Source organism: Pseudochaenichthys georgianus, chromosome 9, assembly GCF_902827115.2.
Source record: "Pseudochaenichthys georgianus chromosome 9, fPseGeo1.2, whole genome shotgun sequence".
NCBI classification, from domain to species: Eukaryota; Metazoa; Chordata; class Actinopteri; order Perciformes; family Channichthyidae; genus Pseudochaenichthys; species Pseudochaenichthys georgianus.
Window position 1 is genome coordinate 40,043,427 of NC_047511.1, and position 71,867 is coordinate 40,115,293.

General features: G+C 41.0%; 5 protein-coding genes across 7 annotated transcripts in view; 3 read left to right on the forward strand and 2 right to left on the reverse strand.

Annotated features, from left to right (window-relative positions):
* Positions 1-12,187: 12,187 nt before the first annotated feature.
* On the forward strand, positions 12,188-19,370 carry stc1 (stanniocalcin 1). Its single transcript, XM_034090404.1, has 4 exons — positions 12,188-12,474; positions 14,334-14,476; positions 14,589-14,800; positions 15,423-19,370. The coding sequence occupies exons 1-4, from the start codon at positions 12,294-12,296 to the stop codon at positions 15,721-15,723; spliced, it is 837 nt and encodes a 278-aa protein (XP_033946295.1). The 5' UTR covers positions 12,188-12,293; the 3' UTR covers positions 15,724-19,370.
* Positions 19,371-30,511: 11,141 nt separating this feature from the next.
* nkx2.7 (NK2 transcription factor related 7) lies at positions 30,512-32,225 on the forward strand. The gene is made up of 2 exons (XM_034090277.1): positions 30,512-30,752; positions 31,681-32,225. The coding sequence occupies exons 1-2, from the start codon at positions 30,515-30,517 to the stop codon at positions 32,223-32,225; spliced, it is 783 nt and encodes a 260-aa protein (XP_033946168.1). The 5' UTR covers positions 30,512-30,514.
* A 6,237-nt stretch (positions 32,226-38,462) lies between these two features.
* Positions 38,463-39,701, forward strand: nkx3-1 (NK3 homeobox 1). Its single transcript, XM_034091972.1, has 2 exons — positions 38,463-38,779; positions 39,067-39,701. The coding sequence occupies exons 1-2, from the start codon at positions 38,593-38,595 to the stop codon at positions 39,456-39,458; spliced, it is 579 nt and encodes a 192-aa protein (XP_033947863.1). The 5' UTR covers positions 38,463-38,592; the 3' UTR covers positions 39,459-39,701.
* Positions 39,702-45,808: 6,107 nt separating this feature from the next.
* slc25a37 (solute carrier family 25 member 37) lies at positions 45,809-60,353 on the reverse strand. 2 transcript variants are annotated; one of them, XM_034091226.2, is made up of 4 exons: positions 60,040-60,353; positions 51,921-52,149; positions 51,554-51,610; positions 45,809-48,809 (listed from the first exon to the last, which is right to left on the reverse strand). In XM_034091226.2, exons 1-4 carry the CDS (start codon positions 60,235-60,237, stop codon positions 48,277-48,279), a joined length of 1,017 nt encoding a protein of 338 aa, XP_033947117.1. In that variant the 5' UTR covers positions 60,238-60,353; the 3' UTR covers positions 45,809-48,276. The 2 variants fall into 2 exon arrangements, with proteins under 2 accessions (XP_033947117.1, XP_033947118.2); XM_034091227.2 differs by lacking the exon at positions 60,040-60,353 and adding an exon at positions 58,881-58,967.
* A 6,127-nt stretch (positions 60,354-66,480) lies between these two features.
* The window catches only part of entpd4 (ectonucleoside triphosphate diphosphohydrolase 4), a 16,103-nt gene continuing 10,716 nt past the window's right edge, over positions 66,481-71,867 (reverse strand). For both annotated transcript variants that reach the window (XM_034091013.2, XM_034091012.2), the window contains exons 10-13: positions 70,836-71,160; positions 69,651-69,736; positions 69,378-69,539; positions 66,481-67,595 (exon numbers count right to left, since the gene is read on the reverse strand). In XM_034091013.2, coding sequence (XP_033946904.1) covers positions 67,361-67,595; positions 69,378-69,539; positions 69,651-69,736; positions 70,836-71,160 — 808 coding nt within the window. In that variant the 3' untranslated portion in view covers positions 66,481-67,360. The remainder of the gene's footprint in view (positions 67,596-69,377; positions 69,540-69,650; positions 69,737-70,835; positions 71,161-71,867) is intronic.

A 71,867-nucleotide genomic window follows, 5' to 3' on the forward strand; every position in this document is an offset into this window, starting at 1 on the left:
GCTCTTTCAACATCCGATTGTATCCGTGTACAATAAAGAAATAATAAATACAATTATAGGCTAATTAAACTAAAAACAACCATGTTACACACGCACAGCAAGTCCAGTGGAAACAAATAATCTTCATCAATCATACTGAATATAAAATTAATTAACATAAACGTGTGTAATAAGGAAATAATAAATAAAATAACTGATTTTGTGCAATTATAGGCTAATTAAACTCAAAACAACGCACACGCACAGCAAGTCCAAGCTAACTTTATCACTCAGCTAATGAGATGGATGATGTTGCTTCGCAGACGTCAACATCTGGATGTCAGGTTCCAGCGATGACAGCTTCAATCTGGTTCAATGTTAAGTCTGTTCCGATATTTTGTCTTCAACGAGACCAGTGATGAAAATCCCGACTCACAGAGGTAAGTGGTAGGAAAGGGCATAAGAAACATCAAGGCCTTGTCGGACAGCTCTGGGTATTCTGAAGCAGCTTTTAGCCAAAAGGGAGGCAGGCATCTCTGAGAAAAATCCACTTTTAAAGCACTGTCACAGGACAGTTCAACAAGGCTGTCTTGCTCTCTGGACGTAAGGTTTGCGCGGATGTCATCGTCCAGGGTCGCAAATGGATTTCTGATCCAGTTCGCAGTTGTGTCAGGGATAGGGAAGTACATCCGTAGCTGTGTTTTCAAACTGTGTAAGTGACATCATTTTTCACATTATTTGGAAACTGCATTTCCGCGGTGTCCAAAAAATCTGATAGGTTTGCAAACGAGTCATAGTTTGACTGCTCCAGGCGCCTGGCCCACATCTCCATCTTCTTGATTGTAGCTTCAACTTTGTCTTGCACGTGAAAAAGTGTCACTGACTTCCCCTGAAGACTCCGATTGAGTCCATTCAAATGCTCAAAAATATCTGCCAGGTATGCCAACTTGGCAAGCCACGGGGCATCACTGAAGCGATCTGAAAGTTCACATTTTGAGTCAAGTAAAAACATTCTCACTTCATCGCGCAACTCGTAGAGCCGCGCAAGCATCTTTCCTCTCGATAGCACCGGACTTCGGTGTGCAGAAGTAATTGCCGGTGATCACTGCCCATCTCATCGCATAAAACGGCAAACAACCGGGCATTCAGTGGACGGGCCTTGATAAAATTGACCGTTCGTACTGCTTCATCCAGAACAGTTTTGAGATCAGGAGGCATTTTTTTGGCTGCGAGAGCCTCCCTGTGGATGCTGCAGTGGATTGATTTAGCTTGCGGAGCCACTGCTTGTACACGTTTAACAAGCCCACTGTGTCGGCCTAACATGGCTGCTGCCCGTCTGTGCTAATGCCCACGCATTTTGACCAATCAATCCCATGTTCCGTTATGAAACTGTTCAACATGTCAAAAAGTGCCTCTGCAGTTGTGCGTGTTGGCAAACATTTACAAAAGAGAAAGTCCTCCTCTATTTCTCCGTTGTGTTCATACCTTACGTATGAGAGCAGGTTGGCAAGGTTAGCTATGTCAGTTGATTCATCCAACTGTAGTGCAAAATATCGACTGGCTTTTATCCGCGCTATTAGCTGGTCATTCACATTGCTGGCCATTTCCTCAATTCTGCGCTGTACGGTGCTGTCTGACAATGGAATCAAGTCCATTTGCTTGCATGCCTTTTCACCCAGCATAACACCCACCGCCACCTTAATTGATGGCAGCACCACCTCCTCACCGAGTGTATGCGCTTTCCCATTTTTTGCGATAATTCTTGACAATCTGTATGAGACTTCAACTGCTTTAGCGTTGTTGCTACCTGTAGATGTGGATTCCATGATGTTCTTGCTACTGTGAAATTATTGGAGCTTCTTTTTAAAAAACTCAACTGGCTTGGACTTCACCTCTCCATGCTTTGTTTCAAGGTGACGGCGAAGATTAGCTGGTTTTAGGCTCTCGTTAGCCAGTGTCTCGTAGCACAGAACGCATAATGGCAAAGGCTCATCTTCGGTGCCTGTGTATGTAAATCCCAGTTCCAAGTATTTCACATTGTATTTTCGCTTAATCTTCACTTTCTTTGTCTTTTTTCGCGGAATCTGGCTTGTAGATGCCTCCGACTCACTCTCATGATCTTCATTAACGTCATATTTTCTCTTCAGACCACCTGATGCTAGCCACCGATCCATGTTTGTGGTTTTGCACGCACACGTGGGAAAATGAGAGAGGAAAGAATGGATAAAGGGATGTAGGAACTGAGGGATAAAGGGTTGAATGGATGTGGGAGGAAGGGAGGAATTAAGGAACGAAGAATAAAGGAAGGAAGGAACGAAGGGATGTTGGGAGGAAGGGCTGAGAGTTGAAGGGATGAATGGATGAATGCAAGGAATGAAGGGTCTGAGGGATGTAGGATTGTGGGTAAAGATGAGGTTGGAAGAGGAAGGGATGAATAGAAGGGAAAGGGAGAATGGTTGTGAAATGACACAAGGCCTGGCGTTTTGACCGGTGTAAGCAGTTTATTAGGGGTGTGGTCGCGGTGTGGCCCGCTCCTGACCCTTAGTTAACTTCCCACAAGTATTTGTTTTTGGCTCTTTTGCATTAATTTGAACGGACCACCATAGATAGACAGAAACAGGGTGAGAGAGGGGACAGCATGCAGCAAAGCCACCCACTCAGCCAGGTGAGCTACCAGGGCATATTCTTTGAATTCTCCGAAGAGAAATTAGTCATTTCAGTTGTTACAGGAAGGTAAGAGAGCAGATCTGCACAGATGGAGATGTGAGCTGAGATCTAGTATCTTGCTCAAGGTCACTTCAGATGTACTTGCATGACACAATGAAACACGACACCTTGCTGATAATGTACTGAAGACGGACTCTGGTAAAAGAAACTCAATTCAGGAGTCAGATCACACTCACAAAATACGACTCCCTGATGTTATCTGCAGCATGGAGAACATCTGGCTTCAGATATATCCTTCAAAAAGATATTTGTGATAGCATTTGAGACAGAAATGTAGGATCAGGTTATTAAATATTTATTATTTTGACTCTTGACAGATTTCTTCTCCCACTAGCTAAGCTGTGTTTTTATGGGATTTAAAAACGATCAAAGATTTGTCCTGGCAGCTTCACAAAGCTGCTGGGGAAATGGGCGAAAGTCAATTAAGTGGACAGTAAATAGTGGCGGTTTTGGCTTGAATTCTACATTTTGATGATGCAACATTTTAATTGACTTTTTCGAGCTTCAAACCAAAAATGTCATATAAATGTGTCTACATATAAATATTTTCACATAAAGTTAATTTGTTTTTGGTATTTAAGATTTGTGAGTATCTGTAAACACTTTGCAAGCAGCAGTGACAACGTAATACAATGACATGAAGAATTCTGGTATTTCACACCAACCACATTTCTGGATTTGTATTCTCTCATGCGGAGCAGCAACAGTAAGTCATTGAAACATGTAAATGAAAACATTTGCCGCAATTAACTAGTTCTTATGTAATGTTCTGGTCCACATGTTCCGAGAGGCAGAGCTGCAGCGTGTTTTCATTCCAGCCTCCAGATGTATATCCCTGCTACGCAACTATGATACACGCTCAGGAATGCAGATCCCTTGAGTTCTTTGCGTTATGTTCAAGTCATGCAGACATCTGTTTAAGGGGAAACAGCATCCATTCAGATACTACTGAGGAAGACATGAATTTAACACTCTTAGGAAAATAAACTGGAACGATACACCCTCCGCTGTGGGGATGTCAACATTTGTAATGTGTCAGTCTGAATCTAACTTTTTTTCAATATTGAATTCCACAGGGCCATAACAACATGACAGCAGTGTCTGCTAATTCTGAGTAGTGGATACTACTTACAATAGTAAGTAAGTAAATGAGTTTTACTGTTTCGTGTGCAAACAGAAACCACATTTGACATGGGTTGCTCCCCTTTTGGTGTTTCAATATACTTGTCTTTAACAATACATATTATAACTTGGGGTTTAAAAGCATATAGACAGGCTTATATGATTTATGGAAGCAGTTTTAAAAAGCTTTCTTTCCCTGCCTCCTGTGGGCATTACACATAAATCCTTTCTTGAAAATTGAAAAAGACAATGCCGTTTTTCTTTTTACAATTGATGGGTTCCTCATGTTCTCACCCACAACTAACTTCCTGTTCAAAATATTTAATAAGTGCTATTCTCATGTGAACACCACACATCATCACACGTCAAAACAAGCTGTAAATATAGGTGCAAACATAGCGACTGCTTTTTACATGTGGGTAACTGTAATTACAATCCAACAAGGTGTCTTGTATCCTTTCCACTTCTCAAATATGACAAATCGTAGTGTTTCCCCTGCCTCCAGCTAAAAAAAGAAGAAGATTGTTTGAAGGTGTTGCTCAACAGTAATAGCTCAGAAACACCTGACTGTCCCTCTTGTGGACGCAGGTAGACTAGCACTGTCCTTCAAATGACATGTTGCATTCTCTTCTACACAACTCATTAAACTTGTTAAAAAGCTTCAGTGCTATGTATGTATTAGCTATGTGATTCATTTGCTTGCGCTTGATACAATATCCACTTTCATTTCAAATCTCTCATAGTGAGGAATCTTGTAAACGTATAATTATGGAGGAAGTTGCTGTCAGGCACACGGCAATAAGCTTAGGGCACAATTCCACTTGGATGCAAAGTCATCTCTAATCAGAGCATCAGTTCATCCACCTCAATGTAAATGAATGCAACACTCTACGTGCAGCAGGGCGTTTTTACTGAATGTTCACTCTCTGTAGGAGATGTGTCCTTTCAGTGAACTCTGCCCTCTATCTTCTTGCCGGTGTTGTCTGTTATATTTCCAAAAGAAACACCTTATTCTACCTGACAAAGGAATTCATTATCCTTCCCCCCAGAGGACGCAGAAGTGGACTTCTCAAATGTGCTTGTGGTATGGCTACGCTCCAAAAAGGAAGAGTCTGCAGTGATGTGTTAACAAGGACGAGACCAACTTCCAAACTCATGAATAAACTCTGGATTCCCATCTTCCGTTTCAGCGGACACGCACCGAACTACACACCCAACTTGAGAGAAAAAGCATTGGGAAGCAAAGTAAATGCAAGAGCAGCAACATATCCATGGCGAGCATGAATATCAGCCCAAAGTCTGACTCTGATCTTACATTGCGTGTGTGTTTTCTTTCTTCTGTTAGTTTTGTAGTAGTGCTGACATTACCAATCAGCAGGAAAGCTGCTGTTTGATATTCTGTTCATCTAATGCTGGGAAAAGAAACAGTCATCATTCTGGAACCTCCTTTTCTGTAACAGTGAGAAAAGCTTACGGTAAGAATTGACAGTTCGTATGTCTAACTTGTGCCCCACGGACACCGGGGATATCGTTAAGCAGTTACATTCATATTATCTATCCAATATAAATTCTATTGGCTCAGCTGGCAGGGGCCCATATTTCGATCCCCCAGCAGAGATAAGGTGCCAACAGCTTGACATCATGCCTAACTGACAACTCTCTGGGAAGAAATTAGATTTGTAGCACAAAGATTGCCAGACACGACCAGAGGAGCACAAAGAGGCCCTTTCTGCTTTGTGAAACACCTCGGGAACAGAGAAGTGATTTGACGTAACATGCAAAGGAAATACCATTCATCTTTTACTAATGGGGTGATTAATGCTTGGCACACATACAGGTGATGAGCTGTTATCTGACGGCAAGAGAAGAACTTACTGTAACTGGAAAGTTTCTTTTGTTCTTCTATTTCTTTCACTCTACGTTTCTATCATCGGGATCATTTGGCTTCGTGTGAATCTATCTGTAACAGTTGAGCGTTGCACTGTGTGAAGAGGCGTGAGGCCTCCATGATTAATGATAGCTTAGAGTCCCACACATCATCCTCTGTATGCCGGCACGTGCAGCTGCAAGTTCGCGGACTCCGAGCCAACATTACACAGGCTTAGGAAGAGGAGAATGGAGAATTACTGTAGGTCAACGGCGAAACATTACCCACACTTTATGTCAACAACACAGGTATTTCCTTGTGTTGTCTTATCTCCATGTTAAATAGATTCCCCTAAGTTAAAGCGACAATGGCTTCACGGTTCGAGAAAATGCCAGAATGATAACAAAAATAAGAGGTGTCTTTTGATTATCCTGCGGTGATATTTGAACAAAGGCGTTTAAGTCTGGCAAAGAACATTACACAGGTTGGTTACAGTTTTTCTCGATTGCTAACAATAATTATTGGCTCATCAATCAGGATGTTAGCACTATAAAAAGACCACAGGTGAGTACTTTCTTACAGCAACAATGGAAGCCAACATGGCAGCAAGAGGAAGAGGAAGAGGAGGAGGAAGAGCTGGGCTGAGAGTGAGAGGAGGAAGAATGAGAGGTAGAGGTAGAGCTGGAGGGAGAGGGCGTGGACAAAGAAGAATACTCTCTAATGAAATCCGGGCCACTTTGGTTGACCATGTTATCGACCATGGTTTGTCGATGAGAGGCTGGACAGAGGGTTCAGCCTAATCTAAGCCGATTTACTGTTGCCTCTGTAATCCGGACATTTATGGCGCGTTTCCACTGCAGGCCTCGCTCGGTTTGGTTAGGCCTTATTAGGCCCGGCTCACTTTAATGCTGCGCTTCCATTACAGTTTAGGAACTGAGGTAGTTACTATAGTAACGCAGTGTAGGCGGAGCCGTGACGTCATCTTCAATGAGAGCCCCAGAGAAACAACACAGCCGTTAGCTCTTAGCACTCAGAGCTCACAGCTCCTCATATCTGTTCGGAAACTAGACAAAAGTTAAACAAGTACAAACTACAGACTGCCTGTGTCATGGTGAATACAGTCGCTTGTTTATTTATGTCTGTATAGGCCGTTGTTGTGAGTGTGGACGGTCGGAGCATATATAACGTTAGCTTAGCCAAGCTCCATTTAGAAACCAAGCATTTTAAAAGGGTTTTTCGCCTGCCGTCTGTCTGCAGACTTGTCAAAGCATTAATTCATGGTTTTTACTAACCGGCATCAGTGTGTTGTTACTTCGGCATCATTTTGAAACGTGTATTACAATTAAATCACGGTCAAATATGTTCATCTTGTTGTAGTTGTAGCCCCCTTGCCAGCGATTCTCTCTCTTGTTTAGCATACTCAGCCCGACTCAGCCTGGTTGTTCCTGGCCCTAGAACCACGATTTAGACGGGCCAGAAAAAAGGTGAAAAAGTAGCCCCGGGTCAAAACCAGGCCAAGTGGAAACGCAACCAAAAACGGGCCCCGCACGGCTCGGCACGCTTAAAGCGAGCTTCCCGCTGCAGTGGAGACGCGCCATTAGACTTGAAAACAGGATAGTTACCAAATGTTTAGCTCTGCATAGTTCATGATATATCAGTGCTTATATCTGTTGTGTGAAATGTATTTACTTGATTACTGTAATTGAATTGTTGGTATGTTGCATAAGATTAAGATGGACTTTTATTAATCCTCGTGGGGAAATGGTTTCTCTGCATTTGACCCATCCTGTGTTAGGAGCAGTGTGCTGCCATTTTGAACGGCGCCCGGGGAGCAGTGTGGGGAACGGTGCCTTGCTCAGGGACACCTCGGTAGCACTTGGTCTTGCCGGGACTTGAACTGGTGACCCTCCAGTTGCCAAGCCAAGTCCCTATCGACTTCACCACCACCGCGCCACCATACTATAACTGTTCCAAAATCCAGCACAATTGACTGTGGTAAAGTTACTTTTATGCAACACAGACACTGACCAACCACTATGTCTTTGTTGTTTTTCTGAAGGACTGAGAAAAAAAGAGGTGCAGGTGGAAGGCTAAGGATTTTCAATGAGGCAGAGGAAGCAGCAGTTACAAACTTGGTTTTGGAAAACAATGCCATCACACTTAGAGAGATCCGAAGCCACATCATAAGGAACAACACCATTTTCAACAACATCAGGCAAGTCAGCCTGTCCACATTGGCCCGTGTTCTCCAGCGTAACCAGGTTCAGATGAAGCAGCTGTACAGGGTGCCCTTTGAGAGAAATGCTGAAAGACCTGAGACATCAATATGCGGATGTAAGTACAACATTGACTAAAGTACTGTAATAGACCATTGATTCAGTAATCCACACAAAGCACAGCCATTTTTTTTGTATTTGTCTTAAACCACTTTGATTGATTTTACCGTCATTTTTGTTTTCAGAGAGTACTGGAAATGGATGCTGATGTCCTCAGACATCAATTTATTTGTATTGACGAGGCTGGCTTCAACCTCACAAAGACCAGGAGAAGGGGTAGGAACATTATTGGTCACAGAGCATCATAGATGTCCCTGGCCAACGTGGTGGCAATCACATGTGCTGCGATCACACAAAATGGTGTCCTCCACCGCCATGCCCACCTTGGTCCATATAACACAGCCCACATTCTAACATTTCTGGACAGACTGCACCACATTTTTTCTACCAGGCAGACCATGTTCATCATGCAGAGCAGCCTAGATATGTTGTGGTATGGGACAATGTCAGCTTCCATCGTGCTGGCTTAGTCCAAAACTGGTTTGTTGAGCACCAACAATTCCGCCTACAATATCTTCCACCCTGCTCTCCATTTCTCAATCCAATTGAAGAGTTCTTCTAGGGCTAGGCAATGGCGGTGGAAGGTGTATGACCGTCGGCCCTATGAGCGCATGCCTCTTCTGCAGGCAATGGAGGAGGCATGTGATGACGTGACTGTGAATGCTGCAGGGCTGGATACGTCATTCCCACGCTGTTTAGCCAGGGAGAACATCGCCTGTGATGTGGATGAGGTGCTGTGGCCAGACCCTGCTAGGCGGCGAGATGCAGCCTAAGCCTTTTTTCCTTTCCTTTGTTTTTTTGAAAAAAACTTTTCTTTCTATCTACTGTATTTGACAGAAGCATCATTTTTGTTTTGCGCTACAGAAACAACTGTAACTATGTGCCGAGATGCATTTTACACAATGTTATTTTTGAATAAAATATGATTTTTTTCAACAACTCATTTGTATTTCTTCCTTTACTGTATTTCTGTAAACTCAAGCAATCTTTCTCTGCAGAAACCTCTCTGGACAGAGCACAGCCCATAACAGATGAACGTGCTTTAAATGATGCTCAGCAGTAGTTGGGTGGTCAAACCATCCAGTATTATGAATTAAGTGTGTTATATTTGGTCCAAAAGTAAGTGTTTATGTAGTTTTGAGGGCAGTTCTTCATTTAGCAGGAGAAATTAGGTGTTTTGCACTTTGGGTGTGTGTTTTTTTAAAATTGTGTTTAGTGTTCTGAGAAACTGAGCAATTAAAAGAAACACTGTGTGTGTGTGTGTGTGTGTGTGTGTGTGTGTGTGTGTGTGTGTGTGTGTGTGTGTGTGTGTGTGTGTGTGTGTGTGTGTGTGTGTGTGTGTGTGTGTGTGTGTGTGTGTGTGTGTGTGTGTGTGTGTGTGTGTGTGTGTGTGTGTGTGTCTGCAGTGAATATACAGACCTTCATGCTTTCTGTGTCTCTAAATAACACATTAGTAGTATGTCTACTAGCTCCACGTAGATGGAAAGTACATTTATAATATAGACAGAGAATGGTTATCCCCTGCAAAGCTCACCTTTTTGTACTTTGTAACTGTATTTGATATTGTTATACCAATAAGTTAAAATAAATAAAATATGAATCTGGGATGAGGGGAGAAATGCATTCCCGAACCCCAATATTTTTTTCATTTAGTTATTCATGGTAGCATCTTGCCAGTTCTTATGTTTTAGTCAAAATGCGTTTCTTCAAACAATGTAATCCATAATATTGAAGCTGTTGATATGTATTTCTGTATACGAGCCAAAATTCACATTATATAGTAATACCTGATAACGGTGGTGATTGGTTACTTCAATGATGAAGATACAGGGACAGGTGGGTGGAAAGGATGAGATTATATAACAGTCACTAAAAGCTTGAAACACACCATAATTGCAATCATTTAAAAAAAAGTTTCGGTACCACTTTACAATAAGACTACACTTATAAAGGATTCACAAAGGGTTTATAATTAGGTTGTAAACACTTTATTAATCATGAACCATTTACACAGGCTCACTATTTAGCAAGATGACTAAGCCTTATATTGGCTACTTTGCGAGAATCAACTCAGTGAACAACAGATACCAAGGATGCTGGCTGATGAAGAAGACGAAGTAAGCAAAGTAGCCAATATAAGGTTTAGCAGTACAGATAAATGTGGGCTCACTATTTGGCAAGATGACTAAGCCTTATATTGGCACTAGTTTACTTCGTCTTCTTCATCAGCCAGCTTCCTTGGTATCTGTTGTTCACAGAGTTGATTCCCCCCATCCATCTTGAGGTTTCTTGGCATCTCTTTATGACCAGTTATTAGTTAGGCCTACTAACATTTCTAAAAAGGCTTAGCAGTACAGATAAATGTGGGCTCACTATTTGGCAAGCAACCGGCCACAGTTGCCCTGTTTATCTCATGTCTTATAAAAGCTTATTCATGATTGATAAAGTGTTCATAACCTAATTAATAAATGAATTACAAACTATTCGTAAACCCTTTATACGGGTAGTCTTATTGTAAAGTGGTAACAACGTTGTATATAGGGCAGGGGTGCCCAACCAGTCGCGATCGAGTCGATCGCGAGATGTGTCTAAAAATAGAACAACAATATTCTGTTGTATCGTTAATGTCCTATAACATAATCTTCCCGTGCCAGAATAATGCACTTGAACGCACCAAAGCTTTGTGATTGGCCGGCGTGACCCCACTGTGTGGGGGCGTGGCTGGTGGGCAGTGGGCACTATTTCGCTGACGTTGTCCGTGTCAACAGTGACAGTCCGCACACACACAATACCGCAATTATGGCAGAAGCAAAAAAGCCCAAAATATATAATTTTCACTCCGAGTGGGAGGATAATGAATTTAGGAGCGGCATTTCAAAACAGTGCACAAACGCTACGAGACGGAATTCCCTCCTAATTCTGCCCCACGCTCCAAAAGGGGAGGGGCCTGAAAGGACAGCTAAATGCACAGCAGTCCATTTTCACCAGGCCCAACAACAAGAGCAAGGCTGCTACCATAGCATCTTATCGTGTCAGTCACGTTCTTGCGAAACACGAAGTCTTTCAAAGACGGCGAAGTTGTGAAAGAAGCATTCCTGGAGGCTGCCGACGCGCTTTTGGGGACAGTAAAAATAACAGTAGCATTTCAACAGGTTTTTGATACAATAAAAACTCAAGTTAGATACCGTTATTAATCAGCTGTAAGTTTTAGTTTGTTTGAACTTATTCATTATAATTATTGTACAAAATGGTATAAGAATGCAAACTTTAAATTGATTATAGTCTATTATCAATTCAGGTTAAGAAACTAGTGTTGCTTGCATCCTATTTTAAAGGCATTTATTTGTATACTAAAATGCAACAACAAAAGGGTTTGATTCTATTAATTTGGTCTTTTTTATTGCACTTTGGCAGCAGATTCCTGAGTAGCTTCAGATCTGAGTTGTCTTATTAGTAAGCCTAATTTATACTTTTGTAGCAACACTATTTTTATATAATGGCAAAGAAAAGGTTCAGAGTCTTTTCTTTTTTCCTGTGTTATATGTGGCAGCACTGTTCAATGTTTCTTGAAAACATTACCCACTGTAGTGACGTGTGAATAAACTCCAACTCTGTATCAACAACACTGTTGTGTAGCTTCAGTTAAATACTTGTATGTGTGTAGATTAGAAAGAGGTAAAATAAAGGATCTGCAGTATTTTATGAAGTATTAATCGTACAAAGGTCAGTTTTATACAAGTAGAAGTGTGTATTTACCTGGTAGTAGGCTGTCAGTAATGGCTACGCCTCTCTATTTGGACTGGTAGATCTCGGCAGACTGGCAACTTTAAAAGTAGCTCTCGGTTCAAAAAAGGTTGGGCACCCCTGATATAGGGGAAACTTTTGACTGAAAAATATAAAGCCTATATATAGTGAGCCTTTCAGTTTTGTATTGTCATTATAATAGATAATGGACATCTTTTATCATATTGAGCATATTTATCATCCACAGTGTTTGCCGCTGTTAAAAGATTATATCAATTAGTAGTGGAAAGACCACGACCACGGTCTTGAATCCTGCGTCCTGATTGGTCCAAACGCAGCACTCGTAATGTTCAGCGCTCCCATATAAACCCATGCAGACTTGACATCGGTGCTATCTGTCATGCAAGTCAAAAGCATAGTGAGGAGTCCAGTGTAAAGACATTGCTGGCAGCTTACTTGTGATAGCCTTCGTTTAGTGTGTTTTCGGTGCTGCAGAAGCTTTTTAGAGCGCTATTCTTATGATTTACACACAGAGCAGGAGGCGTCTCTTTACATTTAGTTGTATTATCTGTGTTGAGAGGACGATGCCTTTGAGGACCGGACTTTTTCTCCTGATGGTGCTGAACGCATCTGCATATGAACTGGATCAAAACGAGTCTTATTCGCCCAGGAGAGCACGCTTTTCCTCCAATAGCCCTTGTAAGTAACACGCTGCCTCCATCTGCATATCTCAGAGTGCACCGCTTGCTTTTTTACCCACCGTTTCCACAATGCACAGGCTTACCTTTGCTCGTTTACTATGTGGAGGTTGTTTTTTTCGTAATTTATTTTGGCCTATGCAGCCTTTTCTGTCTAAACGAGTGCGTTGATTCATGGAGAAGGCTGCGGGATTAACGCTGTGGTTTTCGCCGGTGTCCTGCAGGCAACAGATGAGCATGGAGCTTGGAGCTGACACCTGAGAGCAGGCTGTGTCATGCTGGTAGTCTCCTTCTCATTTGCTGCATAGGTCTTACTATTAAGCATTATAGGGATTTTTCAGTGCATAAAACATAAAGCTTCCCATGTAGCCTTCATGTACAGCCTTCAAGTCAGAACAATAGTGTGTTTTTAACATTGTTTGTCACTAGGGCTGTGCCTTTTTGACAATCCAATACAACCCTGTTAGTCCACATGGTTAAATAAAATACAAATAATGGCATGAGTCATAATCCCTTGGAATAATCATAATCAAGCATGACTCTGCATGGCTTTTTAAAACATGACTTCCTTCTTTAGCACAAAAGGTACAGCCCAGTGCATGGTGACAGGGATGCTGATTCCCTTCTGCAGGAATTGCTTCATCATCATAAGATTTGCAGCTCATTCTCTGTATATTGAGAGAAATCTCTGGTCCCTGATGGCAGGCAGACTTTATCTGACTATGCAGGTCAACATGGGGCCCCAGATTCAAAGTCTGCCAAGTAGGCTTAGGCTCCGCGATGACATTTCGTAATGGTTATTACGAGGGATTTGAGTCAGGCTGCTTGCAATCTCAGTGGATTCTTGGATGAGGAATAAGGAAAGCCAACTAACTGGACACACTGATTTACAGATTATGTGTATAGCCCATTACTGGTGTAATATTTCATGTCGGTTGCATGGAATTAAGACTGTGTTCCTTATGGCCAAGTTAGTTTTTGGATAATGACTGAGTGATGTTGCAGGGTAGCTGTTTCATTGGTTTTACAAAGATGGGGATCAGGGTTACTTGTGGGTTAATCAGCCTTAGCTATTCCGGTTAGTGCGAGGCTACTGCAATTAATATGGCAGCATGTATTTAATGTGATATATGTTTATTGGATACATTCTGGATATGTAATAGGACTGTGCTTGGTTATTCATCAAAAATGTTAAAGTGGTTTACAGCAGAGTCCTCAAATTCAGCTTGAAGACAGAGTCTGGTGGAAGTCTGTGGGTGTGGGTGTGGGTGTGTGTGGGTGTGTGTGTGTGTGTGTGTGTGTGTGTGTGTGTGTGTGTGTGTGTGTGTGTGTGTGTGTGTGTGTGTGTGTGTGTGTGTGTGTGTGTGTGTGTGTGTGTGTGTGTGTGTGTGTGTGTGTGTGTGTGTGTGTGTGTGTGTGTGTGTGTGTGTGTGTGTGTGTGTGTGTGTGTGTGTGTGTGTGTGCCCCAGTGGTACAAGTGTATGTTTGTGTGAATCCACAGGCACGCCAACAATTTTCAGTAAAGTCTTTGGTATTTCTGGTGCAGTTCATCCAAGCTCTGCTGAATAGAACCAAACAGTGGAATATATGTCCTTGCCAAGAGAAAAGCGTTTTCGTGCCAAATAGTGTCTGAAACTCTCTGCGTTGTAAGGTGTCCAAGTCTCCAGTCAAGTCACTATTTGCCCCAAGTGACTGTATGTCTTTTGTGAATCACCAAAGTATGACATTTCTCCTTTGTCCGCCACATATTTTAGCTGAAACCCTGGCAACCCTTGTGTAATGAGCTCAGAGAGTGTGCAGTTATTCCCAGTGCACCCACTGCTGGCTCCCCTGCTGATGCTTCATTCTCTGTGCCCACAGCAGATGTGGCACGCTGTCTCAACAGTGCCCTCCAAGTTGGCTGCGGAGCCTTCGCCTGCCTGGAAAACTCAACGTGTGACACAGACGGCATGCATGACATCTGCAAGTCCTTCCTATACAGTGCTGCTAAATTTGACACTCAGGTACACACTCTAATTCATCTCACAATGACTTCTATTTCCACTGGTGTGTTTAGGATTACATGGGTGTAACTGTCAGGGCAAGAATGTGTAAAGCGCTGCTGTGTTTTTACAGGGTAAAGCATTTGTGAAGGAGAGCCTTAAGTGCATTGCCAATGGCATCACATCGAAGGCATTCCCCACCATCCGCCGCTGCTCCACCTTCCAAAGAATGATTTCCGAAGTCCAGGAGGAGTGCTACAGCAAGCTGGATATCTGCACTGTTGCCCGATCGAATCCAGACGCTATTGGAGAAGTGGCACAGCTACCAAGTCATTTCCCCAATAGGTGAGCCCATCCTCTAATATATAAACAAAACACGACTTGATTAAGGCTATGAGGACACATTGTATGTCGATCGGCATATCAGAGTTTGAAGCTGATGATGTTCAACAGGCTCTTTGACCACAGAGTAGATTTTAAAGCAATAGTTTATTTCTCCAGTAATCAGGCTGTCAGAGTAGCTCGTTTTAAGTGAATGAGACATATTTTTGAATCACAAATAATATACATGATTGTCTTGTTGCAAATACTAAATGTCCTCCTCATTTGTGCGGCATCACAAATGGCCACATTTGTATTGATTTCCATGTTTTGGTTACCATCTGCGTCAAACGTTCTTTCATACAAAGACAGAAATGAAACATGAGTATCGAGTTGTTTGTGTTTTTTGTTCCTATTGTTACATGTGGGATTGCAGTTTGGGAGTGGATACAAAAGGGCTAGCACAAGGCTTAGTAGTGACTGGAGAAGGGAAGGTCACTCCCATATGGATGACATCAGACTAGCATGTGTGGAAATACAAAGTCATAACTGTAAGCAGGTAGAACAAGACGGAATTAACTAAAGAGCCCTGCTGTTCTTATTTGTTCTTTTCGTCCTCACAATCTGGGATGTTTTTGTTCTGTAGGTTTTATGGTAAGCTGCTACAGAGCCTGATGGACTGTGATGAGGACACAGTGGAGCGCGTTAGGACCAGCATGGTGTCGCGGCTGGGCCCAGAGATGACCATGCTTATTCAGCTGCTGCAGAACAAGCCCTGCCCATCCACTGCTGTGGCTGCAGCTGCCGCCATCCCCACTGGAGTGGAGAGCCGTGGGAGCTGGCGCTGGTCCATGGGTCCCCATATGTACAAGATCCAGCCTAATCTGCGAAACAGAGACTCTGCCAGTCATTTTGGCAAAAAACGCTCTGCCAGTGACAACTCCTAACTCAGATTCAGAAATTACACACACTCCTCAAAACTTCATGAAAGCTCCTCTATTCCCTAGGGGTGCTAGAGTCCATTCCTCCGCTTAGACTGGAAGTTACAGAAACGTGCACCTCTAGGGAATGCCGGAGCGCCCGTAGAGTTGATATCAGAGTTTGATTGTTGTTATATTGTATATCCTACACTTTAGGCTTGAGAGAAATCCCCCTTCCATCGAGTCCGCTCACAGTTTAGTGTTGAACATATGGCTGTTGCATCTGTGCGACATGGTCCTCTTCACCTCCTCCAACAGAGATGAACCCTAAACAAGTATTTTGATGCAAAGAAAAAAAGATAAGAAAATAACAGCCATAGTGGTCCACAGCTCTAGTGCACAAGTCCATATTTTAAAAAGACAAAAATCGCATTATCCCGACATTCATTCATGAATAGAGATCTGTAGTTGGATTATTAGTAGTTCATTTATAGGAATGGGGAGTTATTGGTAGATGTATCTAAATATTTCAGCAGTGAGGCCAGTCAAATTGTGAGCATGAGATGTGGAAATGAGTTTAATATCTATTTTCTGACTAACATAACAGTCAAAATGTACTGTAAGTGATCTGAGACAGCCATAGCTAGCCCTCTAAAAGAGCTCATACGGAGTGAGGTTTGTAGAGGTTTTAATGATAATCTTAAACTGACCAAAAAACGTATAACTGCCCTGAATGCTATTACATGAAAAACCAAAATAGTATCTTATAGTTTTTTTCTGATAGCGGATGCCGCCATGTGTTTCAAATCATCATCCTGCACATGTCCAGGTCGTGGCCAAGTCTAACTGTCAGAAAAAAATCCATTGTGTATATCTAGTATCCACTTGTAATGCATATGACTGTTGAGATATATATGGGACCATGTTTAGAGGAATCTGTATCCATGATCCATGCCTTCACCGACGAGAGAGCAGCCATCTTCTTAGACTGATGATTCTCTGAGGTGAATACCCTGACATACACACTGACTTCCAGTGTCAAGATTAAGAGTGTATATTTAAAACAAAAAAAAAGCCTTGTTGGATGATATTTATTTTCCTACTATATTATTTAATTGCATTATTTTAGTTTTACTTAGTTTACAGATTTAAAACTAAAAAGCAGTTCAGTCATGGCTCCTATTTGAACATGAGCTCTATGCCAAAAAGAGAAGTGAGCTGACACTCTGGTGACTGAATGGGACCCATGTCATGACTCTGTGCTGGCCATAGGGGAACAATGTTGGCCATTCAAGTCAGGGGATCTACTTAATGGGTGTTATAAGGGACCACAACAAAACCATAGCTTCATTTTGACACATTTTCTGGTTGAAAAAAAAAAAAGGCCGCCATTGCAGCTGCTATTGAGGAGTAACCAGGTAGAATCACAGTCAAACAAACACCAGCATCAAGTCTTTTGATTGTTACGCCCTAGTTTGCGTGCTTCTCTTCGCATTTCTTTCCTGTTATTATTTATTTTTGTATTTAATTGTTTTAATGTGTGTTCTGTTATTATAGAGTAGAGACAGATCTGGGAAAGATGCAAGAGAACTAGTCGCATGCATGATAGGAACACATACTGTGGTGTCTGTATCTACTTTAGCCTTTGGTCAAGAAGCTTTTAAAGCCCCTGGACCCTTGGTTTTCAACAACACAACGTAACATATGAAGTAGGCGAAGCTAACGTTAAAAGAAATGTCCTAAATCCACTTTTGCAGCACAGATTATCACATGTTTGTGGTTATCGGTTCAAATCACAGAAACAAGAAGCTTATGTTAGTGTTAGCCTCTATCCAATTGGCAAGTCTCTTACAAAAACATCACGTGAAAGCTGGAAATGTTCTCGATAATACTGCATGGCATTCAGAGACAATCACTCCGAATCAGTAGATCAGATCAGAGCCACAGTCACTTCATGCTGGTGTTTGTTTTATCTGTACCTGGTGGAAAGATGGGGGTTTTGAGCCACAATGTCATTAAAACGTTCAATGTTTAATGTTAGTTTTTGCTTGGCAGCCAATTGCAAATGTTCGTGCACATTGACAATGCAATGGAGAGATTTATGTGAAAACCAGGGCTGGGTTTAGTTCCCTCTGAAAACACCCATTCTTCAAAGTTTAAAACCTTGAAAATAGCTGTATAACAAAATGATGTAATAAAGATTTTATTTCAGAAAATTATTCCTACATTGTCCTTGACAATAAGAGCGCAGCGCAGACCAGAAACAGAGATGTCAAAGTAAAAGCTATGTTAAGAACTCCAAACTATGCAATAATCTCACATACAAAGGATTCACAGCAACACCGAAATGGACCTTTATTTCACTCAGTGCAAGCTCATGCTGTCTGAATAAAGCATCAGTGTGTGTGCGTTCATGTCACTCACTCAGTGTGAAGGCAGTGCTCCTCTATTTTACTTTCCGTTTCTGTGTTTTTTGCAAAGTGGGGTTTCTTTTTTTGTTTTCCGTGAATATGAGCATTTATTTTGTGTCATTTGGTGCAAAAGGAGTTCTGAAGGAATCCCTTGGGAGGTTAAGAGCTATCGTCACACTGTTGTATATCCGAGCTTAATATTGTATGTTAAATGTGCACTTTGCATCTTAACCACTATAAAGGGCATTGAAACATTCAGCACATGTGCCATTGAGACATGTTTTATTTTCCCAGCGTATGAAAACCCGTTATGTTTTGCATCCTGAAGGGCCAGGGCTTCTTCATGTACTATTGATACATATGTGTGTATCTTTGTTGTCCATGGGTAAATCCGAAACCCAACAGCTGCTGCTAAACTGTTTCTCTGTCTGAGTCTGTCCAGATGCCCGCTCTGGTTTGTCAACACACAGTGAGCTCAGCATCAGTCCACGCTCACATTCAAGCACTTGATTGTCTACCCGTGTCTTCATATTTTATTTTTTGTATGAACTTTCCTCGTGTCAAATATGTTTGGCACGGGCAAATGGACTGTTTCCTCACCAGGTTAAATGTAATGGTAATTTCAGAGAATGTACCTGTATACTGAATGTCTGCTTCGACGAGGACATGCCCGAGTTAGGTGACCCGTGAAGGCTGTTAGAAAAAACAAAAAAAGAGAGAAAAGTGTATTAGTTGCATTTTTAGATTTAAATTCAAGTAAAGGGTGCTTAAGGTGGTATTGGAGCATTATTCAATTCGACCCATAGTGAGTTTTGTGAAACTGTTTTCCTGTCAACACTAGAGACGAGAGTCTCCTTCGCTTCTAACACGTCATGGTACTCTTTCCTCTCAAGACTTGAAATAGATAAATGTCGTGCTAAAACTAAATCACAAAGCTTCAGTGACTAGTAAAGTTTATTTTGTATTCATATATATATATATATAAGTGACAGTTATTTTACTATCAGATTAAAAAGCATATAGAGGATTTAAGGATGTTACTGAAGTTCCTGATACAGATGCTATGTAACGCATGATTGACCCTTGTGAATCACTTGCACTTTAAAATATACCCATATACATATATACCCATACTGTGTATATGTTTGGGTTTTTCCTCTGTACTGAAAAGTCATGAAAGATACAAATGCATCAATTGTGTGTCTTTTGCTGATCAGAAATAAAATATTTATCATATCTGGCATATGGTATGAAATAAGTTTCTCTGCTCGTGTTTCACTCATTTGGATCCATTTGCATCCCAACCTAGCATTTTCAATAAGTCCATAAGTCCTCTACATTAGGTGAGCTTAGAGATGCATTCATGTTCTAACTGTATGGTTCACAGGGAACAGCAAACATGTATGAGAAAGTGTTCACCAGTCTCCCCCAAAACCACAAAACACATAAAAACAGAAGTACCAAACGACCACAAGCTCCCAATTATCTGTGAAAGTGTAAAACGTGGTATGGCCCAGACATGCTAAAACACTTCTGCAGGATTGTATGGATTGCATATTCCCTTCCCACTCCCCCCCTTTAACCAAACCGCAAAATATACAATAAATGTGTCACCAAGAACACCATGATATTATCCAGAGCTATTAGCTTTTCTAATTTCCTCAGTAACATGATACATAGAAACAGGCTCAGTCTTCAGGCTGCACCCGTTTTCAAAGAGCTGCATTCATGTCCTTTTAAGTCCCAAATCTTTTACAAAACAAAAATAAAGGGAGAAAGATGTTTCTATTAAATGTCAACAATGTCGTAACATGTCAAAAGCACACTTTCGAAGTGGACCCCAAATCTTTATTCGAGACAGAAGCCCCCAAGAGCATCAACTTCTGATTCAAGGTGTGATTGCTGAATATGTTCAATATCATATCATATTGATCATATTTGGTGTCTAAGCTCTGTTCTTGTGTCTATACCAATATATAACCAGCTGAGTAGAGCAGGGATTTAGTGACAATAATAACTCCCCCTTTTTGGGCCTACAGGTGTATGCTGTGTCGGGGTGGGGTTCAGAAAAGCTTTTTTAATAAATATAAAAAGGGGCTGCTGACAGCTTTCGGGCGAGTGCTAAGGCTGCAAAAGGTTCATAGTGGACTGACATTTTAAACTTGCAATTACTGATTTTCCAATGACTTCAGGGCAGCGGAACAAGCTGTGGTTACCAAACAGAAATATCATCATCTTTTAACTTCATGTGGGAAAGTATTAGCCTGCGGATGATTAATATACATCCAACCAACACAGAGCAACATTAGCATGCCTTTTCCTTGTGTTTCCCGAATTGTTCTTTACTCCTGCTGTGTCTTACTCGTCCCCCTTTTGCCAATATTTGAGTACGTGTTTATGTGTTTGTCTCCCGTATTGCTGCACACCTGCCTGTGATTACATTACATTTGTTCGACGCTTTTATCCAAAACGAATTACATACATTCAATACTGTGGGCAATCCCCACAGGAGCAATTTGGGGTGAAGTGTCTTGCCCAGGGACACAATGACATGCTGACTGCAGTGGGACTTGAACTTGCTATCCCCTGATTCAAAGTCCAGCACACTACCCACTGAGCCACAGCCTCCCTGATCAGCTCATCGCCTCTCCTGCAAATCAAGCCCACCTAATTTCGAACTCTTTTTGCCAGTGTGCTAGCTATGCTATGCTATGCTATGCTATGCTATGCTATGCTATGCTATCCTTTGCTCTAATCGTTGTTGGCTACCAGTTTTCCTGCCTGCCAATCTACTCTCTTCGCCATCACTGCCACGCCGCCTAACTGGTCTACAGTCATCCCTTCAACCCATCTCCATCCATCATTACAAGAATATTCTAGCATGGCCCTACCTCTGTGACTGTGCCTCATCATGATTGGGTCTTCCTTAAAACTAAAGCATAGAATTACATTTGGATTTTCTCGTCGTTGTAGCTCTGTTTATGGTCTCCTCCAACTCCTGAGTTTAAGTATCTGTGGTTTTAGCTGCTAAATGTTCCATGATCTTGACCAGGTGGCCCCTAACTTTCACAGTCTAGGTAGCATGATGAGGGTGAGCCAAAAACAGTTTAAAAAACCAAGAAGCGAGAAGATGCCAAAGAGCTGAAGGGTAGTGTATAGTTGGTGATAAATCTGTAGTTTCACTACTATGAGAAACTCTCATTTCCCCCCCATATGGTCCATATTGAATAGCCAAGGGTAAAAGAATAGATTTTACAGTAGAGACTTCCGTTAGCATGACGATGGTTGTGATTTTGCATGTAATTTAGATTTTCCTATATATGTTATGTATAACTTTCTTTAGAAAAAAATGAAAATCACATATCAGGTAGTTATCAATCAAGTTTTGTACAACCTATATACCTTGAATATTATTATTTCCACATTTCATTATGGTTTCCCAGATCCCATCAGAACGTGTGAAAAACCCTGCGGGACCCACACAAAGAAAGATGAAGGACACAGAGAGCACCTCCTGATGAAAATGAACTTTCTTAAACTTGAACACAAACGAGCTGAAACTGCAAAGTGCTCCGTTGGGTTGGAGAGCCTGAGGAAAAGAGGGGGCAGAGCGCACGAGGCTCCATGGACGCTAATCTCAGTCAGAGGGAGATATCATTTCATGCCTATTTAGAGAAGAGTCCTGAAGGGCTTTCTCATCAGCCGCTCTCCAGTCTCATGGATAGGTGATGCAGCAGCTCACAGATTCTATCATCTCCCTTTTTTAAAGAGACATTCACTCTCAGCCCTTCAATGAATTTAGCACAAGCATGATGGACAGAACCAAACGCTTTAGAATGTCTTCATACAATCCGTTTTCAAATCTGTCTCTCACTCTTATTTGCCGAGTTACGTAGCTGCATTTCTGTAGTGGGCAACTTTGAAAAGCAACTTTTCATTGTTTCCAAATGGCTGCCTTGAACACAGAGAAATCTGGTTGCCAGGAAACATTTGAACAGATTTTTGACCCCGTCTATTCACTTTGTTGCATGGACCGCTGCCAAGTGTCTCAGCGCCCTGGCAATCACAACCAGAGTAATAATGAGTAATGATGAAATTAGAATGTAATTATGCAGATGCAATTCATACCATCTGCTTGGGTCTTTTTAATTCGATGTTAATGCCTTTTTAAAGCTTGTGATGAAACAGTGCTTCAATTGAGGCATGAGATACAACACTATGGTACTTTCTGCTTTGCAATAATGGATTTAAAAACCGTCTGCAAATGTATCTCTGTAAAATACGGCTGCCTCAAAATGTGGCTCCATATGAGCAGCACAAGCATGCCTCTCTTCAAGCAGTGGGGAGCATACCTGCATACCTTTGACATACAGGGTGACCCAATGATTGCATATGACCGTGGAGCGTCCGCCTATAAGCCACCCGACATTTGTCTGTCATTATTTTGACCTCTTGATACATTTGGAGGGCGGAAAGCAATATAGTGCATGCATAGTGTCAGCAATTTGGTAGGACAAATGAACAATGCATTGTGGTTAGCGCGGTACGACAATTGCCTCTCCCAGTGTGTTTTATATTCATTATGTCCTTCTCTCTTTCCCATGAAACTTGTGGCATATTCATCAGCAGTGTGACAAATTAGATGTGCAGTGAAATGGAGTATGACTGAGAGCAGTGGAAGATTAGATCCACTCCAATCTTACCCAGCAATCACTATCCCTTCATTTCTGTGGGGAAATACCCAAGGACGGGAAAGAAAATTAGATCAAGTGTTATTGAAGAAAGCGCGGGAGTGGCAGGGGAAAGAGATGAAACGGAGCTTTTTCCCATTTCCAAAGCATCTCTAGATTTGTCTTGGAATCAAAGGCGATATGTTTTTTGTTCTGGAAATGCTGAATACATTAAACTAAACACTTACTTATGTACGGTGTGCATTATAGCAGCCAAGTGATAGGCTCACTGCCTTTGTCATCATCCATTTCTTTCTAAATGTGCAAGGCGCTATGCTATTTGTGCATCTTGAATGAGCCTAAGCCAATTAAAACGAGGGACACAATTGAGCATCACCTTCAGTTACTTCTCTGGTGCAGTTTAAATGCTCTTGGACGCTTTTCGAATGCTGCTTTCTCTTCAAGGACTTAACTATTGAACAGATCTCAAACTGAAGGAAGAATCACGAATGATGAAGCCCCTTTCTAAACAATATTGTTATAGTTTTAAGCAGAGGTAATATATGGCTTTTCTTAGTGCCTTACACTAAGTCTTAGCCTTTCTATAAGGCATGGAGGAAATGCTGAGACTTAGAGGCTGTGAGAAACTAACATGTCGGATCTACTAGAGAAAGATTTCTAGCTTAGTTCAAGTCTCAATCAAAAAAAACGATTGACACAATGAGATAAATGTTGGGAAGCCTATACGTACATCTTAGCTCCCAGTGAAGAGGCAATGTGTTGCAAATGTTCAGTCCAACATGAAGTGTATCTTCAACAGCAATCCGCAGGACATTTAGTGAACATAGCATGGCATTATATCACTTATTGATCACTAAGTGTAGATACATTCATCCTTTTCTTGCGGTGCGTGGACTTAACACAGTGTTGCAGAGACATCTAGTGGATGTTAACGGGTTATAACATTTCCTTTCTTCATAAAGGAACTGGCTAAAGCTAAGCATTTGTCATTCCCAAGAATGGACACATTTACAAGCAATACACTTAATGAAATACTGTCATAATTACGCTGCAGTCTGTCATATCAAATGTAATCTTAAATGAATCATCGCGTTGTCCTTATTCTCGCAGAATCCATCTGTGGCAATGGATGAGTCCATTATTCTTCGAGGTATCCCAGGGTCATCTGAAATAAGCTTTCATATGTGAGTCCAAATCAAAACGAGATTACACTGGACAAGAAGATCACATCTCATGTTATTGTCTTTTGATAAGCAACGATAAAGAGGTGTACTGGATTTCAGTTTCAACTAGAAATCCAAATATAAATAGGCCTAAATCAAATTCAGGTTTTAGTGACATGTCTATTGTTTATACTTCAGTTAAAGGTGGGGTAGGTAAGTTTGAGAAGCCGGCTCCAGATCGCTAGAATTTGAAAATACACAACCGGAGAAAATCTGCCACTTCCTTCCAGAGCCCCTCCTCCAACACACACGGACGCGCACATGACCAATGAGGGCACGAGATAAGTTTGTGCCCCGATGGAAGGCTGACAGGCAGGTAGGCCATCCAATCCGTTTAGCCGGCCCGGCTAAACGGATTGGTTGTACTTTTTACAGTACTACGGCTTCTACAGATGAAATTTTTTTATGGATTTTTTGTCAAAACACTTCAGATATTCATTGCTATCGGGATGTTAAGAGCATTCCATGGAATATAACAAAAAGTGTATCTCGAGCCGGTTTCTGAAACTTACCTACCCCACCTTTAACTGCATCCAAATTTGGAGGAAATTTGGAATAAACCTGTAGGTTTGATTGAGCTAGCATCGTTCAGTTCCAGTCTCTCAATCATAATGCATACTTTACACTAATATAAGGACACCCTCCCTTACATCAGTACTGGTGTATGAGTCTACTCTTAAACTGAAATGTCAATGTCAAATAAAATGTTGACGAGTGTCTTTAGTTACATATTGGCTCTAGGAAGACAGGGATCAGTTTCACTCAGTTTAAGAAAACTCTATCTCGTCTTTCAGCCGCTATCAGCCTCCCATTTTCCCGTATGATGAATTAGGGGTATTTTGTGGTAAACTGTACTTAGCGAGCTTCTTATGTTACAGTGAGGGGACACATGGTTGAATCAATAGGAAAGGCTTTGATTTTTAGAAACAGGAGTCACAAAAAGTGAGAGAAAGCATTGCTCCGAGCCTCCAGAAAAAGCTGCTGCAGTGATTAAGTCATTTACCCATCAAACTGGACACCCTAATCCCCAAGGTGTCAAACAATTCACATCTGACTTCTGAGTGCGTGTGTGGGAGCGTTTCCCCCCCTAAACTTTTGAAGTTCAGGTTTCTCGGTAAGACAGTAGAAGCCGAGGTGTACTTTGTATCGCAGAATATCGCTGTTAAGAACCTAAGCATTGCATTAAGTTTTAAGGTCTTTTAAAAACCATCATTCGTAATAAACGTTCATCTTACTGAGAGATAAAGGTCAAGGAATCCAACAAATCAAAATGCCTCTTAATAATTTGAGTTTGTTCACAAAACCAGGGGCGTTGATGTAGTTAGAAGTGGTGGCATGCTCTGTAACCATCAGACTACCAAGGAACTACATGTGTTCCTATTTCTGTTCATGTATTTTTTTTTTAAAACACCATTTTATAGTCAATGTTTTGTTATTAGGAAAAAAGGGTTTATAGACTAACCTGGAGGGGTCCAACCCAAATTAGGCCAGCAGATATAGCAAATCCAAAATGTTGGCCCTACAGGAATCCCATGGCATCATATGCGCCTAATGTCATGTCAATACTACAACACAGCGATGTCACAAAGAGCAGCTATATATAGCCTTCACCCTTAGGTGCAACCAACAACAGTGGTGCTTTAGACAGACCTCAAGTGAAACCATAAAAAAAGATAACTTAAAGATAATAAAATTACATTAATTAACTTATGTATAGTAAATATATGGAAGAAATATACAAAAAATGGAATAAACATATATCTTACATACATACAACACGATATTACTTTATTAGTCAGATCAAGTCAGAAACTTGACTTGCGTCACAGCAGCTCCATGTCCAACACCAACAGGCAAATATCCAGACACAAATACATGAAACACAAACAACAAACATTTAACATAGCAGCACAATCAGTGAGAGAAAAGCTGCTCAAAGAGCCTTCAGCTCACCTACTGAGAGGAGTGACTGATGCACAAAGGATGCTTCAGTCTGCCCTTATTGAATCGTGGGACCCTGTATCTCCGATCAGATGCTAGCAGCTCATCGTCACTGTTCAGAACATGGTTTGGGTCAGAGATGATGTTGTTGGACAGCCTCACGAGGCTGAGTCATAGAGTCTCTGACCAACAATCTTTGAGCAGATTTTTAACAGGTGGACAGTTTTGATTTTAAAGCTGCTGTCAAACACTTGTACCAGGTAGTATTGCAGTACTGGAGAATGGACATGATCACAGATGGAAAGAACAACAGAAGAATTTCTCTGCTCGCGCCAAAAGACCTAAGACGGCGGAGAAAATCAATTCTTTGTTTTGTCCTTTTGCTCAGATATTCAATATGGTCCTTCCATGACAGCAGACGGTCAATCATTACACCCAGGTATTTGTATGAAACTCCCTGCTTGATCTCATCTGCATGGATGACAATGGGGACTCTATGGGAGTCAGGTGGTGAGCCAAAAAGGATTTCCTCAGTTGTCCTGGTGTTGATCTCGAGAGCATTGCTATCAGTCCACTCGACCACCTGATTGGTGCAGCTCAGGGTCGTCTGTGTTACTGAGCAGAGATATTATTGCAGTATCATCAGAGTACTTGATGATGACTTGATTTGGTGTGTTGGTACGACAATCATCGTGTAGAGAGTAAAGAGCACAGCTGAACTCACGCAGCCCTGGGGGGGGGCGCCTACATTGGTTGTGATGGCAGATGACAGGGTTTTGTTAACCTTCACAAGTTGCTCTCTACTGGTGAGGAAAGCAGCATACCAGTAAATCAGGTATGGATTTACTTCCATTTTGGCCATTTTTGACACCAAGATGTCTGCTTGAATGCTGATGAGAAGTCTAGGAAGAGGGCTCTTGCATAGGTGTTAGGTTTATCTAAATGTTTAGTGATGATGTGAACCAGAGTGGCCACAGCATCTTCCGTACCGCACCCTTGTTTATAGGCAAATTGGTATGGATCCAGTTTGTCTTGTGTTGTACTGATAAGAAATCGGAGCAGAATTCTTTCTAGTGCTTTCATAATCACTGATGTGAGGGCTATTGGTCTGTAGTCCTTATGTTCTTTTGGGCATGGAATTTTGGACAGCGGTTTGATGTGTGAAGTTGTCCATGACAGAGGGATGGCGTGTCAATAGAAGCCTGAAAGATGGGTTGCGACACTGGAGCCAGCTCAGTAGCAAAGTTGTTCAGCAGAAAACCGCTGCACCCATCTGGCCCAGCCGCTTTCTTGGTGTTGGTGTACTGAAATGTTTTTCTGACCTCTTCGACACTGATTGTAATTTTGTCAGAGGAACCAGGTATTATGGTTTCGAGCATTTCAGTGCACTTTGCAGAATTATCCAGTGACTCAAAATGGGTAAGGAACGTGTTTAGTTCGTTAGCAAAACAAAATTCATTGTTCGTCACAATAGGTTTAGCTGAGGATGACATTCCTGTCATGGTACACATACATGTACCACCCCTGCTCCATCCTACTCAATGTAACCCTCCCAGAACAATGATAAGGTGTTTGTTTCCCCGGGAGGGATTTGACAGCGGACCCTTGTGAATTGGGGAGCACAGGTACGTTTTTAGTACTAGAGGCTGGTTAATATATCTGTACCTCATTATACAGCTAACAAACTGGACTTATTTAAGACACTTGTGTTGCGCTAAACAAGTTAGAATAGTTTGTTACAGTCGACGGGCCAACCAACCACCTGGCATCGAGAGTAAACCTTAGTTAAAGGGGACCTATCATGCAAAATGCACTTTTTGATGTCTTTTATACATGAATATGTGTCCCCGGTGTGTCAGGGAAATCACGCAGCGTCACAAAATAAAAGCCTCTCTCTTTTCCTCCGTACCCAAATCTCTAAAAACGGGGGTACAATGGAGCTGATCCAGATTTGCGGCCAATATGACGTAATATCGTCGGCGGACCCACAGCACTATCAGAAACGTTGCTATCAGAAACAATGCCCGACTGGTTTGGACGTAATATGGTCGGTGTTTACATTAGCATCGCTAACACTCAGAGCTAACCTGAGAGAGCATGTGTGTGAAGAAGCAGGAAATAAAAAGGAACTCACCTTGTGGTGTAACCGGCAAGAGAGAAAGCATGAGCTCCAAACTGTTTCAGAGATAATCCTTGATCTAATAATCCTTGATCTAATAATCCTTGCGTTTCATCAGCGCAGCATTTTAGACAGTATCTGCCAGGTCCCGCATGAGCCGACATTTTTTTTGCCTTTATTTATACAGTCTCATTGAGACACAGGCTCTCATTCTCAAGAGAGACCTGTTTATATCCAGAATCAGCACTTTTGTAACAGGAAGTGAAATAGAGGGGTATGAGGCATGGCTAGAATGGGTGATCTGTTTGGTTTTTGGACCAAAACACTTCATAGACATGTTTTTTATATTTTTTTATATATCTGAATGCTATTGCCTCAAAATAGCATGACAGGTGACCTTTAAGCTTACCTGCAGACATGAAACCATCCAATAAAAGGTTTTTAAACGCAACACTTGCTTCTGTCATTCTTCTACAGATTCGCCATGAATTGTCTGTGCAAACAAATATCTAACCCTAATACGTGGTGGGAAACAATTGTTAAACAAACGCGAGTTGCAACAGCTTCCTCATACAATGATAAAGGCCTTGGGAGTTTAACCTCCGTAACAGTGACCTCTAGTGGCAGTGATGGGATTAATACAGCACAACGCAGGATTGACTGGTGTGGCTTAAATCACAGGTGCAGTTTAAACAGTCTGAGATACAGCAGTGGGTAGATTTTGTTTCAGACACAGCCTTTATTTTAAGATCAAAGTATAAATAGTAAGATCGGGGGGAACTTTGTAAAGAAATTATTTTTGCTCAATGTATAATGAGTTGGATAGGGGGAGATTGTTTTCAGTTGATGACAATGCTAAATTATTTTATATTTATATTAATGTTATGTTTTTTTTATTGTGCAAATAAACCTTCCTGCAGCTTTTTTCATTTGTTGGTTAAGATTTCTTAATTAATGGACATTTAATTTCAGAACATTTATTTTTACAAATCATACATTTTTAAAAAGCAATAGGGACTAAATCTGTCATTGTATAAAGTGTTGGGCGCATGTCCCATAAATGACACTTATGAGTACAACACTACTAAATCTTTGTTTCATTCCACAAATGCAGTTTGTTGTATACCCCTACTAAGTGTTACCACCTACCAAGCCATCTGCTATTCCTCTGATTTTCCAAACTAACCCATCAACAGTTTCAATCAGTCTTTAAAAGGCTCCCGCTCAGGCCTATAAGTGCCCTGCATATATCTCCCAGCGTGCCCCAGTGGGACAGGCCGGTCTGTCCTGGTTCCTGTCTGCTCGGGACGCGCGTCTCGGCCTCAGTGAAGCATCGCAGGCTGGCGCCGCCGCCTCTCCACTTCCACAACATCAGGTGTAAAGTTACTGTTTGTTGTGGCCTGGGAACACTAATAACGCGGCAGGGAAACAATGTTGATGGCAAAGCTGTTCGACATCACCTAAGATCACTCAACCCCCGAGGACCTGTGTGCCGATTAAGTGGCTTTACTTGGCTGACCAGAAGCGTGGTTTGGGTGCACACTGAATAAATGAACCCCCCTCCTTTCTTTTTAAACAGGTTTATTATTCTGGGACAGTTTCACTTGTTTCTAATGAGGCAACACTTTTGTTTCAACACATTTACGCACCAAATGTTCTGTAAATGTCTCAAATCCAATCCTCAAAAGTGTACGGTTTTTTCTTTCAAATTATTCACAGTGCTTTAGTACTGAATAATCCGCCCTCCCCCCCGCCCCCTTTCTTTTTTAAAACAGGTTGATTATGAGACAGTTGTTTCTAATAATCTAGAAACGTCTTTTTCAACACATTTAAGCACAACCATTCCTGTCAAAGTGTTTCAAATCCATGAAAAGGGTTACATGTTGATTAATATTCCCATTTTAAAATGTTAAAGAGCAACACCTTCCCTACGACACTTTAACTGTTAAACAACATTTTAAACTAGTTGTAAAACTCCAAAAGTATTGGAAAAAGACAGATGCAATATAAAACTCGTCAATTTACTTCAGAATTATCAATTTGTTTCACCTTTTCACAAAGTCTGGGTTATTTAAAAAAAATAGTTTGCAGGATTTTTCCTTTTTTGAATGTGTTCCTTCATGCTTGAATGTACCATAAATTGCTTGAAATAACAGGGTCAGATAAATGAAATGTAATAATGTGAGGTGTTCCTGTAAGGTGAGAAGAAAAGGAACTGTGCGCAGGGTGGGTGTTGTCCAGTGTTTTGGAGAGGTGACAGATCTATCTCTACCTTCCTCTTTAGCCGGACCCTTGAAAGATTTAAATCTCCCCATGCCCCTCACTCATCAGTCAGTGAAGAGATACCTCCGGCAGCATCACCAGCAGATATAGAGCACCGTGCGTAAAAACGACCTGACAGTTCTTCAGCCTGACACAATGGCATTGGTTGGGATGCATCTCAGTTTAACGACCACGACGCCTTTCTCAGTGAAGGATATTCTGAAGCTGGAGCACCACCACGATTTCGAAAATGATTTTTTGATTACTGATCAAGTTGTTCCGATGAATTGTCAGCACGTGTCCCGGCCCAGGGACCTTTATGACTGCCAGGCTGAGCAGTGCGTCTCCGGGATGCAGGAGAAGCTCCATATTCACAACTCAGCAGCAGAAGAGGAGATACATGAGCAGGGTGAGATTACTCTACAAGTTATATAACAGTGTTTACATATATATAAAGTATCTACTCTCTGATGGCAGGCTATTCAGGGTTGTTCAGGCCGAGGGCGTGCGCGGCCTTTAGTGCGTAATAGCAGGGATTGAACTACCTGTCACGTTTTTCTTTTCTTAAAACCTCTAAATGTATAAACAAAATTACTGAGAAGAATGTATCTTTTAACAAACACAGATTTACCTAAAAAAGACATTTACGTAGTTGCAATATTCGCCAAGAATATCAAGTGATCAACTAAATTTAAGAGCAGGCAATGATTGATTTTATTATTACCTTTATTCATTATAATCATGTATGACAAGCTTTATATTTAATCATGGATGAACCGTTTTAATAGAAAATGGGCACAGAAGTGTTGTTTTTTATAATTTTCACAGGTTCTTAATTAACTCATGAACAGTGTGATAAATAAATATGTAATATTTATTGTTTTAAACTTAGTTTAACCATAAGATGTCGTCTTTGACACGTTCAAATAATCGAATTCACTTATTTACTAACGTTTACTTAATGCCATGTGTTGTTTTTGACTTTGCTGTGGCACAAGTAAATGTTTTTTTGGTTAAAATGTGGAAAGAATAAACATTATTATATACTGTAAAATATACTGCAGGTATCATGACGATGATGTGTACAGGGTCGTCTCTTGCAATAGTTTGTTATTGTGCAAAAAAAAACATGGACTTGAACAAAAAAAACATCTTGCTCCATCAACATATGTTCAATTTAAAAATAATAAAATTGGAAACCTATTAAGTCTTTCAATATTTATATTTGATGATGAGATAACGTGTAATTTTTTGGAAGCAACATTTTAAAGATATTTAGCATTTAGGTGTTTGTTTTTTCTTTAGCCTATTTGACTGTTTTATTTTCTCATATGCAGACATAAGCGGTCTTGACAGTTCACCTGACAGTGAGAACACCCTGAAGAACGGATCCCGGCCCCGCAGGAAGCCCCGGGTCCTCTTCTCCCAGTCCCAGGTGTCCGAGCTGGAGAGGCGCTTCCGGCAGCAGAGGTACCTGTCCGCCCCGGAGAGAGAGCACCTGAGCCTGGCCCTGAAGCTCACCTCCACACAGGTGAAGATATGGTTCCAGAACAGGAGGTACAAGTGCAAGAGGCAAAGGCAGGACCTGTCTCTGGAGCTGGGGTTCCCCTCTGCAGGAAGGAGGGTGTCGGTGCCGGTGCTGGTGCGGGACGGGAAGATCTGCAGCTCTGCACCGTATAACGTGACTCTGGGACATTATAACCCCGTGTTTGGATACGGAAACAGCGGCAGTGTGTACGGCTGCGGCTATCACAGCGTGTCACCCTCAGCCGCACAGATGTGTAATAATAATAATAATAATCAGATGGTGGATATACCAGGTGAGGGGGGCTTCAACCACGGACACTTCCAGGCTTCATTACAGAGTGTAAGAGGCTGGTGATCAAAGCAGGGAAATGGCGTGTATTATGGCATAATTCAATGGAGAATTTGTATATATTGTTTATGTATCTTTAGGAATTGTTCTGTTGTTAAAAAAGCCTTATAATAATAAATAATGGGTGGATATTTACTGTCATCGAAAATATGATATCCTTTAATATTTTCCTACGATTATAAAAAGTTATACAATATTGGTTATACAATTCGTGTTATTTTCTAAACTAATCCACAACTTCGTTTTGCTATTAGATTATTTTTAGTTATAATATTTAATTCGTGTTTTTATTTATTTATCTATTCTACTGGCGCTTCATGGAACATAAGCCTGCATTTTTCGAAGGTGATAGCCTACTGTCCAACTTTGACAAAAAACAACATTAAAACGTATTTGAAACGTCATTAATGTGTATACTTTAACTAAATAATACCTTAATTCAGTTAAAATGTGCAATCCTCTTAATTTCCAATTGAAGTGAACATACCTGATTAGAAGCCCTTTAATGGCCGGTTGCTGAGCTGTCCTGTGTTGTTATCAAAGAGAGCCATCACACAGCTAATGGATGAAGTGACATCTGACCTGCAGGGCTGCTCTATCAAACTGACCTCATTATTGTCCCATTCACAAATCCGCTGATAAGGCTGGGGAGCTTGTCCTGTCCCGGAGCTTTGCTTGGTAAACAAACCCGCAGACACAGTGGCTCTTTAACTTCTTCAAACTTTCAATCACACGGGAAACAGTTCCAGCCCGACCTGTCACTCACCCATGAGCCGCAGATAGGGAGGAATCCACTCGCAGTGCAAAGAAGTAGTTCTTAGTTTTATTTTTAATTCATACTGTTTAACTTAGTCCTGCAAACTATAGTGTATTATTTGGCACCTGTACAAAAAAAAAGGTAAATCCACTATGTAATTTTAAGGGATTTAAATTAAACATCACACCAAAAGCACATTTTTTGTTTTGTTTTTCTAATCATGGATATATGGATTTTTACCAAGTCCATCAACCTTGCCTGGTGGACTTGTGCTACACATACCTGACATTTGTATATATTATATAATTATATATGTGCCAAATGATATAATAATTGAATTGACTATAAGAGTGTGTGTTGGTGTTTCACCCTTAATGGATTCTGACCTAAAGGGCCTGAGGAGGAGAATCAGCAGAGAGCAGCTGAAGGAGCTTCTCCACTCAGATAAGAGGAAGCTGCAGACAGAGAGGAGACCAGACACTTCAACCCATCAGATAGTGTGTGTGTGTGTGTGTGTGTGTGTGTGTGTGTGTGTGTGTGTGTGTGTGTGTGTGTGTGTGTGTGTGTGTGTGTGTGTGTGTGTGTGTGTGTGTGTGTGTGTGTGTGTGTGTGTGTGTGTGTGTGTGTGTGTGTGTGTGTGTGTGTGTGTGTGTGTGTGTGTGTGTGTGTGTGTGTGTGTGTGTGTGTGTGTGTGTGTGATAATGATGGGTGTTCTTCACAACCCATGCTCTTATTCATGAACTATAGAAACATTCAATCAAACACATTCTGTCACAAAAACACAGAAATGCAAAACATTTCTGAACAGAATCAAATCAAGGAAGTAATTACAATTAGGAACTTTAATCATTTTAGAACCAAAATCACAATCAGGTTTATTGCAAAGTAGGAGTACATATGGAATTTGCTCTGGTGTACAACGGTGAATAATAAGAGTCATTGAGTAGAAAATGAACCAATGTCTAACTATAAAACTATCTTAAAACGTATAAGAACAATAGTAAACAAGAATTTACAAGCTATATAAATATACAAAAAAGTAAGTACAATAAGAATATGACTGTATATTCTAAGAATGAAATATATGCCGTATACTTTAAAGGGGACCTATCATGCAAAATGCACTTGTGTACGTCTTTTATACATGAATATGTGTCCCCGGTGTATCGGGGAACTCACCAAGTGTCAGAAAACACAATCCTCTCTCTTTTCCTCCATACCCAAATCTCTAAAAACGGGGCTGCAACGGATCTGATACAGACTGATACAGATTTGAAATTGTTCTGACGTCAGAAACGGGGTGCTCCGCCTATATGGGCAACTCTCCACCTATCAGGGGGAATGAGAGGTTGCGTGGCATGGTAACAGCATGGTAACATCATGGTAACAGCATGGTAACCGCATGGTAACCGCATGGTAACAACATGGTAACAGCATGGTAACAGCATGGTAACATGACACTCGTGCCTCGCCCCCCTCCTTTGCAGGGGGGCGTGGTCAGCTGCGGCTCATTTGCCACAGAATCAGCCCTTGTGAAGACAGGGCTGGAATAGAGCAAATAGAGCGAAATGTGGCATGGCTAAAATGCATGATCTGTTTGGTATTTTGAAAAAAAAACTTCACAGACATGTTTTATATAGGTATGGCCCTACAATATATTATTCAAATATAGCATGATAGGTCCACTTTAAAGTGGCAGAGCTGTGCCGCTGATTTAAGAGAGGTAGCATTGAAGAGAAATGTGCAAAGTTTCTGTTGCAACCTGCATGGAGAGGAGAGTCATGGAAATAGGCAATGTCGTAAAAAAATACTTTCACATATTTCCTGGATCATTGCCAACTCTAAAGGAGAAATGTAGAGAATAAGGTAGTTAATGTTCAGGTGTGTGATTTTATACACACCTTTAATGATATGCACACAGCGGGCATCTGATAGCTGAGAGATCAACATCCCCCCCCCCTCTGTGTGTGTGTGTGTGTGTGTGTGTGTGTGTGTGTGTGTGTGTGTGTGTGTGTGTGTGTGTGTGTGTGTGTGTGTGTGTGTGTGTGTGTGTGTGTGTGTGTGTGTGTGTGTGTGTGTGTGTGTGTGTGTGTGTGTGTGTGTGTGTGTGTGTGTGTGTGTGTGTGTGTGTGTGTGTGTGTGTGTGTGTGTGTGAGAGAGATAGAGACAGAGACAGAGATTATGTATGAATGAAAGCAGGATAAATTCAGATGTTAGATCACACTGAGATGATGAGGGTCAGTTTGAATAAAGACGTAAATCTGGCCATCAGTGAAACATCCATTATAGTTTACTCTAGTGGCATTACGTCAGCTTTAGGAAGTCAGATATGCCTCTGGTTGTGTGGTGGCCTTCACTGTCTGATAATCTGGTGTTTATGATGGAGATGATTCACAGACTCAGGATCAGGTCCTCTGTCCAAAACATCATGACCACTAAAGTTATGAGCTACACGAGGATGAAAGATAACTATTGACAGAGTATAATCAGACTCTGTTCACACTAATCCTCTGGTGAATTCTCTCATTGTGTGTTTGTCCCTGTGGTTTGAAGTGGCTGCTGGCTGCGTCCCTCTGTGATGTTAGGCTTTAAAGCTCCCTCTTGTGGAAGACTCTTTCCTCACCTTCACGTGACAACAGGTTAATTTTAGTGGTGGAAATTATCCAAGTACATTTACTGAATTACTGAACTTAAGTATTTGTTGAGGTAGTTTACTTAAGTATTAATATCTCATGTTACTTTATTCTTCTACTCCACTAACATTTGGAAGCACAAGTTGGATGTTTTACTCCATTACATTTATCTGACAGCTTTAAATTGTATTTATTTCTATGTTCATTGATGAAAAATGAAATCAACTAATGAATTAAGATGTATTATCTAACACCTGGCAGTAAAAAAGTTCAATAAAGTTTGCTCCTTTAGCGGCTACATTGAATTAAAACACATCATTGAGTCACTCCCGGACGGCTTCGGTGACTCAAGTCATGAATTATGGCCATTCAATTAGATTAGATGGTTTGATCCAGAGCAGGATGTAAGCAAAGCATTGCACATTAATTAATAAAAAATGATTAATAGAAAAAAATATATACATATCAACAGTGAAATATGTATAAATAAATACACATAGATTGAAGTCAGTGCACAGAATGATTGGCATAACGTAACGTTGGTAGATAAAGTCATTAGTACCAGATCTATTCAGTTGCTTGAACTTAAGTCTGTTAACATGCTTACCTCTGCTCTGAATACCCCGTACAATCCGATGACATCTTTGTAACGCCAGACAATACATGGCATGAAGACATTGTGCAATAGGACAGGTGCAGGTACTGTACTACACTGATAAAACTGTGACAAATCGACAGTTACAACAACGTCTGGCTTCTTGTCCTCTCAGACAAAGAAGCAGCGGCAACACAACGGAAGATTGATGACACAACAACTTTCGGTGTCTCAAAGAAAAACATCGACATAGTTTACACTGCGGAAGACAAATGCCTTCCCCGGGCTAAAAGGTCAGAGGTGCTACTGAGTGCTCAAATATGCAGCCGAGTATCTGTGCAAGGAGTGCTCAGGGGACAATAAATAGGAGGGACATGTCTTCGTTTTCAACTGCGAGCAATCATGTGGGTTGTCTCAGAATAAGGGCAGAGGATGATGTCTTTGTGGCTGATGAAGCTTTGAAGTGATATTAAGGTGACAAACAGGAGAGAAAAACGTCTAACCCTTCAGTGGAATCACAGAGTTGATATCATGTGGAAGCTTTAAACCTTTTCTGTGCTGTGTGTGTGTGTGAGGAAATCCACAATGGTTTTAAATACATCTGAATAAAAACTGCACCCAGACAGAGGGATAAAAGCCTCTTGTGCTCAACATAGTTTTGCAGACAGACGGTCACAGACAAAGAATTCAAGGTGAAAGGTATCGTACGAAGGATCTTAATGCTGTGTTGACAAGACAGCAGATAACGCTTAAGAGGAACATCAGTAGATCTTAAACAGACGGCTTTTTAAAGTAATGATCCACAACAGGAAAATATGAGTCAGTGCAGCTTTAAATACATATATTTCTATCTCACACACAGAAAGCACTTAACATGAGAATACTGTGATTTCAGAAGGTTGAATTGGTGCACTTGTAACAGTTGTAAATACAAAGTCTGTGTTTTATATTAAGTAATTCTGTGTTCATCGTTTTTATTGAATGTTCAATACCTGGGTGGAACCTCTGAAGTGTGCTCGCTGTGCTGAGGAGATTATATATATTGTGTCCCTCACGTGTCCTCTTCCCTTTTTGTAAATGTTCCACGTGAGAGGAGTCACTGTGAGGGAAAGCTAATATAAGACTGGTTGTTACATCTTTTGTCAGATTGTCGGTAATAAAACTGTATGCTGGCTCGGGTCCTCCATGAACAACACAGAACACAACGCGGAGACCGCTTAACGACACCGGTTACACACATCCATCCTATTGAAGCAGTCACATGGAGACTTGGTGCCAAGGAAGCTGGAGGAGTCAGCAGGGCAGAGGGCACAGGGAGGATCATGTTTATCATACCTACATTCATGCATTTCCAAACGAAGCATGAACTCCCCGAGGAGCACGGACACTGCCAGGAAACGCCTCTGTGCCCTGCAGAAAGTCAGGATGAGCCCCAGAGAACAACAAATAAACAACCACAGAGCGATGAGTGTGTCTGTTTCAGGAGCCGGCCTCAATGTGTCCAAGTCATTAGTGCTGCAGTCGGTACGACCACCCACTCTGACCCCCCCTTTACTCTCACACACTCTCACACACACATACCATGGATACATCACTTCAGGGGACATTACATTGACTTACATGCATTTCCTGGAGACTTATCCTAACCTTAACCTTAACCAACACATACTTTACCCTAACCCGTACCCTAACCAAGTCTTCACCCTAAAATTAATGATCCCCCTCATGGGGACCTCCAGTTTGTCCCCATAAGGGAGGCGAGTCCCCACACGTGACTATGTAAACAGATTTAGGTCCCCACAAGTATAGTAATGCTAGGCCACACACGCACGCCCACACAAACACACACACACACACACACACACACACACACACACACACACACACACACACACACACACACACACACACACACCAAATACAGACAACAGTTTAGAGCAGATAACGACGAGACATAAATCCATTTAACTATTGTATGAAACGTAATTTGAGAGAGACATTATCCACCATTTACTCCAATAATATTACTGTCTGGACACGAACATAAAAACATGTTCTCCAAAATGTGCATATTGTTTAGATTAAAAGCACATCACGTGTGCCCTTATTAACAATTGTAAGCATTTTGGTTTTATTGCATCAGAAAATTGTTGAAGCGATATCCATGACAACTATTTTCTTTGGATAGGACATCATTGTATAATCTTAGGAATTCCCATCAAGTCCGAAGAGGAAAATGAAAGTTTCTCAGAGCAGTATTTGGCTCCTCTTGTCCCGCCTCCTTCTCTTGCCGGGCGGCAGAGTAAACACGCCCTGCTTGTATAAATGCAGCCGGTGTGAGAGTGTGAGGAGACACACCGCTCAACACTCTGATTTGTGGATTACTGGATGGAAATGTCGGACGCGGGCAAACCTTTGACCTCCTTCCTCATAGAGGACATCCTCTCCTTAAAGGACAGGACCAGATTAAACAGCAAGCACTGTTCACAGAAGATGGACAGATGTTCTCAGTGGAGAGAAGGAGCTGAACAGTTTTCAGAGCAACTCAGCGATCAGGAGTTTGGAGAACAGACAGGTGAGCTCCTGCAGACTTTCCATAGCAGTAATGTAATGAATAGAGGTATTTTACTTTCATTTGACGAATATTGTTTTAAAAGATGGTACATATATGCTATAATGATCATTTGTGGAAATGTTGTATACATGTATGGATTTAAGGAGAACATGTTTCTTGAGTCTTTTTATGTCCAGGGGTTTGCATATAGCTGGTCCTGAGAGTCTCTGTGAACCATCACTTTACAGCCTGACATGCAGACATGTAGTTTCCCCCCTTAATGACTTAATCACATCTTTCCTCTCCAGACTGTCTGGACACATCCTGTCCCGGCACCTCAGAGTCCAGTCCCTCCTCCACGAGCAAACAGAAGCGCTCCAGAGCTGCCTTCACACACCTCCAAGTGCTTGAACTGGAGAAGAAGTTCAACCAGCAGAAATACCTGTCGGCCCCAGAGAGGGCCCACCTGGCCGGCACCTTAAGACTCACAGAGACCCAGGTCAAAATCTGGTTTCAGAACCGGAGGTACAAGACGAAACGAAAGCAGCAAACATCAGAGTTCTGCAGGGAGAAAGCAGAGGGACTGGGCCTGAGAGACCAGCTGGTCCGAACTTCTCTCATCACCTCTTTCTGCAAAGCCTATCAGTACAGACCCTACCTGTGGGACTACAGCGGCCCCTGGGGGTCCACGCTATGGTGAAAGGGAGGGGATTCATGAAGCTATGATTTAAAGTCATGAACCTATGTTTAGATTCCCTGATATTTAGGCGATATGTTCACGATCACAATGAGATCGTGGTTATTTTGGCATGATTTTAACCCATGTGTTACATTTACAATGATTTTGTTCCTACACACATTCTGTCATTTTGTATGTTTTAAACACCATCTTGAGGCGATCGACATGTCGTTACTGTCAGTTGCAAATGGTTTGTTAATTCATCATTAAATACATGTGGATACATTTTATTTAACTTGAAAGTGTGAGTGTTAAGAAATACAAACAACATATTATTTGAACTTACAGTACCTCAGTTATAGACAAGTACAAGTTGAACTTTAGCTTATCCGTCATATTTTCAGTCAATCCTGAAGCTCCGTTTTACTCCAATTGTTAAATAATGATAATATAAAATATAGTTTTACACATAAATAGAACTAAATAGGTATGTAAAAACGACTTGTAGTTATAGTTATATAGTAGTGGAGCAGCTTCTTTCGGTATAAACGGTAAGAGTCAAGAGTCTTATAGAAACAAGACAGAGATATGGATTGTATTGCAAAATAGAGCCACAAAATGAAACCTGATTCCTTTTAAGAGCCTCTGTCCTGATTATATGAAGATAAACTATATCTGTGTTGCGATCCTCTAAAAACCCTAAACATATAAGTTGATAGAGAAACTGTAGATAACAAGAAAAAACAAAATGAACAGATAGAAGAAGATATACAAAGATATTCAAAATGTAAATGTAAAATGTAACATACAGTATCAAGATGCATTCAAATCAGCAGTAGTGTGCTGGAGTAACAAATGCATTTGAGTTGATGACACATTCAGCTCAAAGTTTTGGTATTGATTAAAGTCTTACTTAAATACAGACTGTGTTTTCTCAAAGTTGTATCAGAAGATGTTAAGTGAGATGTCAAGAATGTGATTATTGTAACAAAACCTGTTTGTTAACATTATTGCCACTTTGGGACGGACGGAGGGTAAGAGACGATTCATGAAAAAACCTTTATTAAATATATGTGTATTTCTACAGAATGTTCTTTAAGTCATTGCGACAATTATTTCAATATATTCCATTGTCAAACTTGATGAAAACATTTATTTCCTAGCATTTAATTATAATCTGCCACTTCAAATGTGGTGCTGGTAAAACCACACAAACAGCAGGCATATGTTATCACATTCCAAAACAACAATAGATAGAAACTAAACTTCATCAATATTTTTTACAGAAAAGTGTAACATAAGATGTAAAAAGTGTTTTAAATATTAGAATAGCCAGATCTAGGGTCTAAGCCAGGGGTGTCAAACTGAAATACACAGTGGGCCAAAATAAAAAAAATGGGTGCTAGTCGAGGGCCGGACTGGTTCAATGTTTATTGCAGAACTTATTGAAATGAACTTACTGCACATATTAAACCTGGAACTAACAAAGCTTAAATTATTGCCTTTAAAAACAACATTAAATAATCATTTGCATTCATTTCTTATGGCTCTATCTGCAGATTCATTTCTTATGATTACATTTTCCCACAGGCCAACAACAGCTTCAAAAAAACAATTCCCCACAAAGAACAAACCAAACACTCCCTGTTGTCACAAGAAACAAAGTGCAGAAGGAAACATCCATTAAACTCAGCGTGCTGCCCTGTGATGCTAGCTCAAGCAGATACTTGGCATCTCATACTGGGTGAAAGGTCATCAATGTTTGGGCTCAGGCTCTGAGCTGAGGAAACCCTCAATATACCAGCGGGCCAGATCTAATAGTAATAAAACATTATCCTGCGGGCCAAAATTAAATCCACCATGGGCCTAATTTGGCCCCCGGGCCTTGAGTTTGACACATGTGGTCCAAGGTATGTCATCTACTGCAATCATTGGCTGTCTAATTGTGGCTGTGGACCATCTCCATTATCTGCTCCCATGGCAATTTAGCCGTTAGCTTAGAGTGCCAGAATGTCCTCGAGCGGCCCTGCCCCAGGTATCACAGGCAGATGCACTTTCTTATCTTTAACTGTAGTCGTCCTGAACAAAGACCGTCATCACGAGCCCCAGACTCTACCGGATCCTTTCTAAAGATGGACATATTTACGATTTAAGCATCGCATGAGATACAATCTCTCTTACGGCCCGTCCACACTACAGCTTCGACAGCTTCAAAAACGGTTTCCAACGCGTCTGCAGTTGAGCAATGTTCAACTTTTGAAGCTTCTGAAGCTTTCGGTGGAAGCATCAGCCAATCAAATCATATGCCAGTACAAGCTCTAGCCAATCAAACCGCTGCTTGTGTGTCCGGGGCGGGAGATTCATGTGATTGGTTGTTGGTCGAGCTTCAGACACACCCAGCTCCAAGCTTTTTTTGAAGCTGTAGTGTGGACGGGCCGTTACAGTACATGAAGTGGCCAAAGTCATATTGTGCACCGTGCACATTTCCAAAAACATACAATACAATATAAAACAATTCAAACAAACGCTACAGATAAAAAAAACACAGTATCTTGTAAGGAAGTCCCCTTTAAAACTGAATTCAAAGTGTGCGTCTGTTAACTAACACATGAACACATGTTCCTAAAGAGCTCTCTGGAGTTCTCGAGAAATATTTCTACAAAAGCTGAATACCGTCAGATCATAACTTCATGCAGGTTGGCAAGCTGACTCAGTACAGAGCTGATAAGATGGCATGCAGTATTTAGGGTTTAACATATTTAAGGAGGGTAAGTGTGTTGCAACACACCCAAAGTGTGAGCAGAGGACCGATGGAAATGGTAAAGCGAGACTTCAGAGCTCTCAGACCAATAACCTGTTTGGCTTTGTGAAGTAGTCGCCCTCATTGGCACTTTGTTTTACTTCTACAGATTATCATGAACTTATTTTCTTATTGCTGTCTCCAACTTACTCTATTGTTAAGTGTTGATCATTCCCCTCACCTTTCAAACTAGAGATGGCCATGAGCTTACATGTTACCATAAACTCCAACAACATCTTAGAATGTAAACGCTAAAAAAACATCAGAAAATAATCTAGAATCTTAACAATTTCCTTAAACTAAAGTGAGTTCTTATCAACAGCACCATTCATTCTAGGCCCTTGGAGTAAACAGGTAATTAGACATGAAGAGGGCAGATAGCATCTGTTTTGACGGCATTGAATGTCTGACAGTATCTCACAGCGTCTCTCAGCGTCTCAGCCATACTCGAACACGCTCATCAGATAAAGGAGCTTGTTGCAGGGTGAAGCTGAAGGTTAGGAGAAGTATTATTTTGGCACTTGCCATTGTAATACCTGCACTTCCGCTGTCTCAAGGGACACGGTACATTGATTCCCAGACACAGAAGACTTAAAAACAACATCCTCCCGTCTGTTTAGCTCTCTGGCTCGGGGAATGTCTCTCAATCTGTTTCTGCACCACCTGGATCAACTGGATTTGGAAAGTAAATGACTAAAAGCTGCGAAAAGGAAGGTATCAACTCACTGCCAAATCTCCTCTATACTTGGATCATAGATTGTGCATGTAAAGATTAACTGGGATATGGAAATAAAGCAAGTACAATCAAAGACACCGTTTTTATTTTTCTCATACTGCCTGCACCTCTTTTCACCCTCTGACTGAAACCAGAGCCCAGTCTGCTCTGATTGGTTAGCTGGCTGGCTCTGTTGTGATTGGACAACCACTTAGAGATGTCCTGCCCCTTAGCCTATCAGGTATGAGTGCTAGCCAATAGAAGCACAAGTGTTACCGAGTGTTGTCACTATGTTACCGAAGTAAACAAAGTATTCCAATGGAGACGTTTCAAACATGGGGGGGGGGGGGGGGTGTTGGAGAGAAACTCCCTCTGATGGGAACACAGGGATTTGAGCCTTTACAGACCATTAACTACATGCTCATAAATCTATTTAACACACTACAGGAAAATAGCTCCCTTTAAAGCCTTTGCTATCAAGACTTCTTTGTCTATATGTAGGGCTCTGATTGTGAGCTGCGGTGTGGTCGTCGTTCTCTTCAAGGTGGCCAATGATGCTTTGAAAAACAAGAAGATTTTCATCACAGATGAGGCCGAAAACCAAACCCCGAACACAAAGACGGCCTTTGTCAGCGTTCAAATATGCCGTGACTGTCGGACAAATTTGTTGGAGTTGATAAGGAGGGTTTAAAACAGCCCTGATCTTTTTCACATGGGAATAAACTTCTTTGGGTATAGTGTAACTGGATCCCTCATGTTTCGGTACCAGTAGCGCAGCTGCCTTTCTTCTCCCATCAGAAGATACACTGCTGCTTATCCGATGGTTAACATTGATTGCAAAAAGTGTGTGTGTGTGTGTGTGTGTGTGTGTGTGTGTGTGTGTGTGTGTGTGTGTGTGTGTGTGTGTGTGTGGGGGAAAAAGAAACCGGGTGAAGACAGGCAGACACACACAGAGAGTAGCGTCTTTTTCCAGTGTACTTATCTGTGGGATAAAGATTTCAAGTAGTGGGACAGTTTACTTCAGATTACAGTGATTAGAGAACAGTATGACAGGGACAGAGGACATGGGATGAGGGGCCGCTCATTGTGCGCTTCAGATAAACAACCTGCTCGTGGACAAGGGCGAAAACTAAACACATCAGGGACATCAGCCTTACAGCACAAGTGTACGTGTCCTGAGGCATGCTGCGCTGGATAAAGCTCTCCACTGTCTGCATCTCCAAACAATCTGATCAGTGTTGTTTTCTGTTGCTATACTGTATCTCGTGTGGGAAACACGTTTGAAATACAGTATTCACCTTCATATAAACAGTAGAGTAAAAACAACGCAGGAACCACAGTTGCCCGAGGAGGAGCATTTTTGGTCTTAATGTTGAAAAAAATCATTTCGATTTTCCATATTCTTACTTTTCTCCAAAGGGCCTTACAGTGCGATAAACCATAAAGATACAAACAGCAACAACATGCAGGTCCAACTGTTTGAAGTAAGCCGTACCATACCAACGTAAGTGCTGTTTATTTAGCTTGAAATGGGCAACATCTTGTCGGTGCTTCTTTTCTTTTAGGTTTAAGCAGAAACAGGTGGGTTTTATATTGCCAGGTGTTGCGAGCCAACAATAAACTCAGAGCCAACCATTCTGGGCTTATGATGACTTAGTGGATTTAAACTTAACACCTGGTTATCATTGTCTTTGTGAGGATGGTGATGCCTGCTGTGTGTCAACCTTTAAATGACACCATACCGCCCTCTACTGGAGCTCAAGAACACATTTCACACAAATATATTCGTCCAATTTACTGGTTTTAAGCTATGCATGTAGATCTGGTTTTAAAATATCTCTCTCCGTTATGTCGATATTTACCCCACTTCAATCGAGCTGGTATCTTGATGTGTCTTACTGTAACATTTGTATTCAATAGGAGCCTTTATCATTTGCCAAAAAACAGACAAGTAGCGCTTGATTACACATACAAATACAACTATATAAAATATATGAGCATTGAGCATATGTGGAGACACATCAGTAGTGAGTGGAAGGTATGATTTAGTTGCATTGGAAAGGTTGTGATTTTTAACTAGATGTGTTGAATGCTTGGTGGTTGTATTATTTTTTCCCTAAGAATAAAAACCAACAAATATTTTCCCCAGTGAGTGAGAAAGGACATAATATAGATTATCAAAGCAAGCTCTTATTTAAAGCTCTTGCTATTTTTAGGCAATATTATCGGTCTCAGATATATAAAAATATATAAAAAACATGTCCATGAAGTGTTTTGCTCAAAATACCAAACAGATCACCCATTCTAGCCATGCCTCATATCCCTCTGTTTCACTTCCTGTTTCAAAAGTGCTGAGTTGGGGTATAAAGCTTTAAAAATAAAAATAAATTGATAAATAAAAAAAGGAGGGGGCTGAGCTCATGCGGGACCCGGCAGCTACCGTCTAAACTAAATGCTGCCGTGATGAAACGCCACATCATGGATTATCAAGGATCCTCTCTGAAACAGTCTGGAGCTCAAAGGCTTTCTCTCTTGCCGGTTATACCACAAGGTGAGTTCCTTTTTACTTCCTGCTTCTTCACACACATGCTCTCCAGTACAGGTTAGCTCTGAGTGTTAGCGATGCTAATGTAAACACCGACCATATTACGTCCAAAACAGTCGGGCATTGTTTCCGATAGCAAATCTGGATCAGCTCCGTTGTAGCCCTGTTTTTAAAAGATTTGGGTACGGAGGAAAAGAGACGCTGCGTGAGTTCCCCGACGCACCGGGGACACATATTTATGTATAAAAGACATCAAAAAGTGCATTTTGCATGATAGGTCCCCTTTAAACAAAACCCACACAAACACAGCCTTCTTCACTTGCATGTTTATTTCAGCTCCAGTGTTACAAACTGTAGCAGCATTGTCACAATGAAATCCTAATTGCATGCCCACACTTCCAAGCATTCGTGTTCTGGAGATGGCATTCTCTCATAAATCACCCCGACTCCCATTTCAAACATTTGTGATCAGCGAAACAATTATTTACATTATGGAATGAGCCATATAGAATATCATCTCTCCTGTGTCCTTTAACATGTGAGCATCTATGAAAAATAACATCATTTTGACACTTTTAAAGTACTTTGCAACAAAGGGTGGGAGTGCAACCATAGCTGAATGCAATTGTTAATTTTGTGGAATTAAGTCAGATATTCATTTTTTCCCCGTTATAGTAGACTTGTGTTAGTGAATCCTACTGAACTCACTTATATTATAATAAAACATCATGAAGCTATGCTAATTAATACACTTATATATTCAAGCCAATTGAGAAAACATTATTCATTCATGTGAGATCACAATTATATTGAAATTAAGTATTTTATCAGTCTATATAACAATCACATAATCATGTTATTTCTCAAACATATTGAACATTTAACACATTTTCTCAAGTACTTTAGGAGGTTATAGGACGTCTATTTCTGACACATTCAGAAAATAAGCCGCTAAATAAGTTCAAGTGAGGAGGGATTTCTACACAGAACTAGGTTCGCATGAATATTCATAAGCAGGAAGGCAAACATCATTATATAGACGGGTTGGAAATAAGATGCATAGAATACAATGCAGGTCTTTGGCATATTAATAAGTACACTAATGTACATATTAGCAATCTGCTCCTAAAGTGTTTGTGAGACCGAGGGAATCCGATGAACTTTCACCAAAGGAAAGAACAGCCCGTTTGATTAAAGACAAATGAATCTGGATGCTTACATCAATGTCTTGACTTCTGAGTGGGAAATAGTTGGAGAAGCCGGTGAGCACACAGGAAATGTGAAACCACAACAGGATGAGCGAAATAAAAGAAACAGCGTTGCCTGCCTGCGGATTGGAGCCGTTACTCTTCTCAAGGCGATAAAGAGTGCCTCACAGTTCAGTTATTATGTTGCATTATGGATCACAGACAGTCTGAACTTTATACTCAGTCAAAGATATATTTTGAAAATATTTGATATACAATCTATGACCTTAAAGTCAATATGACACACACAAATTCCAAACATTACACCAGATCAAATGCAAGTGAAAGTAGAGACACTATCTCATTTCTGAAAAATAGTCATCCTCCAAATATATAATCCTGTTTATGAATATATATATATAAAACAAGCTGCCTTCTTTCTGCAACATGTATGGTTCTTTCAATTACACTGTTATTGTGCGTACATCAGAGGCATTGTTTGCTTTAAATGAAGGCAAATAAATGGCCCTTTACGGCTTTTATGAAAACACTTAAAAGCATATAAAAGTGTAACCAAAAAAATGAACAGCTGCAGACCGGCATTTGATATTTTGATGTGGAAGAAACCAACACCGCATTCAGTTTAGCAAGATCAGATTTGACCGGTTCAGGAAAGAAAAGTTAGCTTCTTTGATGAAACTTAAAGGTGGGGTAGGTCATTTTGGAGAAACCAGCTCGAGTGCGCTAGAATTTGAAAATACACAACCGGAACAAATCTGCCACTTCCTTATAGAGCCCCTCCTCCAACACACACGAACGCGCACATGACCAATGAGGGCACGAGATAAGTTTGTGCCCCGATGGAAGGCTGACAGGCAGGTAGGCCATCCAATCCGTTTGGCCGGCCCGGCTCAGATGATTGGTCGTGCTTTTTACAGCGCCACGGCTTCTACAGATGACATTTTGTTATGTATTTATTGTCAAAGCATTTAATGTATTCATTGCTATCAGGATGTTAAGAACATTCCATGGAATATAAAAAAAAGTGTTTCTGAAGTGAATTACCTGCCCCACCTTTAAAGCAAGAAAAATAAAACAGAGGACAAAAAGGTTTTTAAAAAAAGAATCATAATCACGAGGCACTTGGAAAGCGCAACTGTTCCGTTGGCCGCGTGGTGAAAAAGAGGAATGTGTAGTCGTGTTTTTTGTTAATAAATACACAGTGAAACAAAACAAACAAACAGCGTTGAGTTTCTTCCGCATCCGTAAAACACAAGCCTCTGCAAGCTAAACTAAATAAATAAGAAGTTCCAATATTAAAAACTACAAACATCGTTCAAGACAACTTAATTATACGCTCTCTACATGTGGAAGAGAGAGCAGAGCGTCTGTGGAGTGGAAGAGGAACGAGACGAACTCTCCTATGTTTATCCATCATCTCTGATGCATATCCTAACTTTGAAGACACCTAGACTTCGACAAGTGACGATAAGGGGATCAAGTTTCAGCCAACTTCCCTGTGTGGCAACATCTTGCGTTCCTTCCTCGAACAGCACGCAGCGAGCTCATTTCGCTTCAGGTTGGAGTCTTCTTCATTTCCTAGATCGAGGTCCTGCCTCATGTTCCATCTGCTGCTTTGTCAGGAAGTACTTGAAGAACTCGTACACCGACCAGGCGATGGCAGTGGAGGGCATCTGGTATATAATCCGAGCTTGGGCCCCCTTAAAGAAGGCCGGCAGACCCCCGAGGCGGTACACTGTCCTGAAGGTGTTAGCCATCCCCGTCAACTGTCCGCTGACGTTAACGGAGCTGAGCACTACGTTCTCTTGAGTGTTCAGGAGAGTTTTACAAACGTCCAGCGGAGTGGTGATCGCTGCGGAGATGGCTCCCGCCGCGGCCCCCGACACGATGTGACTGCCGGGGTGGTAATGTCTGTGGGGGTTCAGCTGCTCCTGCATCAGCTCGTAGATCATGAAGTGCACGGCCTGGAAGGGGATGTTCATGGTGAGCTGCGTGCTGTAGCTGCGGTAGAAAGCCCCCAGTCCCTCCTTACGAGTCACCGTCTGAACACAGTCCCAGAGCCCTCGATACGGAGAGTTGTACATTTGCATCCTCTGCTTCACCACTGAGCCATGGAGAGACAAAAGTACTTGTGTTAAAGGTCCCCTGTTATTCTGTGTTTCATCAATATATCACAGTCTCAGATATATACAAACATGTCTCTGATTGGCTCCAAACACCAAACAGATCATGGCAGCATTACCCATAATCCCCTCTGTTTCAGCCCTGTTTCCAAAGTGCTGATTCTCTGTCTGTCACTTCAGATGAAAATAAGGAGCCCCTCCCCACGCCCCTCTGAGAGACATTTGGTTAGAAAGAACTCAATGGTGCTCTAGGAGGAGATTCAGATGATAAGGGGGGGGGGGGGGGGGGGGGGGGGGGGGGGGTTACCTTGGTTGCTGATTGGCTAATGGTTACACAAGACAAAAAATCATAAAGTGGCCAAAATCTGATCAGCTCATTTTCAGACAGGTTTTTATTAGGGCTGTCAGTCAATTAAAATATGTAATCGCATGATGTCCATAGTTAATCGCCCATTTTTATTTGTTCTAAGTTTTTAATACTCTTATCAACATATGAGTGGACAAATATGCTTTATGCAAATGTTTGTTTATTATCATAGCAACAATGACAAATATTCTCCTGAATATTCTCAACACAACAACCTGGAACCTCTCTCCACTCTCTCCTAGCCCTGTGTACTTCTTTGCACTGAGCCAGTTGCTCAAACAGACTAGCCTGTTTACAGTTGTCGGCTAAATGCCGCTCCTCTGCCTTCATCTTCAGCCAAAGCATGAGACTGAAGTTCTGAAGCGCTGTGATGTGCAATCGACACGTTGGATGCGATCTGAATTATCCAACGCAGCCCCTCGTCCTCCACAATGTTAAGCTGTAGCCCCCCATTTAGCTATCGCTGTTGTTGTCCAGGCGTCTCCCCGGCAAACTTTCGTGGTCTGCCGCAAGCTAGCGGCAGGAGCGGGGCTGTCAGCAGGCGCGGACTGGCCGTCTGTAGAATCTGGAGAACCACAGAACGGCCGGTCGTCAAGTACCGTTGACGGCCGGCTCGGTTCGCTGGCGGCCGGCACCGCCCTTACTTTATTATGTTTTTAAACGACCTCATCGAAGTTGCACCGACAGAGGTACGCCGTTTCCCCGCAGCGAGGCTTTCCCCCCGTTGACAGTTCACTAGCACCCCCCCCCCCCTCTCCCACCATCCAACTAACAACAACAACGTCAAGCCTTTGGGCTCTGAAACTACGGGGCGTGCCGAGGACAAATACACATGCGTTAATCGCACATTAAAATAATTAGTGGCGTTAAAAAAACGGACGGATGGAAGCGTCGACAAGAGCACGGTTGTGTGCAAATTATGCAAAAAAGAATTTGCATATCACCGCAGCACATCAAGCCTAAAGTATCACCTAAATGCAAAGCATGTAGCAGCTAGCGTGGACGTTAGGAACCACACCCTGACCCAACCCACACTCAACCAGATGACTGGTTTCAGGGCCAGGATAAGTAAATCCACGTCTGAGAAAATAACCAACTCCCTGGCTCACTGGATTAGGGCTCGACATTAAGGACTGCCCGATGGCCCGGGGCCGTCTAGCATTTAGCTCGGGCAATGAAGCCTCACCTGCTGGGTGCCCGATCGGGCAATCTATCATGCCAGTATCATGCAGCTCGCGGATCCAGTAATGAGTGACCCGACAGTAAAACTAAACATATCTATAACTAGTTTAGGTAGTTTGAGAGGTAATTAAAATAGCTACGTGTGATATTCTAACCTGAAGTGTGTGTTTTGTCCGCTCACCGCTGCATGTGGTCATGCAGAGCTGCGTGTCGAGTCTCGACTCGTCAGCAGCAGCTGATCTCTCTCTCCCGTCAGATTAGACTTCACTCGCGTTTATGTCCATATCGATCAGATGCAGCTAGTTCTAGCTAATGATATGACTACCTGCTTATTAAAAGACACCTAAACAATATAAGTGTCGCTATGCAACCGGATGAGGCCACAAAGTATAGCGCAGCATTATGCATTTGTTTACATGCCCACCGGAACCCCGAGGCATTACCAACAGATCAACGCACAATCAACCCATACAGGACATCTCTTTCTCCACATTACGTGTTAGACATTAGAGTTGACTCTTCTTGTCTGTCTCATACTTTTCTTGTCTGTCACATAAGTGGCGCAACTGAAGCGGTATTGCTCTAAAGGGAAATGATTTTGACCGAAGATATTTAGATTTGCCGGCTAACGGGAACTCTGACGTGTGCTTCGCGGGTGCGCTCGGCTCCTCTCGACTGCTGCTCGGGTCTGCTCGGTCAGCTTCCGGATGAGGAGGCATTCGTTCGACCAACTTACAGTAGTTAACATTACAAACATTAACATATGATTAAAAATGCGATTAATTTCGATTAATTAATTACAAAGCCTCTAATTAATTAGATTAATTTTTTTAATCGAGTCCCGGCCCTAATAATAATAATAATACATTACATTTATAAAGCGCTTTTCCTGGTGCTCAAAGTGCTTATGTATACAAGATATGAAAAAGGGGATTTTGCATAATAGGTGACCTTTAATATTATTTCCCATATGCAATTTAACAGCTAGGCTTTTAAAAAGATAAATAAGCTCTTTGTTTCGACCAAAAACTAAAAAAGTTGTAATACTAGAAGGTGACTTATATTTGAATGTTTCTAATGCATTTAGTATTTACATTCGGGCTGCGACATTAATCGAAATGTTATCAAAACATAATCGTGCACCACATAGACCTATAGAGTAACCCTTTATCTTACCTTCAGCTGGGTTCATGACGGCGTCGTGGAGAACAGTGGCCACACTACCTGCCAAACCTGGTGAAACAAACACACATTGTCGAAATGAATGACTTTGGTTTCAAGCGTTTTAACATCAAGTACATTTTTTACAAATGTGAGCCTTTATTCAGTGCAAGTGAATTATAGAGCTGTTTGAATGCATGAAAGAAAGGTTGGTACTAGCACATCCCAGATAGCATGTTTCATATTTGGATGACTTTATCCTCTCCGTTGTAAACAGGATATAATGACTTATCCCACAACCCTCCTCGTTGTTACTTAGCTCAGTGTGAAAGCAGTCAGTCCGAATATCAAGATATTGATGTTGAAACGTGGGAACATTTACCATTTGCCAAGTGGCTGTTGCCTTCGCTCTGCATGACGTCACTGAGTGAGCGTTTGACCCGCTCATAGCAGGCGAAGTAGATGGCATGTGCGGGCCCCGCTCCGATCATGGTGATGTTGAGGCCCCTCAGCGGTCGGAGGACCCCCTCTGTCTGGATGATCCTCTTCAGAGCCTGATACACACCCTTGTACTGTGCGTTTGGCGACGGCTGCAGGCTCTGCATCCGTGTCTGAAGAAAGAGGGATATTTTAAACATTGCGACTCATTTTCAGGTTCATAGTTGTATTTTGTGTCTCTACTGTGACGCGTTTACTTGCTGTAAAGGTCACCTATCATGCTATAGGCAATAGCATAGGTCTCAGAAATATAAAAATGTCTATGAAGTGTTTTGCTCAAAATACCAAACAGATCACCCATTCTAGCCATGCCTCATATTCCTCTATTTCACTTCCTGTTTCAAAAGTGCTGATTTTATGTATAAAGCTAAAAAAAGGGGGACTGAGCTCATGCAGGAGATGCTACCGGCAGATACCGTCTAAACCAGGGGTGTCAAACTCAAGGCCCGGGGGCCAAATCCGGCCGTGACTTCATTTTCTGTGGCCCCACAAGAGCGTGCAAAGAATATTATGTTTATTATACGGTTACATGGCGATTTACAGAAGCACGTTCTCCATAAACTACATGTCCCACAATGCATCTCAAATTAGACTTTTTTCTCAGAATTTGACTTTTTTATAAATGTCACTTTTTTCCAGAATGTGGCTTTTCTTTTTAAATCATTTTGTGACATTCTCACTGAAGAGACTTGCAATTGCCCCAGACTTCTGCTTTCAGACGTAGTTAATTGTGAAGTTATTACCCTATCGGATAATAATCCAATGCAGAGGCAATGATGTAATATAATACATTATTTTATATATATATATATATATGTATTTTTATATAGTCTTAAAGTTACAACCGGCCCTTTGAGTGCAACCCTAATGCTGATGTGGCCCGCGATTAAATTGAGTTTGACACCCCTGGTCTAAACTAAATACTGCTGTGATGAAACGCCATATCATGGATTATCAAGGATTATCTCTGAAACAGTATGGAGCTCAAAGGCTTTCTCTCTTGCCGGTTATACACCACAAGGTGAGTTCCTTTTTATTTCCTGCTTATTCACACCATGCTCTCTCAGGTTAGCTCTGAGTGTTAGCGATGCTAATGTAAACATGCACCGACCATATTACGTCCAAAACAGTCGGGCATTGTTTCTGATAGGGCCGTGGGTAAAGCCAGCCTACATTTCCGATATTACGTCATATCGGACGCAAATCGGGGTCAGCTCCGTTGTAGCCCCGTTTTTAGAGATTTGGGTATGGAGGACAAGAGAGAGGGTTTTATTTTCTGACGCTGCGTGAGTTCCCTGACACACCGGGGACACATATTTATGTATAAAAGACATCAAAAAGTGCATTTTGCATGATAGGTCCCCTTTAATGTTCAAAAAGGTCTTTATTTTTCCTCATACTGCCCGTGTTGCAGCAGTTTTCTGGTTTGGGACCGAAACTCCCTCTAATACCCCTTTCACACCAGCGCTTTTTCAGCTCTGGCTCGGAGCTGGAGCCTGAAAAGTGCCGGTTTTTCCTGTTCACACCGCAGCGGCGCCGGCTCTTAGCTCCGGAATCCGGTTCACTTCCAGCTCCAAAATCGGTCTAGAGGCAAGAGCTTTGGAGCTAAGAGGCGACGTCGCTTACGTCTCTCTTACGTCGAGGCGTGCAGGAAACTAAACCCACCTCCCCTGAACATGGGTCGACTGTTATGCCTGTCTACAAGCAAGCAGTAGTGCTTATAAACACACTTTATAAAGTCAGGCAACACTAACCAGGCTTCGTGTGATTCTGTTTATTTGTACCTTACTTTGACCATCCGTTCACTGTTATCGATCATTGTGGAGAGAGGCAGACGTGTTGTCTTGTATTATTGCAGCTATCGGATGCAAGTAGTCAGTTTATCTTCGGTTGCTATGCTAACATCACCCGTTTGATACCAGAGAAACTTTCATAACAGCGTTGTGATACCAAACAGTGTCAATTCAGACTGACACACATTCACTTAGGCTAAGGGGAACTGGGGATATGCATCGGCTGCTTGTGTGAGTCGGACAGTGAATACTTTAGAGCGGCCGCTGCAGTGTGAGCTAACCGGGAGCTAACGGGAGAATAAACTCCCGTGGAAGAGCAGCCAGCACTGCAGCGGTCGGTAAATGCTGCAGAAACACATTAATAAACAATGAACCACGGCACTCTGGAGGTTGGAGAAGTCGTTATTCAATTTATTCTGGCTTCGTGTGATTAAAAGCAACACGATCATCGACCCGACGCAGTTCCCCGTTGTTATGAGCGCCGTAATGGCTGAAAGCCGCATAAATGTTGGGATTTTAGCCTTTGCTGACTTATTTCATGCACAAAAAGGGAAAGGGAAACCCCAAAAAGTAGGGCCTCTTTAATGATTTGCAAACATACTAAACCTGAGGCTCTGAATGAATGTGCCTCTGTGGTTTTAGGCGAGTACCTGTTGTATGTCAAATGATGATTTATTTGTGTATTGTTCCCTGCCACATTTTCCTGACAGTAAGAGTACTTGGCAGCAGTGAGGTCCTGACTGAGAGATGCGTGTCTCTCCTGAAGCTGCTGCTGGAGGAGGCCGGGGCAGCTCTTTGTTTCCCCCCAACCATGCCAAGTCATGTGGAAACCACAAAGCATGTTTTTATTATATTAACATATCTGGGGCTGGCTCAGGAGATAGGCCACGTCTATTTTCCTCAGCATGTCCCCATGTGTTTCCTTCCTTTGGCTCAACAATAAAATATCAATTACATTTCCGCTTGATACAGATTTGGGAATTTGGGGCACGCAGATCTTGGTAGCACAGTTTAGGTTTAAATCACATTGTTCTGTTGAAGACAAACTGGACATTAAGGCCAATGAATAGCTGCAAAATCAGTTGATCTAGAAATTATCTCAAGGGTATTTTTCACTGAGTGGGTACAAAGTAAACCACGAATAGTTCCAACTGTATTCCAGATCAGAGCTCTTTTTTATTATGAACTACTCAATGCCTTATGATAAATAAAATATCTTGTTTAGACAATAATAATAAGAATGAGTACGTACGTTGTCTTAGAACCAAGACCTAAGCTTGAAGTCAACGTTTATAGACATGAACCAATGGTTAAGTGAACATCTAAATGTGTTACTGATTAGAAAAAAATCTTTTAATTATGGTTTTAAAAAAGCTAACACTACCACTCTTTGCCTCCTTACAGAACAATCATGGTGCTCCTTGCATTGACACTGACAATTACATTTATTAAATATGTATTAAAAATAAAATATTTGGCTGACATGATTATGGAAATGAAAACCGGTGATAAATTGTTTTAAATTGTGTCAAATGCATCCTATATCTTCTGTACGTCCAATCTTATATTATTTTCCGAATACAGCCCATGCTAATAATGACTGTTGGGGTAAAAACAACCAAGAATGCATAGGAAAAAAAGCTGAAGATTCCAAAAAATGCTTAGCTTACATCATTCAATAAGCAAGTATTCAAACTTGGGTGTAAGTGGTCTAAAATAAGACTAAGGAACTGAGAGAGAACTTTAAAAAAAAATAGTCCTGTGCCCTGTACTACGAATCAATTCAACATACCCCGGATATGTTTGAGTTATCTGGCTTAACTAACCCTAACAAACGTGATCTCGCTAAGCGGTTCTACGACGCTGTTATCAACTCAAGCCAGGGTTTCTTTGTCCGGCTGAGAGCATGTTCACATGAAAGGGGCGGAGTTAGCAAATATGAAGAAGTTAAACTTTAAACATCCATGACTTAAACACCTTATCCAGGATACCAGCCACAACATAGTTTCACCTGCAAGGTGAATACAGAACAGCTGGTTAAAAAAAAAAAACCGACAGTGTTTGATGCATACATTAACAAATTCTGATATTACTGCCCCATCTAAAACATGAGTGGACCTGACTTTAAATTACATTTGACTCTAGTGTTTCGCCAACCTAATGTGTTTGTGCATACGGCAGTTTAAACTGTATATCCTTTTTTCCTGTAATATTACTTGATAGCTTTAAACTCCGCACACTGAGCTCTGATTGGTCAGCAGGCGGTGCTTTCACTGAGTTGATCTCCGGAGCAGGTTTGGTGTTCAGTAGAGATGTCCCGATCCGATCACGTGATCGGAGCCGATCACGTGATTTTCCAAAAATCGGGGATCGGGAGAACAAAATCGGGGATCGTGATTTTTTTTTTTTTTCGATTTTTTTTTTTTAATTTATTTAATGTTACAAAACAAAAATGACCATGTTCACGTCTTAAAGTCATCCTGAGGATTTAGTTTTGGTTTAAAATGACACAACATCATGTATGTGTTGCTTTCTTTGGGCTTGTTTTCATAGACCTGGTTGCTTATTTCTCTGAAATCTGGCAACAGAGTGGGCGCAGTGTCTAATAGTAGCAGTAAGCTAACGAGAGGCTACGTTCAGCTGGTGACTCGGGAGTCGGGACAGAGAAAATGTCAGGAGTTTGGAAGTATTATGAAATTGAAAGCGAAGGCAGTGTAACAGCCAGATGCAATGTTTGCAAGGCGGAGGTTCCGCATGGTGGAAAGAACAGAGCTACGTTCAACACGACCAATCTAATACACTACCTGAGAAACAAACACCAACAACAACAACACGACGAGTACACAGCGGCCACTCAGGTATCGGCACTGAAACAACCGACACTTTTAAAAGGAAAGAGAAACTGCCCCAGAACAGTGAAAAGGCCAAAAAAATAACAGCCAAGATAGCTGAATTCATCGCGTTGGATGACCAGCCGTTATCTGTTACCTTTTTTTTCTCTTAATGCATTGCATAAAGATCGGAAAAAATCGGTATCGGCAGATTGTCAAAATCAAATGATCGGAATCGGATCAGGAGCAAAAAAAGGTGATCGGGACATCCCTAGTGTTCAGCATAAGTTACCATGGAGATCTACACCGGTAAGAAGAGAACCAGCGTCGTAGGACCGGAAACCCAGAGTTAACCCTGAAGTTAGCTCGCTAACCGCAAATACTACTTCGTAGTACAGGCCACAGGACTAACTTCAGAAGAATGATGCAGATTATGTTTTCATTAGGCTCTCAAAAGAATCCCTTGTGCTCTTTCTGCATGAATATGTTGGCCCACAGTTGGACAGTGATAACAGAACCATTGAAGCATACCTACAAAAGGACACTCCCATCCACTACATAGCACATCTTCAGCAGTCCTGTCCTTATGGTGGTTTCCTAATCAACACTGCTGAAGAGTTACTGCGTACACACACCCTTCACTGAGAGAGGCGGATTCCCAATGTGCACAGCAACGATAAGATCCCCTCCTTTCATCGACACTCCCTGTCGCTGCATCTCCTTTTTCACTGAGAGGTGACAGGTTCAGTGGATTGTTAGCACTATCCACTGATGACCCGGTCTTATTAAAACCAGTCATTGGGCTAAACTCAAGTTAGAGCTGGCATACCTCGATATTGATATTGTGACGATAGTGTAGACCTGACCATTCGATTTATTACCCAATAAGATTGTGATCATTTACCATCAGAAATGGGTTTATCGAGTGGGTAACGGTAAAAACGAGTAAGCTCAGGATATTTCCTCACTTGACTGTAATTCAACCTTTACAACCAGGAAAAAGACAACATGCTATTGTTCAACGTCCAAATATCCTAAATGACACATCTTGTCTTAATCTCAAATAACAAGATGGATATAGTATCAATATATCGTCCAGTTCTCTTACTGTCTCCTATGTGAAACATCAATTCATTCATTAATGAAACACAGACTGGAAATAAACGCATTGAGGACTCGTTATGCCTTTTATGCAAGGTCTTTTCTACACTACATTGCAGCTGACAAAATAATGGAAAATAGGAACCATTCTTAATTATTCATCAGCTTTAATACACGGAAATTGCAAAACAGGTTATTTGTCAACTCCAGACATGCACTGATCAAACTGAATGAGTACCTTCAGCTGGAAGGCGCTTGTCTAAACTTAGAAACTTTAAGAGGAAATAGCCGCAGTGGTTTGAGTAATAGGCACATGGGTTAATTTGGAAAGACTTTGACACTGAAACAAAGAGAATATCATCTCTCTCTCTTTTTTCTTTCATTATGTTAATGAAGTTTTCCGTGCCACATCAAGCTAATCGTTAGGAAACAGGGGCTGAGCAGAAGAAGAGGATTGTAGGAGCAAAGTTCACATTCAAACCAACAGTTTACTTTGCTAATTTTTAACAAGCTTAAAACTAGTCTAACATCTAATTCAGTTACACAAACTTGAACAATAGCATTCAATGAACACACCCAGTTCACACAGAGCTGAAGTTAGAAGGAGTTTCTGTTTCATTTTTAAGAAAACAATACAACTATAATGAAATGTTGTTCATACTGGGCATTAGTTGTATTTCCATTTTTTATTATTCTTGTTAATTATTTCTCAATTAGTGGTTTAGTCAGGTTTTCCCCACATTTCATAAAAATGTAACCAGTTAATATTTGGGATTGAGAAATTACTGGAATCAAATTAGTTCTCCAACAAGAACAAAAAGCCTAATCACTAAGACTGCACTTTTTCTAAATGTACAATGTTATTATACACGACAACGGCATTCATTCATTTATTATTTACATTTATTTTATCCAACCTCCTCAATAAACTCCAACATATCCAGAACTCTGCTGCCCGCCTCCTCACCCACACCCGCTCCCGTCCTCCAGAACCTCCACTGGTCTCCACAGGACTTTGAACTTGATTCTTTGACGGACGGGGGTCCGTCAAAGAATCAACTTCAAAGTCCTCCTCATTACTTACAAAGCCCTCAACAATCAGCCCCCCCCCCCCCCTACCTCACAGACCTGCTGCACCACCTTCCCGCTGCCTCCGCTCATCAGAAGCCAACCTCCTATCCATCCCCACCCGCATCAATCACCGGACCTGGGGGGACAGAGCCTTCTCCGTCGCTGCCCCCTCCCTCTGGAACTCACTCCCACAACCCATCAGAGACTGCACCGACCTCACCACCTTCAAAACACTCACCTCTTCAATCTGGCTTTTAATGTGTGATTGTTTTTGTATTATTTGACTTTAACTTTATATTTATTTGTTGTTCCTTTATTTTATTTTCTCTTCACTATATTATTTAAAGCGTCTTTGAGCACCTGTAAAAGCGCTAACAAATTAAATCTATTGTTATTATTATAGATGTACTGTATATTCACTCTGCCTCTGTTTGTAGTACTTGGTTGGATACTATACTGCATTGTGTTGCACTAATGAAACTCAATCTCATCCAAAAGGCAAAACAAATGTCTTGATCATAATAGAAAAGCTATTGAGACCATTTATAATGTAGATTTTATCTTCTAATAATGGGGACTTCAACAGTGAGGCAGTTGACTTATGTTTACTGGTCAATGAATATATGAGTTGCCACAGAAGTATACTTTGAAACAGCAATTGAGGGGTTTAGCAATAGCAACATTGTAAAGGTCAGTGTTTACCTTTTTAGATTGTAGATATCTCGAGGTCATATGTGGTTTGAATGTTAAGGCAGTCTGACATGTTTTACAGCCGAGTCAGTTACTTGACCTTCACTTACCCTACTACGTAAGAGTAATAGGGGCAAGTCTGGGTAACGAACATGTTAACCCGTTTACACCATACACAGAAAAACGAGCTCATGCTTAAAATAAGAAGAAATGTGTGTCAGACATGCTTAAATGTGACACATTAATTATGTTAGCAAAGTTACACCCAGAAAGACGGCTAGTAAAACTGCTAGGTTTGGCACATTTTATTTCCATTTAATTCATGCTAGCCTGCTCAACTAGGTTGTTCAGTTGAAGCAAGCATGCAGGCGTGCTTATATTAGCTAAGGCTAACTAAGGATGGGCATATGGTTGCTAACGCTGGTTAGCAACCGATAGCATGTTGTCAATTAGCAGCCCTTTGTAGCTAGTAGTTGTAAAAGCAAAACACATGTGATTAGCTGTGTGTGTAGCTTACCTTGACAGAGTCCACAGGGTACATCACCGTGTGCTCCAGGATGCCCGCCACGGCTCCTGCTGTCATGTGGGTCGCCACTGAGACATGAGGTGGCAAGCTCTCGTAGTCCCCGTCACTATCAAAAGGCTCATCGTCCTCTTTGCTTTTGACCTGCGACATGTCCAGAGCTGCCACCACCGGGTCCGAGCTCAACTCCATGCGTGGAGAGATCTCCCCCGTCCGTATTCTCCACAAGATAACACTCAGAGAGCAGTCGGCAGCATGGATAACCACAACATCATCGCTACTTAGTGGAGTTCCAGCGCCGGTGAGACGTTCCCAAATCGGAGGCGTGGCTAAGATTATTATGGACCAATCAGATGTAGGATATGGGCGGGCTCTTGGTTCGAGGCGTCCAATTAAAACTTCCCGTGGTGGATTCCTCTGACACTTCACTGTGCTGCTGTGCATCCCTGCTTGTCTCTGTTTTTGAATGGGTTTGTTAAGTGTTAATCTCATAGTGTTGCTTGAATAGATAAATAGGTTTGGTCCCCTTATCAGGCAGTTTGTTTTCACTATAGATGACCTGCAACTCCCCTTACTCATAAGGACGGATCCTCAATTGAATAGGCAATAGTTATGACTGCTAGTAAAAACTATATGTAAATATTCAGATCGCCAGGCAAGTTAAGTAAGTAGCCTAGCAATGACCCACTTTACAGTATTGTATTTCAAGTAGCCTACACGTGCTTCAATGTTTCAAACAATTAAGAGAAGAGAGGGTTTGTCACCAAATATTACTATAGGCTAAGTACTCTAGCTTTATTAATTAAGTTTAAAAGGCTAAATTGGATTTGTGTTGCTGATTCATTAACATTTTAACCTGGTTTTAATATTTTGGTTGGTCGAGATTAATTACATTCTAACAACTATTGTAATGTGTATTGTCTGATTATGTTATCAAGAACAGTGCATCCAATTTTATTAACTGATCTTATAACAAATAAAATCTGAAAAACATGCAACTTAACTAAAGCTGCGCAAATACATTTTGGGGGCAAAAAGTCATACATTACATTTTAGAGTTAGTTTCCAGCACTGGGGTAAAGTATATCCTCCAAAAAGGACCAGACATGACAGAAATCTTACTTTTAAATATATTTATATTAGTTGTTATTTGTCTGGTCACTTGAATTGCATAGTAGTTTGTTGTTGTTGTTGTTGTTGTTGTTGTTGTTGTTGTTGTTGTTGTTGTTGTTGTTGTTGCTTGCAACTAATCTTCACGTTTTAACCCTTGTGTGGTGTTCGGGTGAAATTGACCCGATTTCCATTTTCAATGAATAAAAAAATAAATAAGAATATTTTCGTTCAACCTGAAACTCAATGGCCGGGGCTTATTTATTGTGAAGGACATGTGGAATTGTTTTAATTTTGTTCCACTTATGAAAAAATGCCCACCCGCATTTATGTCCTTCATAAGAGGTTCGGGTCAATCTGACCCGGATACAATACCAGGACAGACAGACAGAGAAAAACACACAGAAACACACAAACTAAAGACACACACACACACACACACACACACACACACACACACACACACACACACACACACACAAAATTGTATGCATAGAGAAGCTGTTTGATCCTGTTTTCCCTTGATCTTTACCCTTTGTAGTTTGTACACAAAACTATCCTAGAACATTATAAACATTTTAGATCTTCCAGAAATGTATAAACATTTTACATTTTCTCGCACTGTCCCCCTCGCACCTGCACGCCGGAGGAGGGACTAAACAGAGACATAACCATAGTATCAGTGTAGTGCAGAACTACAATTATCTACCAACAAAATGGCCAAAAGATATTCTGCCCAGAGCCTTGGAGCTAATAATGGATGAGAGTGAGTGGAATGCATTAGAAGAACACGGTGAAGTGGAACAGGAAGACATTTCTGAAGATGAGGATAATGTGGAGGTAAACTCAGAATTTGACAGCAAATTGGAAGATGAACTTGACTCATAGCCAGCTGCTGGAAGACCCCCACAGCCAGCCGCAAGAAGATCTCCACAGTCAGCTTCTGGAAGACCCCCACAGCCAGCTGTGAGGTCTGTGGACCCTCAAAGGACTCCAAGAGACTACATGCAGCAACTGCAACAAGTACATCTGTGCTATACACACGAAGAAGTTCTGTACATCATGTGTTTCCTAAACGGACCTGCCCATTGACTCACATGATGTTCTGCAGCGTCACTTCATCAATATATTTTTCGGATATACTGTATTTTATGAATAGTGTCAGTTAATTGTTTTTATTTGCTTTGTGTTTATATCTGTTCTATGTCATTTATATGGATGTTTCATTCTCTCTATATTTCACAGCCAAATACTTTTGGATGTGTTGTTCTTGTGTTCCAATTGCTGCTAAATTGCTTTATTTCCTTCAGAGCTTTGATTATTATATGACAGATTAAAAATAATAAACATTAATGAAAAAATGTTTCATTTACATTAGTCCTAGAAAAGCATGAGCAAAATGTAAACTTAGTTTTTATTACAGTGCATTTTTACATAAATATAAACATAAATTAAATTGTTATCACAAAAAACGATGGACACTTCCATTGTTAAATTTGATCTAGCAAAGAGTATTTTCAAAAAATAATCATATATTTCATTTATATTTTTGGGGAATGAGTTAAAGACAATATATATAAGGAATTGTGCATGTTGAAATTAGTTCTGTATTTTTTTTAAACCCTGAAATATGTCCCGGGTCAATTTGACTCGAACATTACCAAAGGGTGCGAAATGTGAACATAACACAAGGGTTAAGGAATGCAGCACCATATAACGTTTCTAATCAATGGTTAAAGGTTAACTACTGTGGTCTGGTCATTTGTTCAAGCAACCTGTATTTTTTGGAAGGGTAATCCAATAATGGTTAAGAGATTATTATTTTTAAGGATTATCCAAAAGGACTTTTTGAAACCACTTGGTGTGAAATATCTGAACAGTTAAAAATAAACCTTTTCCACTGCCTAACATGACTCAGTAACACCCACTAACATTTGCCTCTTGTTTTGGGGAAAGGTTATAATCCACATTCATTCTCTGGACAATTGACTCTACAGTAGTCATGGAAAATAAATATTAAGAAAAAGTTAAAAATAATAAGTGAGCTTATGCAACAACCACGTCACAACACCCACTCACTTGTAACCCTACTTAATTCAACATACTGATCGTCCCTACACGCCATGTGAACAAATAAGGAAAAGGGAACAAGGGGTTCACTTCTGTTTCTAAGTTTCAGCTCCGTAAAATAACATTATCATTACATTTTTAAACTTGTTGACCTATCCAAAGCTTTTGACACCGTTGATCATGTACATAATGCTGCTGCAAAGGTGAAAGTTAATTACATTTTCTGTTTCAAATAGCTTGTTAAAAACGAATTATCTTAAAGTGGCTGAATAAATGTCTGTACAACGTTCTCATCACATCTCTTATTCTTAATAATTTATACTGAGGATTTCCTTGCTGTGCCGTCCGGTTTCTTGTTACAGGCCAATAGTTTACATTTCAACTTTACCATCAACAAGATGCTAGTTTTTGTTGAAGATATCAGCAGATTCAACCACAACCTAATAGGAGCCTTTGATTTCTCCAGTTGACGCTTTTAAAGAAATAAAAACAGTAATATAAGTATTGTTACTATTAGAAGTAGTATTTCCTGTCTGTTGACTAAATGTTTTATATATCCTGGTTAACTCACCATTGAAACCTGAGCCTACTGCAGTGTCGCTGTGGGTGTGTCGGATAACTGTGTTACACATCAGTGACTCAGCAGTATAGGAGCCTGCATCTTAAAGAGCCACCCGTCAGAGCATGTTTTATTACAGATAATCAGGGGCGGTTCTAGGGGGGGCCCCTAACACTGACCTCTGACCCCCCCTGTGGCCCCCCTAAAAATGAAAAGTGAAAAAAATGAAAAATGTATGATTTATTACACGATTTATTGAATGACGGAATAGGCGGAACTAACGTTATTCGTCATTCTAGTCGGACCCATTAGAGCGGTGCACTCAGGACCCATTAGAGCGGTGCACTCACTTTACACTTTTCATCTCGGATCATCAGAGGCTGTTGCATCCAAGAAAGACTGATTGAAACCTACGTTTCGAGAAACTACCACAATAATTGAAGGTGATTTAAACTATTGTATCCGTGTAATTGTAGATGTAAAGTAGAGATGTAACTGTTCATTGCCTTTATTTTTATATAAATATGGTGTTAGTGCAAACATTGCACTATAACTAAAGCTGAAGCTAACAGTAATAACTATAAGATATATCTGAAATAAATAAGTGTACGGAAACAAATACCAATAACTGTATTGCATTGTTTTCTTATGCGCTATTACTTCATACCGTCTAGTTCTCTTTTTCGTCCTGCATTTATTGTGCCCCCCTCAGAAAATAACTGGCCCCCCAGTGGCCCCCCCAGTCAAATTGGTCTAGAACCGCCACTGCAGATAATAATAATACAATTTAATTTATATAGCCCTTCTCATCTGCCAAGACAAATCTCGAAGCGCTTACAAATCTCGAAGCGCAAGATAGAGTCCTGTTCACTTGTCCAATAGGGAAACTCTAGTCAGAGAGAAGCATTAAAAGTCCCCTATTATACTTTTTCATTAATATATTATAGCTCTCAGATATGTACAAAACATGTCTCTGAAGTGTTTGGCTCCAAACACCAAACAGATCATTGCAGCATTACCCATAATCCCCTCTGTTTCAGCCCTGTTTCCAAAGTGCTGATTCTCTGTCTGTTACTTCAGATGAAAATAAGGAGCCCCTCCCCACGTCCCTCTGAGAGAGATTTGGTTACAAAGACCACAATGGTGCTCTAGGAGGAGATTCAGGTGAGAAGGGGGGGGGGGGGGTACCTTGGTTGGTGATTGGCTAATGGTTACTCAAGCGAAAAAAATCGTTATGACATCACAAAGTGGCCAAAATCTGATCAGCTTGTTTTCAGACAGGTTTTTATAGAAATGGATCAGGACCAAAAGAGAGAAAATCTCTTTACACAGAGACATGGTGATGTAGAAAAGGTGGATTTTGCATAATAGGGGACCTTTAAGTATTTTTTATTGACGTTTTCTCAAATGTATTTTAGCTAAATGTCACACTCCTCTTTAGTTGTATGCTGTTGTGCAAGGGGGTTGGGACTGGTGGGAAATTAGTGATGCACTTTCCCCTCTTGGCCAATCAAGGTGTGACCTTTCCTCAGGGTTTAAAAGAGGTATGCACCAGTGTTCGTTTTGTGCAACATCATATCAACAGATTTAGTCGGGGATTAACTCCTTTCGAGACTTTAATGCTATCTGTGACTTGAGCTTTCTGAAACCTATACTTTCTGCCGGCCTCCCCATTACTCAATATGCTTTATTAGAAAAATACATATATTTATTTGATTTGGCTAAAAAGAACATTGTTCTTATTATACATATTTAGACTTTGGGCATGTGTACTGTTTTTTCAATATATTTAATCATACATATATGTGTCTCGGAAAAAAAATATTATTATTAGGAAATGATAGGAAGTTGTAGTGCATATCAAATGTAAGCACAAATACACAATGTTAAGAAAATGTCAAGTAATTAATATAACAATCTTTTTTGTCCAATTAATACAAACATAAAAATAAATCCTAACTTAGTGTTTAAAGTGTGATTTTTATTATGATCTAAAGCAGGGGTGTCAAACTCAAATACACAGTGGGCCAAAATAAAAGAAATGAGTACTAGTCGAGGGCCGGACTGGTTCAATGTTTATTGCAAAACTTATTGAAATGAAACCTGGAACTAACAAAGCTTAAATGATTGCCTATAAAAACATTAAGCATTAAATAATCAGTTGCATTAATTTCTTATGGCTCTATCTGCAGAGTCATTTCTTATGATTACATTTTTCCACAGGCCAACAACAGCTTCAAAAAAACTATTTCCCTCAAAGAAAAAGTGCAGAAGGAAACATCCATGTAAACTCAGGTTGCTGCTCTGTGATGCTAGCTCAAGCAGATACTTGGCATTTCATCTTGGGTGCAAGTTCATCAATGTTTGGGGTCAGGCTCTGAGCTGAGGAGACCCTCAGGATGGAGTGAAGGTCTGCGTGCAATATACCGGCGGGCCAGATCTAATAGTAATTAGAAATTACGGGCCGAAATTAAATCCACCAAGGGCCTGATTTGGCCCCCGGGCCTTGAGTTTGACACATGTGATCTAAAGAATGCCAAACTTGTACAATTAAATTACTCAAAGTATTTCAGTACTCCTAAATGCGATGTTTTACCTTATATGTATAGAACAACCACCACCAAATATTAGATTTACTACCAAGAAATAAGAAGTGTTGTTTTAGTCTGATCTTCTTTTGAAAAAACAACCATACATACCATAAATCCTTTATTACTGAATTTCAATGTGACAACACTTATTTCGCATTCATCTGTGCAAACATTACACTACATACCGTATAAATAATGGGGCATGTGCTTACATTTACAATCCCCTCACAGCAGTGATATGACAGCTTCTGAAAATGAAGCCCAACGTAAATATATGCCACGGTATCCGACGTTAAAAGTCCGATGACCCAACATAAGAATTTCAGCAGGGCTTTCGGAGAGATGTATTCTCTCTCTCAAAAAAAAAGACATTTTTGGAGCTTTTCCCAACAGTGAGAAGACATGTATTGCACTAGTATAGCGATAAAGGATACTTGTCCTGTTGAGAAGGAAACATTCGGGGGAAAAACTAAAAGACCATTCCAGATGGGATGTGTTTCTCAACTGCATTACAAACTGCTCTTTCTGATAATTATAGATTGGATTGCATTTGCGTTTCCTGTAGAAATGGCAAGTGCTTGTACCATAAACCAACTATAAAAGAAACCAACACAAATAGATATGATCATACAAATCAAAAGGCATAAATAAAAGGCAAAATGTCCAATGTGTCCAACTTTTGTGTAATTCAAAGTTTAGACTCCATATTTGCTAGTGAGCAAAGAACGGTTGTGTTTGTTCGGACATGAATAGGAAAACACCTGGAGACAAGAACAGGCAAGAACGCGGATGAAAAAACATGTCATAATTAAACAAAAGAACAAAAATATTTTCCTGGCTCAGGTAAGCCAGAAGACTTCTGTAAGATCTTCCTCATATGTCCAATTTGTACTACAATCTCTGTTGCAAGCAGACTTCAAACGCTCACGAACAAGCAAACCGCTCAAAGAGATCTGTTTTGGAAAGTCCCATCCTGTCGAGACTTTTAGAGGGTGATGGGGATTGTGGGCGAGCCGAGACCCTCCTCCAGCCAGGGCACAGAGGAGGGGGTGCAGTGCTGTGCCGCGCGCCGGTGGATGCGACGCAGCCGCAGCAGGTACAGCATGATGGACAACACAACAATGAAGAAACAAGCCAGGAATAAATAGTGGTTGTTGACAAAGGAGAAGCTGTGCCGCCAGTGAGAGTGCACTCCTTTCAGACCTTCCTGCTGGATGTCCCTGAGGAAACAAAACATAAAACATACATATTATACCTAGAGATAATGTGTTCACAAACGTTCAGTTCAGTGCCCTGCTCATGTGTTTAGGTCAAGAGAGTTTGCGTTGTACTCCGTTCTTTATCCAATAGTGTTTTATTTGTTGTCTCGATCGTCACTTTTGCTGTAACAACACCCCTTTCCCCCTATGTGGGATAGGGGTGTTGAAATTAATCGTTTCTACGATGCGGACAGAACATAATCGATTATAGCGTAGTAACGTTGCTTCCTGATTTTCCGGCCACGGCTTTACAATAACGTTTTTTTTCCTGTCACTTCAATATATATCGGTCGGTGCCGCAGAGATCAGGGAAGAGACGTGACAGCGGCACAGCGACACCAAACGCGGAGCAGTCTGCTTTATCCACCAACACAAGAACACCAGTCCAGAACCAACAGCAGAAGGACCCGCTCTGGATCGCTCCGTGTCGCTGCGGCTCAGAGACACAGACAGGGATTTATGTTTTAAAGAAATACTGGCGTTACCATCATGTCAGGTTTTTGGTGGATTTAGGTAAGTCTTGGATTGCAGAGTATGAATGTCCTCTTGCTATTTTCAGACGATACGTGTGTAAAGTTTGTGAAGGCAGGAGGAAAGCTTCCGCGATCACCGTCTCCTCTCTGCTGCTCCAAGCCCCGCCCCCTCCCTGAAAATAATGAGTGACAGGCTGACAGTAACCTGATAGAAACGTAATTATTCACTAAATCACTGATTGAGATGATGAAGCTAACTTAGTCTCATACATTCATGGGATTTATGTAACAGTAAGACAGAGAATGTAAGTTTGCACCCACATGCACTATTTTAGTTTTATATGCTGCTGTAAATACTCCTGTTGTCTGCTGTGTTCAGACTCATGTCCTGTGTGTGACGCCACATTCAGGACATTCAGTGTCTTCTTTTTAACAGAAGGCCGTGGCTAGAAGCTGCAGCTAGACTGCAGAAGCATTCGTTTTTTGGTTTTGAGGATGGAACAATTTCACACACAGATACTGTATAGGGAGGCTAGACCTGTACACTTCATTTATTTTGGTTTATAAATTAATGTCAAGACATTTATGTTGTTGATTTCTGAAGCACTTTCTAAATACTAAAAAGGGAGTTCATATGTATTGACTGCATGTATTCATTGATGAAAAAGAAGCCGTGTGCAGTAATATAGAAAATTGAGGATGCAACGCATTGGTATGAATCATGATGCATCGGGATATCGAATCGAAGACAGGATAATCGTAATTGAATCGAATCGTGAGACCAGTGAAGATGCACAGCCCTAATGTGGGATGAATAAAGTCATTCTGATTATAACCTTAGTAACATGTACATGTATAAGGCTTAAACCTGCAATCTTATTCAAAGTAAGCTGGATCAAGAGTAGCTAGCCCATTATTAAATCACAAACAATATTACATTGAAAGATACCAGTTTTGTTGGATAATCACTTTAATGTGTTTGTAGTTCAGTGTCATCCACTTGCTGCTAACTGCTGTAAGGCTTGGTGCTCTGCTCATTACCAGACAATCCTGAGTACTGATCATTGTGTTGATGATCCACTCAGCTTTAGCCATGAGCTGTTATCAAAGATAGCTGAGAAGACTAGTCAGTCATTCCTCCACTCACATGGCAGGACAGATTCTTAACAATCATTACTTAAAGTCAACTTCATTGTCAATCTTTCAGTTTGTGTGTACAGACAAAGACAAAGCTTGATAGTAAGTAAACATGAGAGAAAATCCAACTTACCTCAAAGGCAGAAAGCGTGTCCTGTAGAGAATAGCTCCAAGCGTCCATTGGACCTCTTTATCGTAGACCAACAGAGCGGTCTTCAGGTTTTTATAGTTGGCTGGGAAAGAGAAGCCTGAGTGCAATACTTCATGCATCCACGCTGATTTGAAACACTGGTACCTGCAGGCATAATAAGAAAAAAGTCATAAATAATCTTGTCCAAAGAAGCAGGAGTATTTTGGGGGGATTTGACCAACTGTCAAAGCGGTTTGATAATCCTGCGTGACTTACTTCAGCCGGTGAAGATCAGCATGTGTGGCGTACAGGCCAGAGTCAAAGCGCTCCTTCAGAGTCTTCCACTGGGTTGAGCAGTAACTCTGTAAATGTTTAAGGACAACATTTTAAGTTATGATATGTCTTTGCCCTGTGCTGTGTGTTGTACTTTTTATTGTCTGTTTATTGTATGTTGAATTGTATGGAACAAGCTGTAATACCGGTCATTAAAGATTCTAATCTAATCAGGACACTTTTTCATTGTAGGACATCAATAAAAAGTACCTTGGTTCCAAATTAAAAAAGGGAACAATTAGTTATGTATTGATGGTGTATCTAACATGCTCTGTGAGAGTAATTGCAAATTCAAAAAATGCACAACAGGAATACACGTCTTGTTTTAGTTTTGCATAAATGGACTACAACTGTGGCAGCTGCTCAGTCCGTAGATACTTAGCTCGGTCACTGGTTCAAGTCCCAGTATGGGCAAAAAACCCATGTTCCTGAGCCCTGCCGAAGCTTCATTGAGCACTGCACTGAACCTCTCCTGATCCTGGGTGCCGAAACATTGCAGCCCCTTCGCTCTGACACCTCTCCATGTTTGTGCATCTTAGGCCTAATCTATATTAGGTCCTGTTTCATGCGTGCATATTTGGACAATTTGTGAAAACAAATTCAGGTTCTTTACTTGAGTAAAAGTACTAATGTAAAGTATTTAAGAACAACTAGGAAAATGTACTTTAAGTATTAGGAGTAAAATAACTAATTTCAGAAGAAAGCTATTTAAATATTTCACATTTAAGAATCTGGAACTGAAATATTTTTTACCAAATAAATATTAATTCCAATTAATTTTCTTTTAAACATTTTTATTTTTTTAAATGAATCTATAACTAATAATCATATATTTGAAGTTCTTTCTAAGTATTGTGTGTCAAAATCTGAATTTAGAAAGTAACTAGTAAATAACTCAAGAAATTTGCTTCCAAAATGTCGTAGAGTAAAAGTATAAAGTACTATAAAATGAAAATTATTGGGTGAAGTACAAGTACCTCAAATGTGTCCTTAACTACTAGTTACTTCCACCACTGATACCAACAGAGTGAAATCTAAATGTTCCTCTATTAGGGATAATAGCGTCTCCTTCTTCTACTCTGTGTAACAGAATGACAACAAAAGACCCTCTCCCTGTGGAGCGTTTACCTTAGCACCCTTGGAGTATTTGGAGGAGTTATAGTCCCCGCCCATTCGCAGCACGTCCTCGGTGCAGTAGTAGAACTCGGAGAAGCCGTAGAACTGGCTGTTGTTGTAGTTGATGGCCGGCTGGTAGATGCCGTTGAGGGAGGTCAGGGTCTCGTTGGTGCGGTTGAGGAACGGCTGCAGGATGCGTCGACACTGGTCAAAGTCTCCTGTGCCTCGCAGATGGAGCTTCTCTGTGGACGAACCGATCTCATCCTGCAGGTCAGCGGGGAGACACGGGTCGAGGAGAGGAGAATCTGCCGTCTCACCCGCATGCTGATCCAACAGCCTGGAGAAATCAGCAGTACAGTTTAAGTACACATAAAGTTTTCATCAATTTATTATAGGTCTCAGATCCAAAACATGTCTCTGAAGTGTTTGGCTCCAAACACCAAACAGTAGGGATGTAACGATAACAAAAACTCACGGTACGATAATATCGCGATAAAAAGAAAAATGTTTACTTGATTTTTTTTTCTTTATTAAATAATAAATCTGATTTGTACAACATTTTAGTAGGATAGTAGTATTTTAAAGTGTCCACAATATAATAATCAGACCCTGCAATAGGATACATCAAGTTTCACTTTAGTTTTTCAAGTAACTCAACTCAAACTCTCTCACTCACTCACTCACTCAGCATCATCAAGGTTATCTTTTAGGAATATGAGCATGTCCACATTTCCAGGTAGAAGCTGGGATGTTTGGGCGTTTACAAAATCTCTCTTGCTTGGTACTGGTGTTGCTGGGAGAGAGAGATATGCTTTGGCCATGGGTGACAGCAGTGGGTCAAACTGTGCATTGTCTCTCCACCACTTCAAACACAATACAGTTGTTGCCAAGAAGGTGAGGCTTATCGACAGGGCGAGATATAAATATACTGTTGGTACTTGTCAATGTCTCTAGGTGTGTGCATGTAGCCCTGTAAATACGAGGTCCTTTTGTGTTATCTGTTGTTTTATGTTCATGGTGTAACCTACTTGCTGCCATGTTGGA

Bases quoted from the DNA above. Each gene is read 5' to 3' on its own strand.
- stc1 (XM_034090404.1), top strand. From the start codon at position 12,294: ATGATTTACACACAGAGCAGGAGGCGTCTCTTTACATTTAGTTGTATT. The intron at 12,475-14,333 runs GTAAGTAACACG...CTGTGCCCACAG, and splicing joins CTTTTCCTCCAATAGCCCTT to CAGATGTGGCACGCTGTCTC. The intron at 14,801-15,422 runs GTGAGCCCATCC...TTTGTTCTGTAG, and splicing joins CCAAGTCATTTCCCCAATAG to GTTTTATGGTAAGCTGCTAC.
- nkx2.7 (XM_034090277.1), top strand. From the start codon at position 30,515: ATGCATCTCAGTTTAACGACCACGACGCCTTTCTCAGTGAAGGATATT. The intron at 30,753-31,680 runs GTGAGATTACTC...TCTCATATGCAG, and splicing joins AGAGGAGATACATGAGCAGG to ACATAAGCGGTCTTGACAGT.
- nkx3-1 (XM_034091972.1), top strand. From the start codon at position 38,593: ATGGAAATGTCGGACGCGGGCAAACCTTTGACCTCCTTCCTCATAGAG. The intron at 38,780-39,066 runs GTGAGCTCCTGC...TTTCCTCTCCAG, and splicing joins GGAGTTTGGAGAACAGACAG to ACTGTCTGGACACATCCTGT.
- slc25a37 (XM_034091226.2), bottom strand. From the start codon at position 60,237: ATGGAGTTGAGCTCGGACCCGGTGGTGGCAGCTCTGGACATGTCGCAG. The intron at 52,150-60,039 runs GTAAGCTACACA...CTCTTTCTTCAG, and splicing joins ACCCTGTGGACTCTGTCAAG to ACACGGATGCAGAGCCTGCA. The intron at 48,810-51,553 runs GTAAGATAAAGG...TCCATGGCTCAG, and splicing joins CGTCATGAACCCAGCTGAAG to TGGTGAAGCAGAGGATGCAA.